This window comes from Phocoena phocoena, chromosome X (genome assembly GCF_963924675.1).
Source record: "Phocoena phocoena chromosome X, mPhoPho1.1, whole genome shotgun sequence".
Lineage (NCBI taxonomy): Eukaryota > Metazoa > Chordata > Mammalia > Artiodactyla > Phocoenidae > Phocoena > Phocoena phocoena.
Window position 1 is genome coordinate 127617503 of NC_089240.1, and position 71527 is coordinate 127689029.

General features: G+C 46.8%; 2 protein-coding genes across 2 annotated transcripts; one reads left to right on the forward strand and one right to left on the reverse strand.

The window, feature by feature from the left end:
* Nucleotides 1–23192: 23192 nt before the first annotated feature.
* On the reverse strand, nt 23193–25959 carry CETN2 (centrin 2). The gene is made up of 4 exons (XM_065900671.1): nt 25806–25959; nt 25417–25545; nt 23874–24011; nt 23193–23440 (listed from the first exon to the last, which is right to left on the reverse strand). Exons 1-4 carry the CDS (start codon nt 25911–25913, stop codon nt 23351–23353), a joined length of 465 nt encoding a protein of 154 aa, XP_065756743.1. The 5' UTR covers nt 25914–25959; the 3' UTR covers nt 23193–23350.
* Nucleotides 25960–33302: 7343 nt separating this feature from the next.
* On the forward strand, nt 33303–53186 carry NSDHL (NAD(P) dependent steroid dehydrogenase-like). Its single transcript, XM_065901203.1, has 7 exons — nt 33303–33404; nt 36913–37071; nt 43699–43845; nt 48146–48274; nt 50585–50727; nt 51943–52045; nt 52854–53186. Exons 1-7 carry the CDS (start codon nt 33303–33305, stop codon nt 53184–53186), a joined length of 1116 nt encoding a protein of 371 aa, XP_065757275.1.
* Nucleotides 53187–71527: the final 18341 nt, after the last annotated feature.

A 71527-nucleotide genomic window follows, 5' to 3' on the forward strand; every position in this document is an offset into this window, starting at 1 on the left:
TCATGAGGATGTTTATTCAGGGTCTTTTAAAATATGTTGTAAAAAATGGAATTCTGCATTTGCTTTGTTTTAAATTTTATTTTGAAATAATTGTAGATTCAAGGAAGCTAAAAAGATAGTATGGAAATGTTCTGTGTACCTTTCATCCAGTTTCACCCAAGTGTTACTAAAATACCATATCAAAACCAGGAAACTGACATTGATACAATGTATTAGTATAGTTCTGTCTATTTATCACAAGTGTAGATAATCAAGATACAGAGCTATTCCAGCATCACAAAGTCTTCCCTTGTGCTACCCCTCTATAATCATATTCATTCCTCTACTCTCACAATTCCTGCCCCTGGAAACCAATTGTCTCTTCTCCATCTCTATAACTTTATTATTTCAAGAAAACTATATATGTGGAATCATACAGTATGAGACCTTTGGAAACTGGATGTTTTCACTCTGAATAATGTCCTTTAAGCTGAGTAGTAATCCATGGTATGCAAGCAGCAGTTTCTGTAATCATTCCTTTAGTAAAGGACATTTCGGTTGTTTGCAACTTTTTTACTATTAAAAATAAAGCTGCAATTATATTCCTGTTTGCTTTCATTATACTTATATCATTATATTTGAAATGAGTTTCTTACACATATGATATAATTGGGTCATTTTTTAAATCCACTCTTCCACTCTCTGTCATTTAATTGATGTATTTTAGACCATGTGTTTTAATGTAGTTATGGAAATGTTAGGGCTTGAGTCTGACATTTTATTTTCTTAACACAATTTGGTTTTCAGAGAAGTTTCAGATTCAGCGCAAAATTGAAAGGAAGGTACAGAGATTTCCAATATACTCCCTACGCCTACACATGTGTAGCCTCTCCCATTATCTGGCACCAGAGTGGTACATTTGTTACAACTGGTGAACCTACATTGACACATCATTATCACCCAAAGTGCACAGGTTCACTCTTGGTGTTGTACATTCTATGGGTTTGGGAAAATGTATAATGACATGTATCCACCATTATGATACCATACAGAGTAGTTTCACTGCCCTAAAAACCCTCTGTGCTCTACCTGTTCATGCTTCCTTTCCCCCATCGCCTGAAAACCACTGAATTCTTACTGTCTTCATAGTTTTACCTTTTACAGACTGTCATATAGTTGGAATCATATAGTATGTAGCCCTTTCAGATTGGCTTTCTTTCACTCAGTAATAAGCATTGAAGATTCCTTCATGTCTTCATGGCTTAATAGCTCATTTCTTTTCAGCATTGAATTGTGGTGTTCCATTGTCTGGATGTGCCACAGTTTATGTATCCATTTAGCTACTGAAGTATACCTTGTTTGCATCAAAGTTTTGGCAATTGGGAATAAAGCTGCTATAAACATCCATGTGCAGGTTTTCGGGGGACAGAAGTTTTCAACTACTTTGAGTAAGTACCAAGGAGTGTGATTGCTGGGTTGTGTGGTTAAGAGTATAGTTTTGTAAGAAACGTCCAAGCTGTCTTCCAAAGTGGTTGTACCATCTTGCATTCCCACTAGCGATGAATGAGAGTTCCTGTTGCTCCATATTCTCACCAGCAGTTGACATTGTCAGTGTTTCAGAATCTGTCCATTCTAATAGGTATGCAGTGGTATCTCATTGCTGTTTTAATTTGTATTTCTCTGGTGATGTATGAGATAGAGCATCTTTTCATATGCTTATTTCTCATCTGTAACTCTTCATTGCTGAGGTGCCTGTTCAGATCTTTGGACCATTTTTTAATCAGGTTGTGCATTTTCTTGTTAAGTTTTAAGAGTTCTTTGTATATTTTGGATAACAGTCCTTTATCAGTTATGAATTTGCAAAGATGTTCTCCCAGTATGTGGCTTGTCTTTTCATTCTCTTGGTAGTGTATTTTGTAGAGCAGAAAAGAGAGAGGAGATATGGGGATATGTGCATACGTATAGCTGGTTCACTTTGTTATACAGCAGAAACTAACACACCATTGTAAAGCAATTATACTCCAATAAATATATTTTAAAAATATATGAACAGTGACTCAGAAATGTATAGGGGAATATGCCACAACAATAACATAAAAGATGGGAAAAGGCAGTCAGAATTTAAATGTTCTAAGATCCTTGTGCAAAAGCCATGCCACCCCAGCCCTGGTCTGTCATCTTGTAGTGCGCTAGGTCCCAGGTCACTCTCCCTGGACACTGCTGCATGCTCTGCAGGTGCCTGTGATGGACCTGTGAAGACCAGGCCATGGGACCCCCGAAGCTGCCTCAAATCTTACCCTGACTCCCACAAGCAGGAAGGGGTAGGGGAATATCTCTCTTCCCAGATCTGGGCTCAGTCTGCTTGAACCCATGATCTCCCAGGATCCTGCCACCTAGGCAAGCCTGCTCATGAGAAGGCAGGTGGATTGAGTCATATGGGCCCACTGGTAGGGCTCATGGCTGCCAGAGCATCTTTTAGGAATTGAGAGGGCAGAAGGGACACAGGTTTGATCCTAGACTTTCTCCTTTCTTTGAAACAACATGCCTGTCATGTAGCAGATGTTCAATACATTTTAGATGAATGAATGGATGAATGAATGTAACCTCAGACTCCACTGTCTCTTTGTTGCTAAATACAGTGGATGGTTCGCAGTCCTTTCCTCATTGGATAGCTCTGCAGAATGTGACAATGCGGATGGCCAGAAATCAAAATCACAAAAGTTGGCAAATGGTGTACCTAGAAATGCATGATTTGCACTGTGAATTGAGCCCACGGTGCTGGAGGTAGGAAGCAAGATTTCTGGCAAGAGAGCCTGAGAAGACACAGGAGGCAACCATCATGAGAAGAGGGAGCCTTTTCCTGAGGGTAAGGCCAGCTTAGGAGAGAGAAGTGGCAACACTTATATCTGCCCCTGCCACCTCCTCACTTTTAGTGGCCTGATTGCCTCTGCCACCAAGGCACGCTGCCAGCCAGCACCCCTTCCCTACAGCAGTCTGGCCAAGGAGAGAATCTCCGCTTTCCCAACTGGCCCTCTCAGCTGCCCCTACTTGCCCAAGCCCACCGGGAGCCCCTTGCCCTAACTTTACTAGTTTGCAACTGATGCCTGGACCGCCAAGGCCCAACTTCCAAATCAGGAGCACAAGCCAACACGGGAAGAGGATGACAGGCCCCAGCGTCTGCCCACTGTGCCTCAGCCGGTGCCAGGAAACGCCACGGGGCCGGGGCCTCGGTTCTCTGAGCTCCCGCTAGTGGGGAGGACTGTGGAAGAACCCGACACCCGCGGCCTGCATCTTTCTTCCTGTCTGTACAGTCATTAGATGGACCTTGATTAAAAAATAAATTAAATCACATTTCTCTCCTGCTTAAACCTTCCAGTGGCTCCCTACTTTCCTCAGAATAAATTCCAAACTCCTTTCCATGGCTCATGGGGTCCTACACACTGAGGACTTTGACCACCTAGCCAGCCTGGCATCTGGCCACTCTCCCCACTTGGCTACAATCTGAGGCCCAGGTTTACCTCACCCCTCAAGCAAAGCTCTTACCTGCCATGTTGAGGGCTGCTATGTACACTGCCTTTGTGCCCTTGAGCTTCTGTGGCTTGTGAGGACTTCCCTGTGCAGAGGCTCAGGCTTACCAGGTCCCCACCCTTCTGATGACTCAGTCGTGGGATTGTGGGGCTATGCCTCCTCTGGCTTCACTTCCCCGGGTGCTTGGCTACATAGGTCTCAGCCCAGTCTGCAGTCTTGAGGAGGTGACAGTGAGAAGACTGGGAAGCCTGAGAGCTGTTGGAAGATCCCTCAGGTCCCTACAAAGAGTTCCTTGTAGCAGGCATCCTCCTCTGATATCCTATTAGGCAGTTTTGTTGTACAGGTCATTTGTCCTGAATACTGACTCGCTCATCCTCAGGTTGCAGGACAATGAAGAAAGGCTGTTGATTTCCTGCTAGTCCCCCACCAGGATTCATGGGCACCTTTTTCCCTGACAAGGCATTTTCAAGCCAAGAAGCTGCCTCCTGCTTTCCTTCCAATCTTTTCAATTGTGGTAAATATATATATAACATAAAATTTACTATCTTGATTATTGTTAAGTGTTCAGTTCAGTGACATTAAGCACATTCTCACTGTTGTTCCACCATTACCACCATCCACCTCCAGAACTCTTTTCATCTTGCAAAATTGAAATTCTGCTCCCATTAAACACCAACTCCCCAACCCCTCGCCCAGCCCTGGGCAAACGCCTTTCTACTTTCTGTCTCTATGAATCTGACTACTTTAGGGACCTCATAGAAGTGGAATTATACAGTATTTGTCTTTTTGTGACTGACTCCTATCACTTAGCAGAAAGTCTTCAAGGTTCATCCACGTTCTAGCAGGTGTCAGAATTTCCTTCCTTTTTATGAGTGGATAATATTCCATTGTATGTATGTATCACATTTTGCTTATCCAGTTATCCACTGATGGACACTTGATTTGCTTTCACCTCTTGGCTACTATGGACAGTTCTGTTAAGAACATTAGTGTGCAAATATCTCTTTAAGACCCTGTTTCCAATTCTTTTGGGTATATACACAGGAGTGAAATTTCTGGATCAATATGATAGTTCTACACATTCTCGCCAACACTTGTTATTTTCTGGGGTTTTTAAAATAGTTGCCATCCTAATGGGTGTGAGGTGGTATCTCATTGTGGTTTTGATTTGTATTTCCCTAATGACTAATGATGTTCAGCATTTTTCATGCGTTTAGTTGCCATTTATATATCTTCTTTGGAGAAATTTCTATTCGAGTCCTTTGCCCATTTTTTAATCAGGTTGTTTGTTTTGTTGTTGTGCAGTTTTAAAAGTTCTTTATGTATTCTGGATAGTAACGCCTTATCAGATATATGATTTTCAAATATTTTCTCCCATTCCATGGGTTGCCTTTTCACTCTGTTGGTTGTTTCCTTTGTTGCACAGAAGTTTTACTTTTTGATGTAGTCCAGTTTATCTACTTGTCCTCTTGTTGCCTGTGCTTTTAGTGTCATATCCAAGAAATCATTGCCATATCGATGTCATGAAGTTTCTCCTCTATGTTTTCTGCTAAGAGCTTTAGCTTTAGCACTTATGTTAAGGTTTTTGATCAATTTTGAGTTAATTTTTTATATGGTGTAAGATGAAGACGCAACATCTTTTTGCATGTAGATACCCAGTTGTTCCAAAACCATTTGTTGAAATTCCTCAGCTCTTAAAGGAAGAGTGACAAGGAGCAGGGTGTCTGAAGGTGACTGAATGACTGTGAACAAGGTCCTTCCTCTTGCTGAGCCACTCAGTTTCTCAAGGAAACTGGATAATTTACTCAGCTCCTACTCTTTCATCACCCATTCATTCATTCATACAACGTGCTGTGTCCAAACTTAGAGCCCACAACCTAGTAGAATTTAGGAAGCTCTGTGGTATTAGATGGGGGAAGAATATTCTTTATTTTCACTAATGCAGGCAACCAACCACAGGAAGGTTAGCAGCACCTGCAACTTTGTCACCAGGAGAAATCCCTGGTATTTTTATATCATGTTACCATGGCATCAGCTCTCTCCAAATATTCTTTACCCTTGTCACTACTTCCTAATTACAGTAATTATTAGACATACTACTCAGTCATATTATTTAATGCATCAGTGAAGATGCACATATATTTTACAATATCACAATTGTGTTTCTTAAATAGTTTGATAACTGTACTTCAATAAAATTGCTTTCCTTTGTAACCCTACTTATTTTGTTTCTTGCATTCAAAAACATTATTCTCAGACAGATCCCCCCAGTCTCCCCCACATGAGCAAGGAGGTTAAGAAGCCCTGCCCTATGTTGGGCCCTGGGGACACAGCAGCCCATGACACAGCCTCAGTAAGATCCAGCCACTGGGAGTGGGAGGGCACACAGATGTGTAGATGCAACATATTATGGTGACTTCCGTGCCAGGGACACCAGGCACTGTGAGAACCCAGCAGATTACTCAACTCCAAGCGGACCAGCCATTTTTTGGAGGTCTATGTAAAAGGAGAGACCATCCATTTGTCAGCCTGGAGGAATTATCCTGCCCTTGGTGACTTTTTTGACCCTCTTTGTGCAGGTAATGAGATTCAGAGGAGCCGACCCTGCCCCCTTGGCAGCAGAACATCGGTTCTCCTTTCTGCTCTTCTGCTAAGGACAAATATATTCAGCTGTGGGAATGCAGATGCTCACTGAGCTCTTGGTAGCTATGGAAATCCCAGGGTTTCCCTAGCAACAGCTCTGGTTCGGCCTTGTTGCTAGGGAACGCTGGGATTTCCCAGGCTGCCACAGAGCAAGACTGCTCTAGCCCAAGGGCAGAGACGTGAGCACAGCTGTAGGTCTGAGCCCCAGGGAATGGATGGTACCCCCTCACTCTGGTCCTTTCAGGTCACCATGGCCCATAGCCAAGTGAAAGGGGGCTGCACACTGGGCAAGAGGTCTTGAGAGGGGAGTGAGAAAGGAGTGCAGTGGGGTAAGCAAACTAATTAGAAAAGTCCAAATGAGCCCAAAAGGTGCCAAGAACTGGAAGATGCTGGGCTTCAGGAAGCTCTTCAATCTTCAAGTCTAGCACTTGGCTGTTTGTAAAGCACTTTCCCCAAGATTATCACATAGCACACACCTGCTTTGGTTAAGGAGAAAGCCCAAGGTTAGAACTAAGGCTAGCCTCATGGATGAGGGTGTGCCACCTAGGCGGTCCCCAAGGGCCCCATGCTTAGAAAGGTTCTGCATACTTGGTATAATGCTCTGTTGTCACCATCTTGAATTTTAATTTTTAAACAAGCAGCCCTGATATTTTATTTTGCAGTGGGCTCCACAAGTTATGTAGCCGGTCCTAGTTGTAACCCCCATTTTACAAAAGAGAGAACTGACCTATAGGGAGTAGATGTAATTAACCCAAGTTCATGTGTCAGAAAGCGTACCTTAGGGGCCACTATATTTTCCCTTAGCTGCTTTCAGACACCAGAAGCTGGAAGGGTTTGACCCAAACAGGCATTCAGCATGAGAAGGCACCTCTGGGATCCCCATGACAAGAAGATAGGGATGGCTAGAGTCATGGTCCCCTCACTTGTTCTAGGGCTTCAACAGAAAACTGGAGAAAGCAAGGCTTCTCCAAGCCTTGCTCTGGGGGAGCTCCCAGTCTAGTAGAGGGTACTGCCAGTATTAAGGAGATACAATGGGAATAGGGACTGAGGTGGCAGTGAGTCCACGGTTGCTGGTAGCGGCACTGGTTCTGCCCATATTTTAGAAATATGTCCACTTTCTAAAGGATCTAGATCTACTTCTACAGTAACAGGCAAAGCCCCATGCAACAGTACACACGCATTTAGTGAGACTTCCTGTTGGCCAGACCCTGGGATGATATCTACTCTAGGCTGAATTGTGGTCCCCCAAAATTCATATGTTGAAGTCCCAGCACTAGTACCTCAGAGTGTGACTGTATTTGAAGATAGGGTCTTTAAAGAGGCGATTAAAGTTAAATGAGGTCATTGGGGTGGGCCCTAATCCAATGTGAGTAATGTCCTTATAAGAAGAAGAGATTAAATTCCATATATATGTGTTAGCATACGGTATTTCTTTTTCTCTTTCTGACTTACTTCACTCTGTATGACAGTCTCTAGGTCCATCCACCTCATTACAAATAGCTCAATTTCGTTTCTTTTTATGGCTGAGTAATATTCCATTGTATATATGTGCCACATCTTCTTTATCCATTCATCTGATGATGGACACTTAGGTTGTCATGAAGAACCTAGGGGTAAGACAGGAATAAAGACACAGACCTACTAGAGAATGGACTTGAGGATATGGGGAGGGGGAAGGGTAAGCTGGGACATAGTGAGAGAGTGACATGGACATATATACACTACCAAACGTAAAATAGATAGCTAGTGGGAAGCAGCCGCATAGCACAGGGAGATCAGCTGGGTGCTTTGTGACCACCTAGAGGGGTGGGATAGGGAGGGTGGGAGGGAGGGAGACGCAAGAGGGAAGAGATATGGGAACATATGTATATGTATAACTGATTCACTTTGTTATAAAGCAGAAACTAACACACCATTGTAAAGCAATTATACTCCAATAAAGATGTAAAAAAAAAAAAAAAGAAGTAGAAGAGATTAGGACACAGACAGGCAGAGGGGAGATCATGTGAGGACACAGGGAAAAGATGGCCATCTACAAGCCAAGGAGAGAGGCCTCAGCAGGAACCAACCCTGCTGACCCCTTGATCTCAGACTTGCAGCCTCCAGAACTGGGAAACAATACATTTTCATTGTTTAAGCCCCCGCAGTCGCTGGCATTTTGTTATGGCAGCCCCAGTAGACTAATATAATATCTTTCTCTGTTCCCACTCGTGTGAGGTAAAGACTATGACTGTCTCACAGAGGAAGGACCCGCGACTCTGAGGGGTTAACTACCTTGCTCGGGGTCACACAAGCTACCACGCAGCCCAGGCCAGGACTCAGCTTAGTCTGACCCCCAAACCAGTGTTTACACCTCAGGAAGCCTGAGTGAGTTGCACCTCAGCTTATCCAATTCAGAAGATCCAGATCCCTTTCCTTCTGCTGTCCTGTGGGCTAAGGGACTTCTGGCATGACTCTCTTGCCCCCGGGCCCATGACCAGCACATTTCTGCCCAGTGTTCCAGTTTCTCAAAACTTCCTGGTCATTGGCACCTGTGCCCCAGGCTGAGATGATCACCCTGGATGGATCCTTTCACAGAAGGACCCTGAGGCCATATTGACATTTACTGTCCTGAAGACAAACAAAAGAGTGGATGTGAAAGGGGACACTTTCAGAATCAAGAAATTCCAGATTCTGCCGCCTTCATGCAGGGGAGAAATTCAGCTCTCTGTGACTCTCTCCTTTCACCCCCGAGGCAGCCAAGTATCTCCGTAAGCAAAGAACTATCTACCCAGAGAAAACCATGCCTCTCCCCTGGAAAGCAAAAGCAACTGCAGGTGGTTAAGGGGATGGATTTTTCTCTTTTAAAAATTTTTTAAGTTAACAGTGCTTTGTCAAGGTACAACGTACATAAAAAATTGCACAGATCATAAGTGTAAAACTTGAGAAATTTGACAAATGTATACTCCCATGTAATCATCATGCAGATCGAAATGGTAGTTGTGGTTTTAAGTGGAAATCCCCACTTGTCTACTACAAGCTGTCCACACATAGTGTGACAACTCTGATCGTGCCAGGTATTGGGCCCCAAGGATGCAGAGTTGAAGCACAAGGTCAGTGGAGTTGATGACCTTGCTAAGCTTGTAGAACCAGAGCTATGACAGAGAGGACAGGGGCTAGGGAAGCACAGAGAGGAGCACAGATCCAGGTCAGGCCATTCATGAAAGATTCCCCTTGAGCACGTGACAAGTAAGTTGGATCTTGTAGGATAAGAATGAGTCTGCTGGGGAAGAGAAAAAATAAGGGGACATTGTAGACATAAAGACATGTGAAGGCTTACGGGTATCAAACAGCTCAGGAGAAAGGTATCAGAGTAAACACAGCATAGGATGGCTCATAGGGTGCCACTTGGGGTCAGAAAGAAGATATGATTATAGAGAAATGAACCCAAGGTTCTTGTGTGACTTAGAAGCTGTTTCTGAAGCCAGAACAGTCAGTGCCTGTCTAATGCTCATGTCAGGTTTTATTGCTTGTCAAATGCTGTTGTACAATACACAGGGCAAAGACCAGGGACTGCGTGATTCTCGTAGCAACGTTCAGAATAAATGTGAGTCTCTGCCCGACAAGTGATATTGCAGAGCAAGTTACATAAATGGAATTATCCATCTGATAGATCTCACCACAAATTGATCAAGGTATCTAAAATCAGCTTAGCACCAATGTTTAAAGTGGTCAGAGACGTTTAAAGTTACCAAACCTAAATGCATGTTTCACCTCATTGTGCCAGCATGTCATTTTCTCCCTCTTTAATCATTTGTTTTATTTTTGTCACCAGAATGTAACTTTTCAAGTATCCTTAAATCCTTTCTGAAAAAAAGAAAAGTATATACATAGGTAGCCGCATACATACATGCAGCAGAAACAGTCCATCTTTTCACAGCATCCCTGATATAAACCAAACTGTCATATACACTTAAGTCTGTTTCAAGCCCATTTCTTCTGTTCCAATAGTCCAATTTTTTCCTGGCCCTATACCACACTGGTATTATTTACTATGGTTACTTCCCTTTAAACATTCAAACATTTCACCCCTAAGCCACCACATTTTGGTTTCCACAGAAATTGCCGTTGCTAAGGTCTGTCTGTTGACACACTCTCCCCTTGTTTCTGTGACATTTCGTTCCCTTAGGTTTCCTGCAGTCACTTTCCTTATTTTCAGTCTCTTTGCTTTGCCTTTCCTCCTCTTCCCATTTCTTAAACACTAAAGATCCCAGGACTTTGGTCCTGGGCAGCCTTCTCTTACTCAGCATGCGCATGACACAGTTACCCTAGGAGTGCTTGCCACATCTATATTATCTGTGACACAGGCGATGCTACATGTTCATCAAACACCATTTCCTTTTCCTACTTTACCTGCAGCTAGGCCACATTTCCCAGAATCCCTCCTGATTCAGTGTAGTCATGTGACTGAGTTCTGATCAGTGGAATGTGGAGGCAAGAGACTATGACACTTGCAGGTCTGGCCACTCAAACCTCACACGTGGTCCTCCAAGATCGGTCTCGTCACTCATCTTCCAGCCACATGCAAAGAAGTCAGTGGGGATTTCAATGTGCCTAGGGCCCTCTGGAGCTACTGGATAGAAGGAAGCTTGGTCCCTAATAGCCTGTATGGAGTCAAGCCCAAGCAGCACCCCAACCCGTCCCCACTAACTTTGAACTATAACATGAGTGAAAAATATTCCTTTATTAAGTCAGCTCACTGAGATACAGAGATTGTTTGATACAGCATTTAACCCTCTCACTAACTGACACACCACCTCTATGCTAATGACAATCAAATATACGAATTCTGCACTTGTATTTCTCATTGCGCATCAGATAATTGACAATGGTTGCCCAAAATGAGAAGACAGAGAATGTTTTTCTAAAGTCGATTAAAGTCACAGAAATTCATTTATTCATTGAACAAATATCAATTGGTTTTAGTATTAATCAATAAATATCTATTAATTATAATAAATATCTATTAATCAACAAATATCGATTAATTTTAGTATCTTTCTCATGCAGAACGCATCACCTAGTACACCAGGCACTGTACTAGTTGCGAGGACTGGACATATCTTACCAGGCCCTGGTAACCTCTTTCTGTCTCTCTGTATTTGTCTATTCTAGGGTACATCATGCAAGCAGACAGATACAGTATTTGTCCTTCTGTGTCTGACTTTTTTCACTAAGCATAATGTTTTCAGGGTCCATCCATATTATAGCATATATCAAATTTTCATTCCTTTTATAGCTGAATAATATTCCATTGTGTTATATAAACCATATTTTGTTCATCTATTTATCTGTTGATGGACACTTGAGTTTCCACCTTTTGGCTATTGTGAGTAATGTTGCTATGAACATGGGTATGCAAATGTCTTCTCATGTCCGTACTTTCAATTCTTTCTGTAATACACCTAAGAGTAGAATTGTTGGGTCATATGGTAGTTCAATGTTTAATCTTCTGACAAGTCACCAAACTATTTTCAAAAGTGGCTGCACAATTTTATACCCCCACCAGCAATGAACCAGGGTTCCACTGTCTTCACATTCTCACCAACACTTGTCATTTTCCATTTTTTCTGGCCATCCTAGTGCATGTGTTGTGTTATTTAATAATACTTTTAAATAAGAAAATCATACATGAATACAATCTTGTTTTAAGAAATTTAAACCCAAAGCAGCTTAAAAGTTTGGTGCTTATCTTTCCACACCTCGTTCTCTGCATTTAGATTCTTACAGAGGTTGAATGTAAGATTATACATAATGTATACACATGCATTATGTCATTAATATCAATTTCCATCTTTCTTTCCACTTCCACTGTTCTTTCTGTTAGAGAAATTCCACCTCTGAAATCTTACCCTATAGCTTATCCCACTGGTTATAATGTGGTCATTGATGTCCTGGAAGAGTAAGCTGCGTTGACTAGTTTTGTCACTAGCAGCTGAATTTTAGTATCTTTCTCATGCAGAATGCATCACCTAGGAAGTGTCAGCCTTATTTTGGAATGACCTTCTCCTATCACATATACCAACAACTCTTTATGGTCCTTTCCCTCTCTGAAATTGCTTCCTTTGTCTGGGAAAAAAAAAGAATTGGAAAGATTTTCTCTCTTTTGAAGAAAACAACTGCCCAACAGTTCCAAATGGGAAACAAGTAGTGTTTGACAAGACATTGCCCTCTGCTGGCTGTATTAGTCGAGGTTCTCCAGAATAGGAGATTTTATACATACATACATATATATATATATATATATATATATATATATATATATATATATATAATTAATCTCCTATTGGTTCTGTCTTGCATATATATACATATATATGGAGAGAGAGAGAGAGAGAGATTATAAGGAATTGACTGGAAGGATTATGGAGGCTGACAAGTCTCAAGATCTGCAGGGTGAGTCAGCAAGCTGGAGACCCAGGAGAGCCAATGGCGTAAGTTTCAGTCTGAGTGTAAAGGTCTGAGAATGGGGAGAGCCAGTGGTGTAGTTCCTGTCTGAAGGCTGGTAGACTCAAGACCCAGGAAGAGCCAATATCCCAGTTCAAAGGAGGAATTCTTTGTCTCTTACTCAGGGGAAGGGTGAGGCTTTTTGTTCTATTCATGTCTTCCACTGATTGAATGAGGCCCACCCACATTAGGGAGAGCAATCTGTTTTTCTCAGTCCATAGATGTAAATGTTAATCTCATCCAAAAACACCTTCACAGAAACACCCAGAATAATGTTTGACACATGACCCAGTTGAGTTGACACATAAAATTTACCATTGGACTGGTCATGTGAACTGCTTTGGAGACCAAACCCAGAGCAGGAAGCTGTGGTGTATTTAAGCAATTGCCCTGATGGGTGTTACAAGCAATCAAAATTCCAAGTAAGAAATTAAGAATAGAAAACTTGTAAACCATCCCAGAGAGAAAAAGAATAGGCTCAACCATCTAGTTTTCAGTTAAAAGTATTTAAACTAATTGAAACAAGGAGCACGTTGTCTTAGAGAGCAGAGTGATAAAGTAGAAAGATCATGAACTTTAGAGTCAGAAACTCTGAGCCTCAGCTACTTTATCTGTAAAACGGGGTAATAATAATCCTTGCCCACTGCTGATAATTCAAGGATCAACATTTCCCAAACTCTTTATGGTTTAGAAAGGACTAAGAATGATTGATTAAACCTGACCAGCAAGAGAGAAGAACTGGTTGTGGATGAGGAAATGACCAGAATTTGGGAAAAAAATAATAATGACATTTTGAGGTTCATAATAATGGCAGACAAGCTTGGGTAGAAATCAGACATGAACTTAGATTAGAGGATCTGAGAAGGCAGACTCCAGGGGGAAAAGGGCAGAAAGCAAAATAGCACACAACACAATTTGCAGTCCTACTGCTAGAGACTCTAAGGGAAGTGGTTCCAAACGATGAGGATTCTAAAAAGGGGAAATCTGCCTTCATTACTTCAAATTCCCAAAGTTCCCAATCTCAAATCATCCAAATGAGATTTAAAAATAAAAAAAGTCAGCCATGTGGCTATGCAGGGAGACCTCTAAATGAGCTCATATTATGAAAAGATATATGCTTCCACCTTGGCTCCCATAGGCAATTCACAACACAGCTGCCAGTGTGAGACTTTCCACTACAAGTCAGCTTACCTTCCCGATCAGCTCTCAGTGATGACAACCCATCGTCTGCAGAACATAACCATTACTTATGGGGTTTACGGGGCCTTATCTTACCCGACCCCTGCCTCCTTCTCCAACCTGACATTTTTCACTTTGTTCATTTTGCTGCAGCCACATGGACATCCTCATTGTTCCTCACTCACACCAACCCCACTGCTGCCTCAGATCCTTTGTACTTGCTGTTCTCTCTGCTGGGGTACTCTTTCCCCAGATCTCCTCATGGCTTCAGGTCTTTGCTTGAATGTCATCCCCATAGAGAAACTTTCCCTTACCATCCTGTCTAAAATAGCACCCCTACATCCTTTTCTATCTCCTCTTCCTGCTTTACTTTCTTGAGATTTTTCTTCTGTCTCCTTCACCAGAATGTAAATCCCATGAGGCTAAGGTCTGTATTTTGTTTACTTCAGGGCCTGAATCAGAAAAGATGCTCATTATTGCTGAATAAATGATAAATAAATTCAAATGATAGAAGGAGAGAAAAGATCTAATGATTGATTCAAAACAAAACAAAGCAATGGTATGAATCCCAAACAACAATTTCAGGAAGGCTAGACCTCAAAATGGATTGAGGCTTTTGAAAACTGCTGAAGACGGATAAGTAAAAGGCCTTTTAAACAGTATAAGGAGGGGAAAGAACAACTTCTTAAAGAAAATAAGTCCTCTTTTGTTGGCATTTTACTTCAAGAAGATTGATTTTCAAACTGAAAAAGGCTAAAAGCGTTGGGAGAGGAGATGACCAGAAACCCAGGCAAGTGTGATATTGTTGGAATCCAAAGGCTCCAAGGAGTGGAGGGTCGCCAGGAGGTCTAGACAGGGACAGAAACAGCATTGTAGAGATTCCCAGACCCCGAAGTGGCAAGAAAGCAGTAGCCTCAGGTCCTCAGGCAGAGCCAAGAAACAGATCTCAGGGAATGCCTGGGTGGACAAATGACCACAAAACCAGGTCTCACACACTACTACTATTATTACTACTGCTGCTACTACTACACAGTGCTATGGGTTTGCGCATTTCTCTCCATGCCCCAAATGGCAATGCCCAATTCCAAGGCAGTGGGTCTGAATCTCTTTAGGCTCACGGTCTTTGAACAATTCTGATGAAAGTTGCCCACCTGCCTGTACCCTCAAATTGTGCATGTTATTTTAGGAGATTTAAGAACGCCCTTGGAGTAATTCGTGGACCTCTGAAGTGGAAGTGTCGCAGGTTAAGAATCCTTGTTCTAAAGGTATCTCCCTAAATTACACCACTGGGATGAATGGTGTAACTCCCAAACCCTATAGTTGAGGATTTTAGCCAAATTCTGAATTTTTTCATTCACCAAATGTTTATTGAATGCCTGCCATGTGCTAGGCTCTGTTCTAAGCTCTTTAGATATATTGGATTATTTAATCCTTACAACTGCCCTTGAGGTGGGTTCTGTTAATAAACCCCCTTTGAACCCTCTTGCACTGTTGGTGGGAGTGTAAATTGGTACAACCACTATGGAAGTTCCTTAAAATACTAAAAATAGAGTTACCATATGATCCTGCAATCCCGCTCCTGGGCATATATCCAGAGAAAACCATAATTTGAAAAGATACATGCACCCCAATGTTCATTGCCACACTATTTACAATAGCAAGACATGGAAGCAACCTAAATGTCCATCAGCAAAGGAATGGATAAAGAAGATGTGGTACACATATACAATGGAATATTACTCAGCCATTAAAAAGAATGAACTAATGCCATTTGCAGCAATATGGATGGACCTGGAGATGATCATACTAAGTGAGGTAAGTCAGATAGAGAAAGACAAATATCGTATGACATCACTCATATGTGGAATCTAATTTTTAAAAGTGATGTAAATGAACTTATTTACAAAACGGAAACAGACTCACAGATTTTGAAAATAAACTTATGGTTACCAAAGGGGAAAGGTGCGGGGAGGGATAAATTAGGAGTTTGGGATTGACATATACACACTACTATATATAAAATAGATAAACAACAAGGACCTACTTTATAGCACAGGGAACTCTACTCTACTCAGTATTCTGTAATAACCTATATGGGAAAAGAATCTAAAATGAGTGGATATATGTATATGTACAAATGATTCACTTTGCTGTACACCTGAAACTAACACAACATTGTAAATCAACTATACTCCAATAAATTTTTTTAAAAGAACCTTTGACAGATGAAACCAATGAAGTACTGAGGCTTTAGGTAACTTGCCAGAGGTCACATAATGGGATTTCACTTGTCTAGCTCCAGAGACATTTCACCACTACTCCACGGTGCCCCTCAAGAGGTTGGTGTCTGTTCTTCAGAGAGCCAGGTTCATCCACCAACAACAACATCAGAAATTCTGTCACACTGCCTCTGGTTACTGATGTTTCCAATGCTTTTCAGACTCAGTTTGCCATCATTGGACCTATTTGTATGAGGGACTGCACAAATATTCACCCACATACAACACCTCACAAGGAGATGGCCTCACATCCATGTACAAGGTTACACTCTAAATTGAGAAAAAATGTTTCGGGGGGGGTGGGGGCAAGACTGCATACCCCCACATCCAGGTTTTGTTTCCTTGACATCACCATGTGCACTTCTTGTCAGGACACTTGGTGGAATAAAGGAAGTTTTTCAGTAAAAGAGAGACATGTATGAGTTTGCTGGGGCTGCCAAGACAAAGTCCCACAGATTTGGGGGCTTAAACAACAGACATGTATTGTCTCCCGGTTCTGGAAGCTAGAAGTGCAAAATCAAGGTGTTGGCAGAATTGGTTCCTTCCGAGGCTGTGAGGAAAGGATCTGCTCCAGGCTTCTCTCCTTGCCTCATAGATGACTGTCTCTCTCAGTCTCCTCACTGTCTTCCCTCTATGCATGCCTGCATCCGAATTTCCCTTTTTTCTGAGAACCCCAGTTAGATTGGATCGGGGTCCACCTTAATGAACTCATTATAACTTGGTAAAGACCCTATCTCCAAATATAGTCACATTCTGAGGTCCTGGGGGCTAGGACTGCAACGTATCTTTTAAGTGAACACAATTCAAACCATAAGAAGGCACAGTGGTCAGAAAAAAAGCCACAGAATGCTGGAATTTTTAATGAGCTAATAAACCCTTGCTACAGGATCAACAAAGCTGGCAAATGAGGAGGCGTGACTGTGAACAGAGCATTTTACTGGGTACAAAGCATGGCTACGAAGAAATCAAAAGCACACCTGTGCCCTTCCCTTGATAAATGTTCGGTGTAGTTGGGGAATCTCAATGAGGCCATGTAGCAGGTAAACAATTTTCCCTGCAAACACTCAGAAATGCAAACATGTCATTTTATTCTCTTTTAATTAGACTTAAGCTTCCAACTAGACAAGCCATCCTTCCATCAGTCTCCGCACCTGGTAGCTTTTCTGAGGGGTCCACAGCTCTGCCAGGATTCTCGACACTGTGGCATCCTCTCCATCACACTCCAAGGCTGTCTGGGACCACAGCCCTCTCAGGGCACCTGAGAAGATCCAGCTTGAACCACTGGACTCCAAGTGACTCGGTGCCTTGGAGCCTCTCTGTCCTGGCACTCCACCTAGTGGCAAGGGACATATCTGCAAGGCTGCTGTCTCAATTCTCAATTCCAGCTAGGAAGCAGACCACAAATACTCCTACCGTCAAACAAAAGTTTTTCTGGAAGGAGGGGACTCTTAGGTCAAGTTTCACAACATGAGAAGAATACAGATTTGGGCGGAAATGGGGGCTATATTTCAATAGGGACGATGGCAGGGACATAAGTACATATATAGAAATTAACCATATACCAAGGATAACATATAAAGGCACTGATTAAGGACAGAACAGTCCAAGTTAAGGAGGAAACTGAGGCTCACGACAGTTAAGTCACGGACTTCCCTGGTGGCGCAGTGGTTAAGAATCCACCTGCCAATGCAGGGGACACAGGTCCGAGCCCTGGTCCGGGAAGATCCCACATGCTGCAGAACAACAAAGCTCGTGCACCACAACTACTGAGCCTGCGCTCTAGAGCCTGCGAGCCATAGCTACTGAAGCCCGCATGCCTAGAGCCCATGCTCCACAACGAGAAGCCACCGCAATGAGAAGCCCGCGCACCACAACGAAGAGTGGCCCCCGCTCGCCACAACTAGAGAAAGGCTGCGCACAGCAACGAAGACCCAACGCAGCCAAAAATAAATATTTATTAAAAAAACCACAGGGGCTTCCCTTGTGGCGCAGTGGTTGAGAGTCCGCCTGCCAATGCAGGGGACACGGGTTCGTGCCCCGGTCCGGGAAGATCCCACATGCGGCAGAGCGGCTGGGCCCGTGAGCCATGGCCGCTGAGCCTGCGCGTCTGGAGCCTGTGCTCCGCAACGGGAGAGGCCAGAATGGTGAGAGGCCCGCGTACCGCAAAAAAAAAATATATATATATATATAGGATGTTGAGCTGAGCAGGTCATGAGACATGGAATGGAGGAAGGAGCCACTTTCTGCAAGACACTTATCACGAAGGCCGTGGAGGGCTCATAAAAGGGTATTTCCTGGCCTGTGGCAGAACTTCACTTCGTGGAGTGAGCCATCAGGGAGTAAGCAGGTCTAGGCAAACAAAAGGGTGATTAAGTGTGTAGTGAAATGACTACTGGCTGTTTTTTACAGAAATGTGAGTGAGCTGTAATTGTAGGTAAAGTGTTGTTTTGAGTGTATTCTCCCTTTGAATGTGCTTCCAAAATTCCTACTATTTGAAAGTGTGACAAAAATAAGAATTTAAAATCTGATGGAGGGTGAAAGGACTTCAAAAGGGCCCCCTAGGGCATCCAATGTGCACTTTCACCCTTCGATGCCTGGTCAACATTCTGGGTCCAGGAGCTCTTCCATGTTGGAAAGGACAAGAACTGAGATTCCTCCTTTTTTTTTTTTTTTTTTTTGTGGTACGCGGGCCTCTCACTGTTGTGGCCTCTCCCATTGTGTAGCACAGGCTCCGGACGCGCAGGCTCAGTGGCCGTGGCTCACGGGCCCAGCCGCTCCGTGGCATGTGGGATCTTCCCGGACCGGGGCATGAACCCGCGTCCCCTGCAGGCGGACTCTCAAGCACTGCGCCACCAGGGGAGCCCCCTCCTTTCTTTAAACAACTTCCTTAGATTCTACTTAGATCAACCCTGAGTATGGCTATGGATGAATCTGGCTGTTCCTAGTCATTGGAACACTTTGGAGCAAAGAAAAGACTAATCCACTGGAGAGTTATTTCAAGGAAACTTAGTACATCCCTGAGTTACTAGGGAGGCCCACAAAGCCCAACAGAAACTGACTTCTCCCTCCCCACCCCACTTGTGTTTTCTCCCCTAAAGCCCCCATCCCCACCACCACCCCCATCTCTCCACAGCATCCTCATGGGAACTGATGGCAGCTCCCTCTCCATCCCCGGCCCTCCATCTCCCCACACCCCTCTGCTCCAGCCCCATGTGAAGGCACTTCCGCTCCCTCTCCATCCACATCCCTGCCACCTCACTATGGTCGTCTCTGGTCCATCTTACATCAACTAACTTCAGCTCCCGCTGCTTCCCAATGCCCAGCCCAATGCGGAATGCCCTCTCTCACTCACCATCCTCCCACACCCATATGCTTCTCTACTCCACCCTCAAATGAACCAATCTCTGTTTCTCTTCCCCCCAACTCCACCTGCATATCTCTGGTCAGGCCCCACATGTAGGAACCCCTGGTCCCTCCTCCCCCTTCCCCCAACTCCCATAGAGCTCTCTGGTTTATGCTCCTGCAAACCAGTCAAAATCTTGTATCATCAAAATCCCGCCCCCACTCTCCCACAACTCTCTGGTCCAGCCCAACATGAACTGTTGTATCCTTTCCCTCCCCATCACCCCAAACCCACTATAGTTCTCTGTTCCAGCTGAACATGACCTAACACCTGCTGCCTTCCCCTCCTCGTCACCCCCAAGCCCCTACAGCCCTGATCCGTCTGCACAGAAACCCTTTCTCCCTCTCCCTCTCCTTTCCCCCTCTCCCTCTCCTTTCCCCACCCACCACTTTTTCCTACCCACATGGATGGACCTCAGTCCCTTACTTCCGAGTCCCCAATTATCTTTCTGCTCCATCACCAGTTGACCTGACCTCTGCTACGTCTCCCAGTCCACGCTGCCATACTCCCCCTAAATCTCTGGTCCACCCACAGGGGCTGACCCGTTCCCGCTCTCTCCCTTCCCATCCCCCACCATCCCCCTCCAGCTCTGTAGACCATCCATCCTCGGGAACTGACCTACCTTGTCTCTCCCTCCCTATCCACTCCCACACCGCCCAGAGTTTACCCAACCACTCTGCCTATATCTCTTGGTCCAGCCCCACATGAACCAACCTCTACTCTGCTCCCTTTTCGTGACCCTACTCACCCTACACTCTCTGCATCAACTGCACCTGTGCTAGCCTCGCCTACCATTGCCTCTCCCCATCCTTCCCATCCCATCAGACTATCTGACCGAGCCGCACATGAACTGACTGCAGCCTCCTCTCCATCCAAATCTCCCCACTCCCTTGCAGCTCTTTTCTGCCTCCACATGAACTGGCTCCAGATCCTCCTGCATCCCCATCTTCCCGACCCTCCTGTGACTCTGCTCCAGTGCCACAGCCACGGATTCGTGCAAACCTATCTTAGAATGAGAGTCATGTACCACAATGTTCATTGCAGCTCTATTTACAATAGCCCAGAGATGGAAACAACCTAAGTGCCCATCAACAGATGAATGGATAAAGAAGATGTGGCACATATATACAATGGAATATTACTCAGCCATAAAGAGAAACGAAATTGAGGTATTTGTAGTGAGGTGGATGGACCTAGAGTCTGTCATACAGAGTGAAGTAAGTCAGAAAGAGAAAGACAAATACCGTATGCTAACACATATTTATGGAATTTAAGAAAAAAAATGTCATGAAGAACCTAGGGGTAAGACAGGAATAAAGACACAGACCTACTAGAGCATGGACTTGAGGATATGGGGAGGGGGAAGGGTAAGCTGGGACAAAGTGAGGGACTGGCATGGACATATATACACTACCAAACGTAAAATAGATAGCTAGTGGGAAGCAGCCGCATAGCACAGGGAGATCAGCTCTGTGCTTTGTGACCGCCTGGAGGGGTGGGATAGGGAGGGTGGGAGGGAGGGAGACGCAAGAGGGAAGAGATATGGGAACATATGTATAACTGATTCACTTTGTTATAAAGCAGAAACTAACACACCGTTGTAAAGCAATTATACTCCAATAAAGATGTAAAAAAAGAAAAACCAAAAAAACCTATCTTAGAATGGCTGCCAGACATACATATGGCAAGCACATTATGTCTGTCCTTATCCTTAGGGATAACACGTTACTTGCCACTCTCCCTCCCTCCAAGCGATTCTGACTCTACTTCATTGAGGAGAACATTAAGCAGGAGGGGATAAGAATGTCTCCAGGGTGACAGCTAACAGTGAAATGGGAAGTAGGGCCCAGTTCTTTCACTCGTTTCCAATATTGTATGTCTTTTATCAGATCATATGCCTCTTATTAAAACCCAGCAATATGACAAAGGTCAAATCCTCATAGGAAATGCTGTCAACTCGACTTTGGGGACAGTAATCATAAAAGCTTCATGGAGCCACATTTAACAAAAAGCTTATGTGACAACCATACCAAAGGAATGAGTGAGAACAAATACTTCTGAAATGCCTCCTTCTCGGCACTATAAATCCAGGCCCTTTCTGTTGTTTTCATTGGCCCCGCCAGCGATTCTGAGTTAAGCACCACTCTTCTCCCTATTCACAAACAAGGAGACTGGGGTGCCTAGAGAAGCAGCTTGCCCCAAATTACACAGCCAGAAAGTGGTGGAGCCCCTGTGAGAACCCAGGTCTGAAGCTACTCTGGGCTCCCCCCACATACCTCAGTGTTTCTCAAGGAGAAGTCCCTCTGCAGGAGAGTTGTCCAGGGGACCCCCAAGTCCTCCAGGATGCCAGTGTCCAGAGATGAGGCCCATGGTCACTCCTCTTTAACATGCACCCCACATAGGGTTGCTAGTTGAAATACAAGACACCCAGGTAAAGTTGAACTTCAGATCAACAATGAATAAACAACAAAATGTCCAAATGGGATACACTTGCACTAAAAAAAAAAATTGATGTGAAATTCAAATTAACCTAGGTGTTCTGTTTTTATCAGCTTAATCGGTTTTCCATTCCTCCTCATCCCTTCTTGCTTCTCACCCTCAGCCTGGGGCAGAGACTTTAATGCCATCTGCCGGGATTTCTCTTATAGGTCATCCCATATGGGGCCAGGAGGGTGCTAGACAAGGTCACTGGACCCGAACCACACAGAGATTCTGAGACACCATCCAGCAAATAAACTGACCAGAGGTTGGCTAAGCTCAAACTACTGTCATAATCACCTGGCTTTCCCCAATTTGTCCCAAGCACAAATTACCAATAAGACTCTTTTCCAGCTGTACACTTTGCCAAAACTATTTTTTTGGGTATCATTTAGGCTTATGCAAAACAGTCAACTAATTTTAGAAACTGATGGGTTCCCAGGGCAAAAAGCAATTCGCATCCATAGTAAAGAATCATTTTGTTTTCTGTTCACGGGCTGGCAAGGAGTTTGGGATCTACCAGGCTACGTTCAATGAAATGGTTTAGAAGCTGAACTCACAGTCAAGGCTAAAGAAGTCATCCTTAGAGAACAAGAGCTCAAAATAAGAAAGGTTTTATTTGAAGACAAAACAAATAGCGTGCATGCGCGCGCGCACACACACACACACACATCCAAATGCAAGTAAGAGAGTTCACTGGGTTTTATAAAAGAGAAAGCTGCGGGCTTCCCTGGTGGCGCAGTGGTAGAGAGTCCGCCTGCCGATGCAGGGGATACGGGTTCGTGCCCCGGTCCGGGAGGATCCCACATGCCGCGGAGCGGCTGGGCCCGTGAGCCATGGCCGCTGAGCCTGCGCGTCCGGAGCCTGTGCTCCACAACGGGAGAGGCCACAACAATGAGAGGCCCGCGTACCGCAAAAAAAAAAAAAAAGAGAGAGAGAGAGAGAGAAAGCTGCACTCAGGTGCCAATTAAAATTGGAACCATTGAAGAGATGCCCCCTGCTTGTGGTGACACAAGTACAACGTGTGCCTGTGAAGAAGCTGCTCTGCGGTGGCATAAATGTGGGAATGCGGGACAAGAGTTAAGCGACACAAGGCAGAACAGCAGGTGTGCAAAAGCTCAAAGACCCTCTTCTCCACTCTAACGTGCTCTCGTGCTGCCCTGGGGAATTAAAGCAGTCAGTAGGTCACCTTGCAAAGAACCTCAGTTTCAAAGAACACTTTCAAAAGTTGAAAATAGATTCAGAGTTATTACTAAAGTCATACAGAGAGGTCAGTGGGGGAAAAATAATTTACGTTCTCAAAAACCAGGCTTCAGACAACAGCAGGCACGAAATCGAGTTCCACGTGCTCGCGTTATAACAGATGACACTGATCTTAATAAAGGCTGGTCTTCTTCATGATGCGCAGGAACTCGTGCTCATTGACTTCTCCATCTCCATCTCTATCGGCCTCATCAATCATTTCCTTCAGCACAGAAAAGATTCCGGTTAGATTAACTCATAAATGAAACGAAAATGTGACTAAGTAATAGGCTTTTAAAATGCTACATGAATAGACAATTGTGGTCCACCTGATGCAAATGTGCTGCTTTTTACAATGGCTTGGTTCCTGAAAAGTCACATTTGAAAACCAAGCCATACTTTGCCACATGTGTATCACCTAGAAGGAAGCTCAACGATCATGTTGACTAGGGAGATTCCTAAAACCTAAAATAGTAAGTAAAATTGTTCACGTGTGTATTTTTCTGGGAGCAGCATCCATAGGTTTGTCACACTATCAAAAGAGAAATTAAGTGGTCAACAGAGCGACGAGAGAACACTAGTTTTCCTTCATATGTAACCAGAGAAAACGTAAGTCAGAAAAGTCACACAGGGCCCCAGGCTGATGCGTCACAAACCTGCAGCTCCTCATCGGTGAGGTTTTCACCCAACTCCTTGGCCACACGTTTTAGATTTTTGAACGATATCTTCCCAGTTTCATCATCATCGAAGAGCTTGAAAGCTTTCAGGATTTCTTCTTTGGTATCTTTCTCAGACTTAACAAGTAGAACATAAAACACATGAATACGGAGACATTCATGACTCATACTTACTTGGCTCCTGCAGCCCCACCACCGCCCATCCCCCCTGCCCTGCACAGACATCTTGGTAACAGCCTTCATGACCACAGGGGCTAGATCACAGAAGATCACACATCAACCAGGGTAGAAAAAGGGGACAAACGATGAAATTATTAGAAACCCAGAGGCTAAAAAGGAATTATAAAGGATTGTATTTAAAACACTTTCTGTATAAACCAAAGAGAAAGTAGATTTGTTTTTAAGATATACAAGCAGATGGTGGAGTTAAATTTAGGGGAAATATACTGCTTAAGCTGGTGGAGGAGGGAGAATCTTGGTGAGGGTGGAGGGGGAGGGAGGAAAGAGAAGACTATTTCACTTGTTACGAGATCACAAAGCGTTACTGGGATCCCAAGTACTCTAACAGAGGAAAAGAGTAAAATCTCCAAGAGCTCCAAGTCCAAATATTCCTGAAAGGTAGCTAAAGATAGAGTGAGCCTCTAATAAGACCAATCTGGGAATCAACCTTGAATGTGGGACAGCTTTACTAGGTTTTTACAGAATGTTAAACTTCCTGAACTCTTAAACGAGTCTCTGAAGAAAAATATAGGTGTGATTAGATAATTTCAAAGCAACAGGATTATTAGAGTAGGAACAGGCCTGTGCCCTGGGGAGCACACTTGAAACACTGATGGAGTTACTTCTCCACAGGCCAGTAGAACATAGCTGAGACACATTAAGGAGGAGCCGGGAGGTCAACGAAAGAGAAATGGACCAATGTGAACATCTTTCCTGGGTGGGACACTCAGGGGACTGAGGTAGACTGGTGAGGTGTCATCTTAGAGTCTCTCTGGACCATTTGGACCCTTTAAAAGGGTGACACCCAAGAGACTAGAAAATGGGTGAATTCAACCTTGGAAGTGGTGAAAGACCAAATCCTCAGTGCGATAAAAACACAGCCTCAGGCTGAGGCTGCCCAGAATACTGACAAATAGGAGAGAAAAGAATTTCAAACTTTAAACACATGGACTTTGTCTTGTCAAAATGCGAGACGCTCTAATATTGTTGGTGTTATGAAAAGTTTTACTGCCTGTGGATATCACACGGACATACCGGTTGGAGAAAGGTAATAGCAAAAAACATGATAGCAGGAAGACTTTTACTTCCTTTCAGAGGGTAAAATGACTTTCCCTGTGACTCTGTGGCCTTGAAGAAAGCCAAGTAGAACCTAAACATCATAATTCTCAGTCACAAATACTCTCCTTTATCTGAACTCTCCGGTTTGTGTTAACTTTTCTCCGGTGAAGACATTTCCATATCGAGATTCAAATTTGTCCACCATTATTGGTGGAAAATATGCTGATCATCTTAGCTAACTTACCATTTTCTGAGTCATCACAGTCAAAAAGTCGCTAAAGTTCATTTTCCCTGTCCCTTCCTTATCAATTTCACTTATCATTTTCTTGATCTCTTCTTTCTTGGGTTCAAAGCCCAGTGCCCTCATTGCCACCTACAACAAAAAGAGAGGATCATCTCAATAGGCACATCTAAGCCCAGGCGCGAAACAATGACAGTGCTGAGGGTGTTAAGCCAGCATCTGCCACAATCCTGTTAAAATGACTAAGAAACACTATAACATTAAACAAATTGATATGTGCGCTCGATTTTATTTAATAATTCTCGAGGTAAGTAAAGACAGGAAAACACAGCACAGAAGACAAAGAGGCAGAGAAAAGATAAGTCAGCAGAGCAGGAATGTATAGGGCTTGCCTTAAGTTCCTTAACATCAATTGTCCCAGTTCCGTCAGCATCAAAAAGATCAAAGGCTTCTCGAATTTCCTGTTTCTGCTCTTCAGTAAGCTCCGGTTTAGGACTCATCCTTTTTCGCTGGGCAGTTGATGCCACGTTTGCCTTCTTAAAGTTAGAGGCCTTTATATGTTTTACAAACACAGAAGCATAATATTAAGAGTCCACATTTTACATAAAATAGTTACAACCACACGAATTTTAAGATAGCTTATACCAACGAATTCCAAAACTTTGCTTAACAAACTATTGTTTGTAGAAGCAAGGAAATGCCTTGTTCTTTTGGACGTCTCTTATTGAAAAATCATCCCAAAAGAGAGCTAGCCAAGGAGCTGACTGGGGAGAACTGTACAGATAACCAGTTCTCCCGGAATCTGGGGATCCTAACTATAAAAATGTCCCTAGAACGCTACCCCGCTTCACTCTTAAGTTCTCCGGTTTTCTGATTACTTCTAGATTTAGGCCAAATATTACTAAGGTAAGATATATGTTCTGTCAATATCGAATAATAAAATTCAATCCCCTTGGTACCTCTGAGCCTTCTCCAAGAAGCTCAAAGCGTTTCCCTAAGTCCCTATATTTAACATTTTAAATGCATTAATAATCAAACATAATAAACTGCCCCTCAGCTCTGTGTGGAAACTTTGGTAGAGGCGGCCAGAAGGCCAGAGTCAGAGAGGGGTCGGGGCCTGGGGGGAACCCGAGTCTTTTTTGCCCAGGGACGGTCACCGAAGGGGCTGGAGAAGGCCAGGGGAACCCGAGGGGCGGGTAGGGGTCGGCTGTGGCTGAAGGGGAGACAGCGACGAAGCACAGGCCCAGCAGGGCAGCCGGCATCTCTACCCTACCCTTCCGGGAAAGCTCTCAGAGGAAGAAGGAGTGCGCCAAGGCCGAGAACCGCGCAGGAGAGGCGGCGGGGCCTTGCCAAGGCCTGGGAAGGGCTCAGCCTCTGGACGCGGGGTTCCAGACGGCGGCACGCACTCACCATCGCGGATGGACTCCACTTCCCGTTGTTACGGCAACCGACGTACACAGTGACTCGACTCCGTTCCCACCGCCCCGCGCGCGCGGCGTCGCTCCCCATTGGCGGACCGCTCGCTGACGCTCCCCATTGGCACAGGGCTGGAGTGGGTGGGGCTAATCGAAGAACTCCCGGCGCAGGGCCGGGGGCTGTGCGCTCGCGGCCTGACCTCATTGGGCAGGATCACGCCGCGAGCGCCGACTGGCTGAGCCAGCACCGAACCGAGCCAATTCCCTTGGTGGAAGAGCCTCGGCAGATTCTCGGCTCACGCGGGCGGGGAGAAAGGGGTGCTGCAGGCCGCTGGAGCGCTGAGGATGAAGGCTGCGGACGCGCTGGGGACAGCCAGGGGGCCGCCTACGGACGGGTAAGGGTTGCGACCTCGCCCTTGTGTCGACGACAGGACTGGAAGGGTTGGCTGGGGCGATCCGGGTCGGGGACTCTCTGGTCTGGCCTGAGATTGAGTTAGGGTCAGCGAGGCCAGAGAAGAGCGTCACCTTTCGTGTTGGAGCAGACACTGTACTCACTGAGGCTCTTTCTTTGAGCGTGTCCCTTCAAGAGCATCCCCTGCCTCTCAAGTAGGTTCCAAGACAGGATCACTGTAGTTCTCGCCTGGCTTAAAGCAGCCCAGGGAAGTGAGCTGGAGGCCTGGGAGCGGACTTCGAAGGGAGTGAAGCAGATATGAGCGTGAGAGGGAGCAGGTCATCAAAATATATTCTTTTTGGCACCCAAACACTCCAGGTGGATAGTGAGGGGCATTGCAGGCGGAGACACCTCCTGAGCAAAGTCACAGGAGTTTTGGAAGTGTGAGACCTGCCTGGAGAATTACAATGGGACGTGTGCTCTCAGCCCTTACCTGCTTCCCCTCTGGGCAGGGGACAAAGCATAAGTTTCTCAGGCTGAAAACAGCCTGAGGTTTATTGACATTCATTAAACGACAGTGTTCACCGACCTTCTGCCCTTTATCCTCTTCCTCTTTGAGCATAAACCAGGTCCAAAACCTTGCAGTCATATTTGACTCTTTTCGTGCCCCCTTCCCATTAACCAGCCTCCAAGTTCTATCCATTTTCCCCCTTAAATGCTGTTTCTTTTCTCTTTCCCACCTCTGCTGCTCGCTCCTCTCCCACTTCAGGCCTTCAGCAGTAGCCTCCCTATGAGTACAAGCCAGACAGCCAGCCCCTCTGTTTGACTCACGCCTCCAGGGCCTTAGAACTTGGCTTAGGGATCTCCTCTCCGCCTGGGTTTACCCTCATCGGAAGTCAAAGGCACTTCTGCAATGTTCTGCTAAGCCTGACTCCCACCCCAGATGCTGGACTCCCTGAATGTCTGTGCTGTGCAAGGTTCTCTTTGGCAATGGCCTTGTGAATGAGGGAATGTATGAGTGACTGAGCTGACACCAGGGTGCTTTTTTACAACTTTTTGACAAGTTACAGCTCCCCTTTTACCCCTGGGGCTTGTTTCAGCCCTACAGCAACTCTGAAGTCCGTGGGAAGGATCGCTGCTCTACAGATGAGGCCTCTTACACCAGCCGCAGCAGCACAGTTCAACCCATACTCTCCATTCCAGGGTCCTTGCTGGCCCTCCAGGGGCTCACAGCCTGGCGGGCCGGGACAGATGTGGCGGGGAGAAAGCCCAAAGCTGTGTGCTGTGTTAGAATGAGAACAGAAACCTGTTCTGAGGAAGCTGCTAACCTTGCCCGGGGAGGGGGAGGAGGTTTCGCAGAGGTGACAGCTGAGCAGAGCAGCTCACCGTGGAGAGAACAGGGAGAATATTCCAGGTGGAGGGAACAGCATAAGCTAAAGCTCTCAGGCTGGCTTTGTCAGTGGCCACCACAAATTCAAAATCAGGGCCTTTCTGTGTCCTAAAAGTAAACAGACCAGCAGAGAGATGAATGGCTGACAGAAGCACAGAGACACCTCAGATCCATGAAAGGACAAGACTGAGCTGATTGAGACTTTTGGGGAAGTGGTGGGAAGCCTTGGATGTTGTTGGCGTCGTTCTTCCACAGACTAGGGTATCGAGCTCGTGGTGGCCACAGTTTAGCTTCCTGCACTGAGTCTGTGGACAGCAGCAGGCCAGGCCCGGACTACCCCAACACACCCCTCTGAGCTGCTCTGGATTTCCCCTTCACAAAGAGCCTGGTCTCCCACGTTCGCAAAGGAAGGAACACTTGTCTCTATCTGGTTCGAAATAGACAGACTATCCCGTCCTTTTGTCCCCAGGACTCACTAGCTGGAGACTCTCCCCAGCAGGAAGGCGGTGATGGGCTCACTCCCTTCTCTCTGTATCTAATCCTATCAGTGACCTTCCTCCCCCTTGCCCAGAAGTGGAGCCAGGCGCTTGGGTTTCCCTAATAGAAGATGGTTCTCTTCCTAGATTGTTTTTAGCCTAAGGCCTTGTCCCGGTGTGTATAGAGGAACAAGGGCATACGTACTGGTTTTAATTCAGAGACCTATCATTTTAAAGGAAAAAGACTTGAGGCTTCTGATGTGTGAACCTTAGAACGTTGCTCTTTGGGGTCTTATTTTCTCACTTACAGCTGTTCGTGTGAGTGTTTGTGTGGTACAACAGACAGAACTGAAAATTTACCATTTTAACCATTTTGAGTGCACAGTTCAGTGGCATTAAGTGCGCTCACATTGTCGTGCAACCATCATCACCACCATCCGTCTCCAGAACTCTTTTCATCTCGTAGAACTGAAACTCTATATGTACTACATCACTTCCCGATTCTCCCACTTCTCCCAGCCCCTGGCACCCTCCCTTCTACTTTCTGTGTCTATGAATTTGACTACTCTAGGGACCTCATGTAAGTAGAATCATATAGTATTTGTCCTTTTGTGTCTGGCTTCTTTCACTTAGTATAATGCCTCCAAGGTTCTTATTTCACTTAGCTTAAGTTCATCCATGTTGTAGCATGTGTCAGAATGTCCCTTCTTTTCATTTTTATTTTATTGTTGTAAGAACACTTAAGATGAGATCCACCATATTAATAAATGTTTGAATGTACAATAGGTACAACACACCTCTAGAGCTTACTCATCTTGCTTAACTGAAACTTTCTGCCCGTTGATCAGTAACTCCCCCTTTCCCCCTCCCCCAGTCCCTGGCAACCACCATTCCACTCTTTGATTCTGTGAGTTTGACTACTTTAGGTCCCTCATATAAGTGGAATCATGCAGTATTTGTCCTTCTGTGACTGGCTTATTTCACTTAGCATAATGTTCTCAAAGTTCATCCATGTCTCATATAGTGGAATCTCCTTTTTTAAGGCTTAATAGTATTCCGTTGTGTGTATATACCACATTTTCTTTATCTATTCATCCATCAATGAGCACTTAGGTTGTTTGCATGTTGGCTATTGTGAATAGTGCTGCAGTGAGCTTAGGAGTACCCATATCTCTTCAAGATTCTGGCTTCAACTCTTTTGAATATATACCCAGAATTGGAATTGCTGGATCATATGGTGGTTTGGTGGTTCTATTTGAATTTTTTAAGGAACCTCCATACTGTCTTCTACAGTAGCTGTATCGTTTTTCCATTCCCACCAACAGTGTACAAAGGTTCCAATTTCTCCACCTCCTCGCCAACACTTATCTTTTGACTTTTTGATAACAGCCATCCTGACAGGGGTGAAGTGGTATCTCATTGAAGTTTTGTTTTACATTTCCCTGATGATTAATGACACTGAGCATTTTTTCATGTACCTGTTGGCCATCTGTATGTCTTCTCTGGAGAGATGTCTATTCAAGTCCTAAGCTCATTTTCTAATCAGGTTATTAGTTTGGGTTGGATTTTTTTTTCTTTTTTTTTTTAGCTATTGATTTGAAGTTCCTAATACAGTCTGGAGATTAACTCCTTATTAGATACAAGTTTTGCAGATATTTTCTCCCATTCCATAGTTGCCAGAATTTCCTTCGTGTTTAAGGCTGAATAATATTCCATTTTATCTGTTTATCCATCAACGGACACTTGACTTGCTTCCACCTTTTGGCTGCGGTTCATAGTGCTGCCATGAACATGGGTGTACAAATATCTGTTCAAATCCCTGCTTTCAGTTTTTTGGAGTATGTACCCAGATGTGGAATTGCTTGATCCTACGGTCATTCTATGTTTAATATTTTTAGGAACCACCATACTGTTTCCCACAGCAGCTGCACCATTTTACGTTCCCACCAACAGTGAACAAAGGTTCCAGTTTCTTTACATCCTTGTCAACCCTTGTTATTTTCTGTTTTCTGGGTTTTTTTGATAATAGCCATCCTAACAGGTATGAGATGATTGCCCACTGTGGTTTTGATTTGCATTTCCCTGATGATTAGGGAGGTTGAGCATATTTGCATGTGCTCATTGGTCATCTGTAAAGTGTATCTTTTTTAGGGAAATGTCTGTTAAATCACAACTCTTCTTGGTGTTCATTTGGACGTGAACATATATCATATGGGGGATTTAGGTTGCAGGGGAGGGGGGCTGCCAGTGGGATCTGATTCATTCCCTAGGCTAGACCTGGGTACCCAGCCTCTAGAGACCACTAAAGTATCAGCAAAATTCTTATCTGGCTTAAAGTATTTACAGACTTTAAAATAATTTGTATATCATTTGAGACAAATTAGATTTGGTTTTGTTTTTGTTTTTACAAGAGGCTGGTTTGCTGAGAATTGTATGTGCATTATTTGAAAGTTATGTTATGGATCCAGGCTCCCTCCGCAAGCCCTAGGGGAGGATCCTTCCTGCCTCTGCCAGCTTCTGGGGGCTCCAGGTGTCCCTGGGCTTGTGACCACAGCACTCCAAATGCTCTCTGCCCTCTCATTTCCTCATGCTTCCCTGAGTATCAGGAGAGATTGAGTAAGAAACCAGCAGTGGGTATTGGTGAGTGTAACACCACCAGAAAAATAACAAACCCATTTGCCCCCAGTGAAGCTCCTGCATCTTAGATGGGGGTGTCTGTGTGTACGCGGTTGAAAGCAGAAAGCATGGGTGCGTACACACACCATGTATTCATGAGTCCAGTGGATGTGTGAGGGCCAAGATGTAGTGGTGAGCAAGACAGACAGGACCTCTAGGCACACTGTTTGCTAGGCCTTGGTGCAGGTGCCCAGATCCTTGTTCCCCGGCGGATGCACATTGAACCAAATGGATAAAATGTTCACCGGCCACATCTGTTTAGGGAGAACAGATGACAGGGCCATCTGCCGACACAAAGAGGATTATGGTGTACAAGGCAGATGGGATAGGCCTAGAGCCACAGGTGAACTTCGCTTATGCGTTGGTGTGCTTTCTAAAAAGTTCTGTGAAAAATGAAGTTTTGAAATATATTTCCTAATAACTTCCATTGTGGTTGCAGAAATATGTGTCCCCAAAATGGCTCCATCAGACATTGAGGATCCTAACATCCAGGCCACAAAATCAGCTCCTACAGGGACACATGACAGTGTGTGTGTGTGTGTGTGTGTGTGTGTGTGTGTAATTGGGCTGCCTGCCTGCCACCTCCTCACTGAAGAGTATTCTCTGAATCTAGCCTTTTGCAAGCAGTTAGACTTTCTTTGTCATGGATTTTGCCATCCCCGGGTGTTAGGGGATCTGTGACTTAGGTAAATTGACCACTGCCAAGAAAGCAGATGCAAGACCGAATGCATTGTAACCCCAAAGTGAACGGCTTCTCTTTGTTTGCAGCTCAGTGGTTTGGTCTTGTTGTGGGACTTTATCACCTGATATGCTTTGCTACTGTCTCCTGGTTATGAACTGCTGGGTCCCCACCACACTCTGACCACTTCCCGAGGGCTTCTGGTGGCCCCAGACACTCTGAGTTCTATATGTGGTCAGGGTGGCTTTAACTCCACCAACAAGGAGAGCTCTGTCTCTTCTTACTCTTCCTCCTCCCAGCATCCCATGCCCTGGCACCATGGGGATGAGCACTGAGTCTGTTTTATTGAGCTGCAGCAAAGAGACATGGCTTGAGCAGATTGATACACATTCTGACAGTGCCAGGACTGGAACCTGGGCCTCCCCGGGTCTGTGCATTTTCCCCCTGTGCTGCCACAGTCTACTAGTCTACTGATCGACTCGAGAGACATAGACAATAATTGAAGTGCTGCGGGAAAAGCTGTGGTGCTAGACATATTCTTTTCATTGTAACTGATGGATGAGATTATTTAACTGGCTTCCTGTTCTGCCTGTAGCCAAATATACAGTGAGTTATGGGCCCAGTCAGGCCCTTCTCCGAGGGCAGCCTGCATCATCACAGGAATGTTCGCTGAGTGCTTCATCCAGCAGCTGAAGCTGTGGTTGAGCTCTTTGTGAAAACTCCATGTGTGCGTGTGCGGGGGGGCATCCACACAGAGCACTAATAACTAAAAGATGGTTCAGTTTATGTAACATGTCTGTCTCTAAATATGTCTTTAAGGACCGAAAAGTTGACTGCAGACGGGGCCAAATTTGCAGCTGAAATGGAACAAGCAGCTGGTGAGCCAGTGCGAGACCAGGGCACATGGACACATTTGACAGAAGACATTGCAAAAGTGAGTACGAAAAGGGTTAACCAAAACCAGGTAAGGGGAAAGTCGAACACATACATACCAACAAGACATTGATACGTAGCTACGGGTTAAAAATCGTATTTGGTTCATTTATTAAATCAATCAATGTTGAGTATTGTTTCTTTATAGAAGATAATATATCTTTATTTAAGGGACCAGGTACTTATTGCTGTGTAACAAACTCTGTCAGAATGTAGTGGTTTAAAACAACACCCATTTCTTTGTTCACGATTCTACAGGTTGGGCTCGGCCCAGCAGGGGGCAGGGGTTCCTTGGTGGGTCTCCCGTGGGCTTGCTGTCACAGCCGCTATCATGGGGACCCTGAGGTGTATGTTCCAGGCAGCCTCACACACATGGCAGTCACTGCTGGCTGTCAGCTGGGTGCCTCGGTTTGCCTTCACGTGGCCTCCAGCAGGTTAGACTGTGCTTCTGGGTAGAATGGCAGAAGGCTTTCCAGGGCCAACAAGGGCGGTAGCAAGGCCTCCTAAAGTCTAGCGTCGCAAGTGTCAGAAGGGACTTGAAGGAATTGTCAGGCCTCTTGGAGATTTTTCCACAAAGATCTGCAAAGGGTGGGTTGGATTCACTTTTGCTGAAATCACACCAAGGTAAAAAATGTGTTTATATCAAAGGTTAGTAAATTAAGGATTCCCAGGAGGTTGCCAGAGGTCAGCAGATCACCCTGGTTTTAGTGTACAGCTCCGAGTAAGGCCTTCTCTATGCCTCTGTAGTTGAGTGTTGATCTGAGATCCTAGCGCTCAGACAAGCCACCAGAGCTCCTTGCCGTCTGCAGTTCATTATTGTGTGAATCAGGACTTTACTCAGCAAACAAAAACAATCTGGATTCGGATGGTTGTTCGTTCTCATTGATTGACTTTATAGGAAGTAAAAGTTACACAAAGTACTACAATAAAAAGAACACTTTCACCCTAACTTATATATACATTCTGTGTAAGACTTCTCTGAGAAAACGGCCCACAGCTAAAGACAAGGGAAAACAGAAAAGGATGGAATAAACCCAGTGACCTGGAGCATTCTCTTTTCTCAAGATCATATTGCAATGAAATAGTATGTCTAGATGGCTTTCTTTCCTATTCTTTTTTTTTTTTTTTTTTTTTTTTTGCGGTACGCGGGCTTCTCGCTGTTGTGGCCTCTCCCGTTGCGGAGCACAGGCTCTGGACGCGCAGGCTCAGTGGCCACGGCTCACGGGCCCAGCCGCTCCGCGGCACGTGGGATCTTCCCGGACCGGGGCACGAACCTGCGTCCCCCGCATCGGGAGGCGGACTCTCAACCACTGCGCCACCAGGGAAGCCCCTCTTTCCTTTTCCTATTCTTAAAACTGTCTCCAAGATGTCAATTTTATAACTCCCAACAGTAACCCATTCTTGAGTCTCGCTACCTGTTTCCAGTCTGGGGTTTCATTCTTACTTGTTAGTGCGTGTTCCTTCTTGTCTGCTGGGCCCACTTGCCCCATGCCATCTTTCATGGCCGTGAAAAGTTAAGTGGTTATTTCACATGATCTCCTGTAACCGAATACCATGGTTCCATCCCACATCTGACTTCTCTGGGGTAAATGCCAGCTCTGTTCTCATCATTACAAAACTCTCTGTGGCACAGCTGCTGACCCACGCTTCCCAGGCAATATTGGCGCAACATTTCAATATAATAAAAAATCCACGTCACTGTCAAAGAGAGGAGTACGGATTGCTCACATTTAAAATCATGAAACGAGATTGCACTAGACGTAGTAGCACGGTTATTTGATTTGTTTTTAATTAGACTATATCAGCCTTTTGAAGCAACTGTAACTAGAGACTGCAGATAATATAAACAAGAGACTCTGAAATCCTTTGGGATGCCCTTAGACGTGTCTAGTTCAGACCCTCTTTGGGCTCAGGCAGATGTTTACTAAACCAAGAAAAAATAGCTTTGGAGGCAAGGATGCTCAGAGTTATTCTAAAAAACTGCAGCTGACTTGGGGGGAACGGGAGGATAAGGGATTGCCGAAAGGGGGATCAAGTGGGATTTGTGTAATTTCATTTGCCTATGCCCTGGGGGTGTGTTAGAAATTTTGGTAAAGGGGCAAATAATGTAGCGTGCTATGATTACATGTATATGACAGTAATTGAAGCATAGACGAGAATGGGCTTAAAAGATAATTTGGTGCGGGGGGTGGCACAGTGAGGCTGACTCTGTCAGGAGATTACAAATGCCTGAACAAATGATGCTAAAGCTACAGAGCCATCTACAGATGGCCTGGTGGACTCCACTAACAATACCACTCCAGATGGGATGACAGGTTGAGAGGGGTAGATCCATAGAAGAGGCTCTGGCACCCCTGCAGTCTCCTGCATGTCTCAATTATATAGGCGTTTAAGGCATACACAGCAGGTTGGTTGGTTGGTTTTTTAATCAGGAGCAGAATTTCTTTAAGATCTCTACTTACCATCCCCAACTTTGATTTACTGTACATGAGCTCAGGGAAGAATGGGGGTTTGTCATCTTAAGGAAGCCCAGATATGGTTTTACAAAGACCCCAGGGAGGAGGGATATAACAGGTCCTCCATCTGGGACCCTTATAGCCAGCTTCATCAGCGTACACCAGCTACAGTTTTGCATCGACTCCCTGGAGTCAGAATATTTAAGTGCCTGCATGTGGTGCACTGTCCTTCCTTTATCCCCAGTTACCAGAGTTGGAATTTAGCCAAAAGAGTGCATGTGTTGCGGAAACTGAAATGTAAACACCATAGCTCTCCCCTAATTTTTCAACAACTTCCTCAGAGCTCAGGGAAGGGGAAGCAAAGCCCTGGGCCTGGCTGGTGAACAGCTCACCCATCCTCCCTGCAACCCCACCAGGAGATCCCATCAGACAGAAGCACAGTCTTACATGGATGGGCTAAGGCGAGAAGGGGTTCGGTGACGAGCCCTAAGCCACACAGCCAGCCCTATAGTGGTTGGGGAGCAGAGGGGGCTGACTTTGCCCTGCAAGTAAGGAAACTCTGCTTTCTCCTTTCTGATATTTTAAGTGCACACTGCCAATTGAGTGGGTGGCACGTTTTGATTTGTTTTGTTTTTCCATTCATGTGTGTGGTTGGTTGGTTGGTTGGTTTGCTTTTTGCCTTAGAAGTGCCCATGGATCAAGAAGGTGTCACTTTTTTTTTTTTTTTTTGCCACCCTGTGCAGCTTGTGAGATCTTAGATCCCCGACCAGGGATCGAACCTGGGTCACGGCAGTGAAAGCGCCGAGTCATAAGCACTGGACCGCCAGGGAACTCCCCTCAGGTCATCCAGTCTAACCAAAGTCTGCCTCAGTATCATTTGCTATCCTGCCTCTCCTGATCCCAGGAGAGAATGTTGGCATTGGTGATAGGACACCAGAATTATATGAAGCTTCCAACTTGGCTCAAGAAGAGTTTCAAACTAAGAGATGGACCTGCCATCGCAGTGGCTCATGGTCTGTGAGTCCAGGCTCTTAATAGTTCTCAGCACACCCGTACCCCACTGCCATCCCTCCCTTTCTGCAGGCCACGAAATGCACAGTGATCGGAGGCTCTGGGTTCCTGGGGCAGCACATGGTGGAGCAGCTGCTGGCAAGAGGCTACGCTGTCAACGTATTTGACATTCGGCAAGGGTTCGACGATCCCCGCGTGCGGTTCTTCCTGGGCGACCTCTGCAGCCAACAGGTAACAGACCACCCAGCCTTGCCGATTGCCCCAGGCCCCTGAAGGGAGACTACCAGACTTATGCTGCTCAGAGGCCAGCCAAGTTGTTGTTTCTAAAACAAAAGTTTTTTTGAAAAATTGTAAAGTTATAGGAAAGAATTTAACACACACCCACATTGTTACTAGTGAGAATGAGTAACTGTCATCTCTGTCACTACTACTCCACTCTGCCCTGGTAGTTCAAAGGCAAGTGTGGCCAATACATAAATGAGTGGGTGTAGCTGAGTAGCAATAAAACTTTATTTACAAAAAGTTGTCCGCAGGCCATAGTGTGCGGACCGTGGCCCCAGAGTGTATATCCAAAAGTGCAATTGCTGGAGTTTTTTTTTTAATTGAGATATAATTCACATTCCATAAATTTCACATTTCTAAAGTGTACAGTTCAGTGGTTGTTAGTCTGTTCACAAAGTGATGCGTCCCTCACCGCTCTGTAATTCCAGAACATTGTCACCACCCAAAAAGGAAACCCCAGGCCTGCTAGCAGTCATTCCCCGTTTCCTGTCCTCCCCACCCCCGCCAGCCCTTGACAACCATACATCTCCCATCTCTACTCTGGACACTTCACATAAGTGGAATCATAATATTTGTCGTTTTGTGACTGACTTCTTTCCCTTAATGTTTTCAAGATTTAGCCGAATTATAAGGGTGTTAATATTTTGAATTTTAAGATGTTGCCAAATTGCTCAACAAGGCTGCTTTGTCACTTAAGTTCACAGCAGCTGTGTGGTAGGATCCCCATTGCTCATGTCCTTGCCAGCACTTGGTATTCTTAGACTTTTTGGTATTGCCCTTCTGGAGAGTGTGAAGTGCTACCTCAGTGACGCTTAGTGTCACATGTGCCCCCTGCACGGGTGGCCAGGCGCCACGCCTTTTCCTGACCCTCTTCTGTACAATGCGTATCACTGACCTTCGCTCATTTGTCTTTGGCTTTACCTTGTTCTTCCTAGGGATGTGTAATTCCTTTCTATTTGAGACAGTCCTTCGCATGTTGTATGTATCACAGTGGCTTCCTTCAGCCTGTCACTGGGCTCTTCTTCTCGGCTTTGGCATCATTGGCTATAGTTTGTTTATTTGTTTTAGATTTTAAGGCCATGGCTTCCTCTGCAGCCCTGTCAAATTCCAGGCTGTCTTCCTTACCCAACCCTCCCCACCTGTGGGCCTGGAGATGGGGTAGAAGTCTTCCTTGTTCATCATCACTGCTCTCACCCTGACCCGAGCTCCCTCCAGCTTTGAAGGTAATACCGGCAGGCTCTGCATACCCTGGTACCCTTCCTTGTGGCCATGATCCACAGCCACCTTCTCCCTTTCCCAGGTGACTCCATCTCAGTTTCTCAGTGGTTTTAGCTCCTGGCCAAGGTCAACCTCATCATAATGGTTGGCAAGTTCAGTATTCACACGAATGATCCTGCCAGTACCCTCGCCTTGGCCTCCACTCCCATTGTCATTCCCTAGACCCGGACCTCGGTCATCCCCAGTAAGTGTGTCCTCTCTGTGATCTCACTTACAGGTGTTGCACTGTGAGCCCCAGCTCCTATCTTTCCAGTTCACAGCCTCTAAGACCTCCACTCTACCAGGTCTGTGACCCACCCAGGCATCTGGCCCTTTCCCACTATCCCGCACCCCATTCAGAGCCTCCCTGCTGTCAAGTCTATGGCTGACTTTCTCCTGCATGATTCTCAGCCCTCATTGTATGTATCAGTCAGAGTTGTCCAGAGAAATAACCGGGGAGACATGGATTGTGGGGGCTGGCAAGTCTGAAATTTGCAGGACAGGCCGGCAGGCTGCAAGCTCGGGCAGTCCTGAGGCAGATTTTCTTCTTCCCGAAACCACAGCTTTTACTCTTAGGCCTTTCAACTGATTGAATGAAGCCCACCCAGATTATCAAGGATAGTCTCCTTTGATTTCAAGTCAACTGATTGTAGATGTTAACCACAGCTACAGAATATCTTCGGAGCAGCCCCTGGACTAGTGTCTGCTGGAAAAATGGACACATAAACCTCCCCATCGTGTTGTACTTCCTGGGTTAAACCCCAGCCCTGGTTAAATCCAGTTCTACCTCCGTGGGGTGTCTCTGTGCGGCCAAACGGGGCTGGAGAAGAAAACACAAGCTTGTTGCCTCTTTCTTCACGGTCGTGGTCTTCAAGCGACCCCTGTACCTTCCGGCACCATATCCACAGACCTACACTCTTCACGTGCTTAGCCCTGGAAATGGTCCAGGCACCAGCTAGAGCCCATGTCCTCTTCCCTACTTGGTGATTCCTCTAGGGATTCTCCACCCTCTCTCCTTGATCGGCAAGCCGTCCTTCTACCAGATCGCAGCCATCAGCACAGCATCAGCATCTTAAGATGCGGCTTTAGCTACTGCCCCACTTTCCCCTTGTGGTAGTTTGTTCTCAGCACCTCTGACTGCTTCCCTCCGTTGTCTCATAGCAGCACTCCAGCTAGGCCTTCACCTAACAGCCACTGATACAGCCACCAGGGACCTGGAAGCGACCAGATGTGGTGGCCACACCGTGCTTCTCATCTGCCTGGACCCTTCCACGGCATCTGATAGTTTCTTCACTCACCACCCGCTCACTTCTCCTCCTGCCTCGCCAATTGCCCCTCCTCAGTCTCCTTATCTCTGTAATTTCTAAACTTGGCAGGATCCGGGGCTTATTCCTTAGATCTCTTTTCTCCAAGCACACTTAGTGTCCTGGTGAATCCACTCCGGCTCACAGATTAAATACAGTCTAGGAGCTAATAAGCTCCAAGCTTGAGATCTCCAGCCTCGTGTCTATCCAGCTGCCTGCTGGCTATCTCTCTTTGTGCTGTATCTAAAATTCAGCTCCTGGCTCCCCGCTACAAGCTGGCCCCCTCCCCCAGCACAGCCAACCTGCTCCTACTAAAGTCCTCACCATCTTGATAAATGCCCACTCTGTCTTTCGGATTGCTTTGGCCAGAAACTTTAGATTTATCCTTGATTCCTTTCTCTTCCATACCCTCGATCCCATCCATCACCAAATCTTGCTGACTCCACTCTCAAAGTAGATCTCCAATCCATCAGCTCCTCACCCCTTCCATTACCACCCTGGTCCAAGCCACCACCCTTTTAATGCATAAATCAGACTTCAGGGCTCCTCTGTTCAGAAGCCTCCAGGGGTGTCCAGTCCTATTTATAGCAAACATACAGACCTGAATAATCACCCACTAGGCCCTGCGTGATCCGACCTCACCGGCTCCCACACTCCCCCTCATTGCTCCGGTCCAGGTACACTGGCCTCCTTACTGCTTCTCAAACTCACCAACTGACTTCTTGCCTCAGGACCTTTGCACTCGCTGCTCCTTCTGTCAGGAATGCTCTTCGTGAACCACAGAGCTTGTTCGGGAAATTCCTGTAAGTCTTTGAGCACCTTATGCTAAGCATCCAGCCCCTCTGGATCTCCCTTACTCCGCTTTGTGTTTCTGTGTACCACTTGGCGCTAGCTGATATACTCTGTGTAAACTTAGGTATCTGTGCCCCCCACCCAGAGAATGTACCCTCCTTGATGGCAGGGATATGGTCTCATTTGATCACTGACATGTCCCCTCAAAGGAGACAGGCTCTTTAGCAAACTTCAGCTCCCCTCCAAACCACTCCCCCACAACTCCCATGCTATCGTTGCCAGTATTTCGCTTCCAGATTTTCTTCACCCTGAAGACGGTGAAGGACGAGGGAGGGATCGACTGACGTCTCCACCCATCAGCACCTCTCCTGTCCCATTTCTGTCTCCCAGGTTCCTTCCTCTTCCTGCTGAAGCATTTCCTGTAGCATTCCCCCCCAGCGAATATCTGTACACAGTAAACTCGCTGAGTCCTTTTATGCCCGAAAATGTCTCTATTTTCCCCTCACTCATGAATGCTAGTCAGCTAGTCAGGTCAGCTGAGTTTTCCTCATGACTTTTAGGATTTTCTTTTTTTGTCCTTTATGGTCTGTAGAGAGTATCTCTAGGTCTGAATTTTAGTTTTCTTTTTGAATCCCACTCAGCACCTAGTGGGCTTCACTTTGAGAAAATTCTTCAAATATTGACTCTACCCCCATTCTTTCTGGAAGCCTCACTGGACATACAGTAAAGTTTTTCATTATATTCTACATGTCTCTTAGTCTCTCCTCCATGTGTTCTTTCTCCTTCTGTCTTTATAATATTTTCTAGATTCTCGCTATTCCATATACACTCACAGCCAGGCCTGTTTCATCTGTATCCCCTCCCCACCCTCAGATTATTTTAAAGCCAAACCTAGACATCTTGTCTTTTTTTTTTTTTGTAAATATTTCAGTATTTGTTGCTAAAAGATAAGAATCCTTTGAAAAAACACAACTCCATGACCACACCTAAAACATATTGACAATTCCTTAATTTCTAACCAGTGTCCAAATATCTCTGAATGTCTCACAATGTTTTTGTATAGTTGTCTTTCCAAATAAGGAACTAAAAAGGTTGAGGAATATTGCAGTCAACTGAAGGGGCAGGACAGGAATGAGATGTTTCAGTCTCTCTTAATTTATAAGTTCCCTCTCACATTTTAAACCTTTAGATTGTTCATTGAATGATGGATGTTTATCATAAACCATGGTCTGGATCTTGCAGATTTCATCCCCGTGGTGTTGTTGAACACGTCCCTGTAGGTTATATTAAATACATTAAAATTATTTTCACCTGTTTCTTTTTACTTTTTTATGTTTTTTTATTTTTTTACTTCTATTTATTTAATTTTTTTGGCCGTGCCACACAGCTCACGGGATCCTAGTTCCCCAAACAGGGATTGAACCCAGGCCTCCCCCCCGCCGCCCCACAGCGGAAGCGCAGAGTCCCACCCACTGGACCGCCAGGGAATTCCCACTTTTTCCTTTTTTAATGTGGCTACTACAAAATTTGAAGTCATATCTATGCTTTGTATTATATTTCTAGTGGAGTAAAGACTGCATCTGATTCTGGTTTGGTTTTTTTCCATTGGGGCATCATGGATTGATACCCCAACAGCCATAAGCACACCTGGTGCTCAGATTTTGCTTTCTACACACCATTGCCCATAATAGGAACCAGGGCTTCTTGGGAAAATAGCCTATGCAGGACTCTGGGGCAGGGTAGGTAGTACAAGGTGAGCCTGGAATATTTTCTTAGGACAAAATTAAGGACGTACTCAAAAACTAATGAGAATATGTCAAAAAGACACAGGAACCAATTTGAAGAGCCTCCACTGGCCAAATCTGGGACATTTTGAGCCTCACCAAATATAATAGTAGTGGATTACACAGAGGGAAAGGTACCTTTTTGATGGCCAGAATCGGGCAGCCATCACGTTAACCAAATGATTGGATCAACATCACCAACAATGGGACAGACTGGGTGATGCCCTGAGAAGGTCATAATGTCACTGGTGTGATGTTCTTGCCAAAAGTATTAAATCTAAAAGACTAATCCAAATTGAGGGGACATTACTGGGACAGTCGGGGAAGTTTGGATAGAGACTAATGATTGCATAGGAGTATCCCATCTGTTACATTTCTGGCATACGATGAACGTTTTGTGGTTACTTAGGAGGATGTCTTCGTTCTTAGGAGGTGCCTGGTGAAGACTTGAGAGGCTAAGTGGCATGACGTCTACAGCTTACTCTCAAATGGTTTCAAGGAAAAACATCATGTCTACATAGAGAAAATTGTGGCAAAATGCTAATAATCGGTGGATCTAGGCACATAATTCATGGTTGTCTTTCTTTTGGTGATGTTAGTATCTGTTGATCATTCCTAGATCTTATTACTTAGTTAAGGTTTCACAAAATGGTGACATGCTATTATTTTCTCTTTATTTCTTAGCTCAAATCTTTGTACCTTGTGCAGATTAAATGCTTGACTCTTTCCCTTTATTTGCCACTTTGCAAAAGGAATTCTTACTCTTACTGGGGATCAAATTGTCCCTTCCTTTTTGGCCAGTGGGAGCGTCTTCAAGTTGGCTCTCGAGTCCTTTTAACAGGAGTTATTTTCTGGTGCGACAAGGTGTTCCTGGCTCATCTTGTCTGTTTCCTGCCCCAGATCTGCAATCAGCCGTCGATCTCAGGAGCTCTGCTTCCCTGTAGCAATAAATTAAACGTACATGTTTTTGTCTCAGGTTACTGTTTTATGTCTCGTTTCACAGAAAGGAATGCTGCTGTGTATTGGGTATTTACACCGTCTTTTCATATGATTCATAATGTGTATCTATGGGCTCATCTTCCCCAGGAGCTTTAACTGCAGGTGCCCTGAATTGTACCCCACCCACCCACCACCCATGAGGTGCAAAGGCAAAGATGCTGCCTTTCTCTGGATCCCACAGGCTTCTCATGCCCCAAACCAGTTTTTATTTGGGCCCAGGTAATGGGGAGGGGGGTGGTTAAAGGGACAATATGGTTTCTGTGCCATGTACTTATGTGTTGTTTGACTCTTTTACAATGAGAATGTATTTCTGTGTTGATTGTAGAATTATTAAAGGGCAAGCCACCTACATGCCCCAGATTGGAGAGTGGTAATGTGAGGAGGATGTTTACTTGTCTAAAGCAGGAGGGATTCTTTTTTGTCTTTGTTTGCTTCTCCAGGATCTGTACCCAGCTCTGAAAGGTGTAAACACAGTTTTCCACTGTGCATCGCCCCCGCCATCCAGTAACAACAAGGAACTCTTTTACAGAGTGAATTACGTTGGCACCAAGAATGTCATTGAAGCTTGCAAAGAGGCTGGGGTTCAGGTAAGGGGAAAGCTGGAATGAGTGCTGTCAGGAGCGTGTGATGGCCCTTTCCAAGTGTGTGGGGACCAGGGCTCTTGTTCTCTTCCTGTGCCTAGCCAGGCTTGCTTCCTAAAGTGTTGTGGAGAGCCTAGAAATTCAGCCCTAGGACCTGCTGAGCATCTGAACAGACCATCTGAGGACCCTAAGGTTTATTAGTCTTGGTTAAAGAGCTACAAAATTTCGAAATTGCTTGTATTTTTTTTATTGTGGCTTAAACATATATATATATATATATATATATAATGTAAATACATATAAAACATAAAATTTACCATTTTAACCATTTTTAAGTGTACGGTTCGCTGGCATTAAGCACATTCGCATTGCTGTACAACCACCGCCATCATCCGTCTCCAGAACTTTTTCATCAGCCTAAGCCGAAATCTGTACCAATTAAACACTAACTCTCTCCTCCCCCAGCCCCTGGCGCCCACCATCCTGCTTCCTGTCACTGTGAATTTGACTCTAGGGACCTCGTAGAAGTGGCATCAAACAACATGTGGCCGTTCGTGTCTGACTTACTTTACTTAGTGTAACATCTTCAGGGTTCGTCTGTGCTGTAGCAGGTGTTAGAACACCAGGGCTGTTTCCAGGTTTTGACACGGGGAGGGGTAAGGGTAAACTGGGACGAAGCGAGAGAGTGGCATGGACACATACACATATATATATACATATATATATATATACACATATATATATACATATATACACTACCAAACGTGAAATAGATAGCTAGTGGGAAGCAGCCACATAGCACAGGGAGCTCAGCTCGGTGCTTTGTGACCACTGAGAGGGGTGGGATAGGGAGGGTGGGAGGGAGGGAGGGAGACGCAAGAGGGAGGAGATGTGGGAACATATGTATGTGTATAACTGATACCCTTTGTTATAAAGCTGAAACTAACACACCATTGTAAAGCAATTATACTCCAATAAAAACGTTAAAAAAAAAAAGTTTGTAGGGGACTTCCCTGGCAGTCCAGTGGTTAAGACTCTGTGTTTCCACTGCAGGGGGTACGGGTTCAATCCCTGGTTGGGAACTAAGATCCCGCATTCTTTGCAGCGTGGCCAAAAGAAAAGAAAAGAAAGAAAATCTAAAACTTTGTAAAAATAATATCATGTTGAATATATCTTCCCGCAACTTGCTTTTTTTTTTTTTTGCGGTACGCAGGCCTCTCACCGTTGTGGCCTCTCCCGTTGCGGAGCACAGGCTCCGGACGCGCAGGCTCAGCGGCCACGGCTCACGGGCCCAACCGCTCCGCGGCACGTGGGATCTTCCCGGACCGGGGCACGAACCCGCGTCCCCTGCATCGGCAGGCGGACTCTCAACCACTGCGCCACCACGGAAGCCCCCAACTTGCTTTTTTTCCCCAACATTATGTTTTTGATATTTCTCCATCTTGATATACGTAGCTCTGGTATATTCACTGAAGTGGCAGGATTGCTCAGTGGTAACAGTGCAGGAAGTGTTTTTTTTAATGTAGTATTTAGGGAATGTCTCTCAATAGAGCAATCAAAAGATTGGTTACTGTGCTTTTCTTTTCAAAGATTTAAAGTGTTACTTCCCACATTTAAATCCTTAATCCACCAGGAACTTATGTCTGTGTATGTTCTGAAGTAGACAGAGGATGTTTTGGTACTCAGCAGCATGTATTATACGATCCATCCTTTCCCCGCTGTTCAGCGCCCTATGCAGCATCTGTGTGGGCCTCTTCCCGGCTCTCAAACTCTCTTGGCCCCTGTGCCCTGCCGTAGGATGAACCTCAGTATCTAGTGTAGGACAAGTCACTCCCCCAACCATGTTCTTCAGAATTTGCTTGTCTACCCTCAGAATGGGAGAAACTATTTGCAAATGAAGCAACTGACAGAGGATTCATCTCCAAAATTTACAAGCAGCTCATGCAGCTCAATGTCAAAAAGACAAACAACCCCATCCAAAAATGGGCAGAAGACCTAAACAGACATTTCTCCAAAGAAGATACACAGATTGCCAACAAACACAGGAAAGGATGCTCAACATCATTAATCATTAGAGAAGTGCAAATCAAAACTACAATGAGGTATCACCTCACACCGGTCAGAAGGGCCATCATCAAAAAATCTACAAACAGTGAATTCTGGAGAGGATGTAGAGAAAAGGGAACCCTCTTGCACTGTTGGTGGGAATGTAAATTGATACAACCACTATGGAGAACAGTATGGAGGTTCCTTAAAACACTAAAAATAGAGCTCCCATATGACCCAGCAATCCCACCCCTGGGCATAAATCCTGAGAAAACCATAATTCAAAAAGAGTCATGGGGCTTCCTTGGTGGCACAGTGGTTGAGAATCCGCCTGCCAATGCAGGGGACATGGGTTCGAGCCCTGGTTCTGGGAAGATCCCACATGCCACGGAGCACCTGAGCCCGTGTGCTGCAACTACTGAGCCTGCATGCTGCAACTACTGAAACCTGCGCGCCTAGAGCCTGTGCTCCACAACAAGAGAAGCCACCGCAGAGAAGCCTGCGCACCACAGTGAAGAGTAGCCCCTGCTCGCCGCAACTAGAGAAAGCCCGCACACAGCAACGAAGACCCAATACAGCCAAAAATAAATAAAATGAAAAAAAAAAGTCATGTACCACAATGTTCACTGCAGCTCTACTTACAATAGCCAGGACATGGAAGCAACCTAAGTGTCCGTCGACAGATGAATGGATAAAGAAGATGTGGCACATATATACACTGGAATATTCCTCAGCCATAAAAAGAAATGAAATTGAGTTATTTGTAGTGAGGTGGATGGACCTAGAGTCTGTCATACAGAGTGAATTAAGTCAGAAAGAGAAAAACAAATACCGTATGCTAACACATATATATGGAATTTTTTAAAAAAATGGTTGTGAAGAACCTAGGGGTGGGACAGGAATAAAGATGCAGACGTAGAGAATGGACTTGAGGACATGGGGAGGAGGAAGGGTTAGCTGGGACAAAGTGAGAGAGTGGCATGGATTTATATATACTACCAAATGTAAAACAGCTAGCTAGTGGGAAGCAGTCACATAGCACAGGGAGATCAGCTCGGTGCTTTGTGACCACCTAGAGGGGTGGGATAGGGAGGGTGGGAGGGAGGGAGATGCACAAGGGAGGAGGTATGGGGATATATGTATATGTATAGCTGATTCACTTTGTTATAAAGCAGAAACTAACACACCGTTGTAAAGCAATTGTACTCCAATAAAGATGTTTAAAAATTGAAAATATTTTATAAAATTAAAAACAAAGAATTTGTGTATTCTTAGCCCTTTGCTCGTATACATTTTAGAACCAGCCTGTCGAGTTCCTTGATAAAGCCTGTTGGAAATGTTACTGTAATTGCCTCAAACCTAAAGGTAATTTGGGAGAGAATTGAAATCTTTCAAATATTGAGTCTCCGTATCCATAAATACATACATAATATGTCTATTTATCTCTCTCTTTAATGTCTTTCAATAGAGCTTTATACTTTACTTCATAAAGGTTTTGTACATCTTCTGTTAAATTTATTCCATGTACCTTGCTGAACTCTAATATTTTCTGTATATTCGTAGTGCTTTGTATGTAGACGTTTGCAGCACCTGTAAGTGGCAATAGTTTTGTTTCTTCTTTTCAAATCATTACACTTTGTTGTTTCCCTTATCCTACCATGCTGGCTAGAACTTCCAGGACCTTGTTGAATAAAAGTGATAAAGATGTGATTCGAGCTAATGGTGTTCGGTTTAGGACGGACTGCCCTTAACCAGATAGCCGGAAGCTACGAACCCTCGTAAGAAAGCAACTTCCTTTCAAATAGCATTTCACCGGTGGACATGTGCACGTGCCCGTTCGTGTGTGCTGACGTGCCAAGGTTGGGATCAGAATCACCAGGATCTTTTGCAGACAGGCACCTGCCTCGAAGTTTGTGGGCTATCCTTCCCCCATGGAGAATCACTCCCATAGTGAGATACCGTGAATAATGGAAGTCTGTTCTATCCCTTGGTTGTGATAAGAGGGGGGAAAATGTGAAATTCACTGTTTTAGAGTGTGATACCATAATGTGTCTCAAATCCCCATACCTGCAAAAGATGGTGATCTTTGCATTATTTTAAGAAGGCCTGAAAAGGGAAGGCATCATAGTAAAGAATCTGTATGGGGCGAGGGTTGTGAACACGTGCCCTTTGATTCTCTTTCCTACCTGACCGTCGTGATGTTTAAACAGCGATCGTCCCTGACTCATTTTTTTTTAAATCTTCTGTTCTCCTCTGCCAGAAACTCATTTTAACCAGCAGTGCCAGTGTCATCTTTGAGGGTGTCGACATCAAAAATGGAACCGAAGACCTCCCTTATGCCAGGAAGCCCATTGACTACTACACAGAGACGAAGATCTTACAGGAGAGAGTACGTACCTGAAAACTGGTTGAGTGAGTGACAAACGAGGTCCATGAACGTCTACAGAATTTAGAATCTTAAGAATGTTAATGAACATGGGAAGTTAGTATTCTGACGCCTAATATGTAAATCGGGCAGTAAAATCTGTGGATGGAATTCAATTTCAAAGATAATAACAGAAAAAATAATAACATAATAGCTTAATGTGGCCAGACACTACTCTGTATTTTACGAGGAGCTGCCTCATTTAAACTTCGCAATGACCCCACAAGGCAGGTACTGTTACCGTCACCAGGTTACAGAGGAGGACAGTTGGTGCAGAGAGATTCGGAAGCTTCCTGAGGTCGCGCAGCTCTAGAGCTTGCACTCAACATGTATACCATGCAAGTTTATTGAACTGCTCCAGCAATCAGACAATTTATGATGACCCAAAGTGGCAGGCAGAACTCAGGCTAAACACTCAAGTGTGTTTTGATTTGAACACACCTTCCTAGTGGCACTCTTGCACCCCCTGTCCTTTTTTTTTTTTTTTTTTTTTTTTTGAAATTAAACAATGGAAGGCTCTTGCTTTATTTTAAGGAAAAGTACTTTTTCACTTGGCAAGCCAGCTTCACCAGGGAGCACCTGGTTGTAGCAGCAGTCTGGGCCAAGTAGCAGAGACTGTGACAGTAGCCAGCTCCGGGACTAACGTCCGGGAGAATATTACCCTGAAGACACCCGATACTGTAGGCCATGGATACTCATCGGCCACAGGCAGCTCACCTTAGCCAGGCAGCTGTGAGTTTGCCTCTCCAAGCTGTTGGCAGCGGGCCACACCTACTGAGGTTTTCTTTCGCAGCCGGTATGTATGGAACCAGAGCTTAACGCCAGATTGGCCAGAGTCCCCCTGCGCGGCCTGAGTGTCAGCCGCCTCCCATCTGTTTGCTATTACTCCAACCCAGCAAGTCCCAAAAGACCTCATCTGCCGGGAGACCCAAGGGCTTCCCAGTGCAGCACATGGAGGCCTAGCTTTTGCAAGCTCCAGTCCTCGGTCTGCCCACCTGCTCCTTGGAGCACAGAGAGCCTCACGCAGCTCCCACCTGCTCAGACTTGACCCAAGGAGCGCTAAAGCTTCCACTGGGCCCCGTGCACCCTCCTCCAGCGCTCCTGGGTCTCCCGCCCACTGGGCTCAGGTGCTGCAAGTGGCAACTGTGGTTCAGACCATCGTCATGTCACTTGCACAGACTCTTGGGTGCTCTGCTGGAAACGAGCTAAGCCTGTAAACGCCTCTGGCAGTAACCGTGCTGGAGCCTCCAGTTGGCGGCAGATGTCAAGCTGCTGTCGGCTTTCAAACGTGCTGACAGATAATAGATGGAGTGTGGTGTTATCTAGGACTCCCGGAGCTTTCTTCTCTTTAGTAACAGAGATGAGCCTCGGCTAGAGGGCATTTGAAGGCTTATTGAGTCATTTCCTCTGTCCCTGTGGGGACCAGGGCCTGGTGGGGGGAGAGGAGAGGCAGCTCCACCTTTGGGTAACTCCGATCATTGTGAACACAGTCAACAAGTGGCTTAAGCTCACTGGACCAAAACGTGAACAAGGATTTTGCCACCACGGAGTAGAAATCCTAGGTGAGGTGGGCCATCTCGTTTCAGCAGCACACAGCCTTGGCAGTAGTACCATCGTGGTCCCCATTTTTAACAACAACCTATCTGATCCTTTGGGAAGTTTTGTTCCCTTTGAGACAAAACTTGTTTCTCTGTACTTGAAGCCCTTAAGTTCTAGCTTGTACATTAAGCCACACAGAACATGGCTCTGAGGATTCACCCGACATGTTGGTTCATCTGTTTAGCTACTGAGTTGCTGCCCTGTTTCTCCCAGCCCCTTCTTCCTGGCCCAGTTGGCTTCATCAGAGTCCCTTCCTAGGAGGTGGTACTCAGTTCTGACCACAACAGCCCAGGACTGGTGGAAACATACAGGTGGCACATGGAGCTTAAGTCAGGAGCCGGTTTGGTGGCAGCAGCCTTACTGAAGGCCCCCAGCTAACTCATTAACTGGATCTCTCAGGTATTTACCACAGACTGCTGCATTCATGCATTTTAGTGTTTAAACCCAAACCCAGGCCCTTCTGTTGGATTCTACTGGTTTCGACCCAGCTCTCTCCTGTGTTTTCAGATTTGGGTGTTGGAGTGGGGAAAGGGATACAGAAGTAGTCCCGAATTGTAAGTGTCACTGACGTGAGTCTGCAGCCCGGGGCAGTGGGCGGCATCCATGCCCCCGTGCGAGGACCTGTCCCCTGGGGAGCATGTCTGCAGCCCACATGGTCCCTCTGCTCTCCCGCAGGCGGTACTGGGTGCCAACGATCCTGACCGGAATTTCGTAACCACAGCCATCCGCCCTCATGGCATTTTTGGCCCAAGGGACCCCCAGTTGGTCCCCATTCTCATCGAGGCGGCCAGGAAAGGCAAGATGAAGTTCATGATCGGGTAAGTTGGCTGCTCTCCTCCCCGCACCCCCCACCCTGGACACAGTCGGCTCTTGCCTTACGTGGCCTTCTCTGCTGCCCGCTGCTCATTTCCTGGGGCTGCCACAACAAATGAGGCTTAGAACAACAGAAATGGATTCACTCCCAGTGATGGAGGCAAGGACTCCAAAATCCAGGTGTGGGCAGGGTTGGCCCCCACTGGAGGCTCTGAGGGAGAGTCTGTTCCAGGCCTCTCTCCCAGTCTCAGGTGGCTGCCAGCAACCCTTGGCGTCCCTTGGCTCGTAGACCCGTCACTTCAGTCTCTGCCTATATCTTCATGTGACGATCTTTTCTCTGTGTCTGTACCCAAACGTCCCTCCTCTTATAAGGACACCAGTCATTGGGTTTAAGGCCCACCCTACACTAGTGTGACATTATCTAAACTAATTACATATTCAAAGACCTTATCTCCAGATAAGGTCATAGTCACAAGTTCCAGGGAGACATGGATTGTGGCAGGACGCTCTTCTGCCCCATGAACCCTCTCAGGTAGGCTGCGAAGACATTTGTGTCCCTGTTTGGAAATTCCGGAAACAGGCTCAGAGGGGAAACAATTGGCCCAGGGTTAAGGGCCAAGCCCTCCGCTCTCCTTGCATCTAGGAAGGCGGGGGGTAGGTGTTCACATTCCTCCTCTGGGCAAGTGCAAGTGGGAGGGCCGCTGCAGGTGATGAGACTGGGACGGTGTCCCCAGTATACCTTTCCTTCCCCCCCCCTTCCTTTCTTCCTTCCTTCCTTCTCTTTTCTCCCTTTCTTTCCCCATTTATCCCTGTGCCTTGCCACTTTGCCTCCCTGCCTCTCACTTGGCTTCCCTGCTGTGGGATTTGAAAGAGACAGTAGAAAACTCCGAGGCCAGAGAAAGGCATTAGCCCAGAGTGCCCTGGAGGGAGTTCAGAGCTGCTGCCCTAATTAGAGCCCAGAGCAGACAATACCAGTGTTGGCCACACTGGGACGGGGCAGGCAGGGCACGGGACTTGCAGATTCATTGGTGGGCCCTTAAATATCCCACTGGCCCTGAGGGCCTAGGAGCCCTGGTCTCCTGCCCATCTTCAACTGTTACGGATGCCCAGGTGTGCCAGGGGCTGGCATTGCCAAGGCGGGTCCTGGCCCTGGGTCCACGTGCAGGGGCTCTACCAGGTTCTCCCCCGACGCAGGGAACCCATTCCTTGTGCACATGCAGGAACGGGGAGAACTTGGTGGACTTCACCTTCGTGGAAAACGTGGTCCACGGACACATCCTGGCTGCAGAGCACCTCTCCAGAGACACAGCCTTGGGTGGGAAGGTAAGGCACCTGCTTCTACCTGCTTCTACCTGCTTCTACCTGCTCGGCAGCAGCCGGCCCACCCCTTCCTGCCCCTGTGTGTCCGCCTGCCTTCACAATTCTCCTCCCAGTGATTGGACCCACTGGCAAGTGGCTTCTGTGACCCTGCATCCTGGCAAAGCTGCTCTAGGATCCCACTGGGCCACGGTTGAACCCCTCTGGTGGGGTGAGGTCAGCTCTCACGCAGAGATGAGAGAGCACACGCGGGCTCCTTTCACTCCCACTCCTAGGGCCCCCGTCTTCTTTGTTTCTCACTCCGACCTTTGGAATCCCCCGTATTTGGGCATCATTTTTTTCTCCTGGACCTCTGCCATTTTCCCCCTCCTGTAACTCTCAGTGTGGCGGGGGTATGGTGGGTATGGCTTTTAGTATACACCAAAGACAGCACGTTTCAGAAATGTCATATGACCCGTTCGTTGCATCTGAAGATAAGATGATTTACTGCATTTACCGTGATTAACACAATTATTAAATTAACAAACGTACCTTCCCAAGTGCAATCTAAGCTTCCCTTGAAATCCTGTCATCGCCTGAAAGCTGCCACTGGCTCATGCTTGCAGACTTGCGGACCACGTGAAACGCTGCGGTCTGTGTAGGCTTAATAACCGCCTCACTTTTGAGCTGCCTTGCAAAGGAACTGGGGCGGGCAGGCAGGGAGCGGCCACTGGTTTCTCAAAATATTGGTCCTGGCTGAGCTCCAAGCTCCAAGCATGGCCTGCTGCCCCGTCCTGCTGGGGAGCAGTTCCTAACTTCTCCTTCCCCCCTGCAGGCTTTTCACATCACCAACGATGAGCCCATCCCTTTTTGGACTTTCCTGTCCCGCATCCTGACAGGCCTCAATTACGAGGCCCCCAAGTACCACATCCCCTACTGGGTGGCCTACTACCTGGCCCTCCTGCTGTCCCTCCTGGTGACGGTAATCAGTCCCATAACCCAGCTTCAGCCCACTTTCACACCCATGCGGGTCGCGCTGGCTGGCACATTCCATTACTACAGCTGTGAGAAAGCCAAAAGGGTCATGGGCTACCGGCCGCTGGTCAGCATGGATGACGCCGTGGACAGGACCGTGCGGAGCTTTCACCACCTGCGGAAGGTCGAGTGAGGCGGCCTGGAGCCTGGGCCCTTCCACGCGTTCCCCAGCCGATAACTCTCTCCTTCCAGTGAGTTTCTTCTGAGCTTAGGTCTCCTCCGGCTGGTTCTATGAGAGCACACCCACCCTTCTGTGACTCCGAGGGTGGCGAAATCAGCAGGCGTTTCCTCTTCGTAGGACTGGATGTAGATTTCTTAAAATTGGGCAGCTTCCTAGTCTACTGTTTTGTATTCTCTCCCTCTCCCCCACCCGCTTCCTCCTGGGTTCCTTATCATTCCAGTGGCCTCGTAAACAATCAAAGAAGCCGTAGGGAAGAAACAAGCCATTTGCTGATTGAGGAGGGGGTCCTAGACTTATTTCCATGCAGACTGTTCAAGGAGCCACAGATGACAGATAGCCTAGAGAAAAGCAGAAGTTATAAACACATGGTGAGGCTTCAAGTGTACATTTTAAATAGACACAGAGTTTAGAGCAAAAACTTTTACAAAGCTTGAGTAACTGTAACCCCCCCCCCCCAAATCCCTGGGGAGAAGAGCCACCAGTTGCCCATTTCCTTACATGCTCCCAAGTTCTCTCTCAGGTACAGCTGGTGTGCCTGCCTGCAGTATTTTTTCATACAACATTCTTTCATGGGCACCTTTCTCTTTATCCACAGAGCCCTGTGTCCTTTTAATGGCAAGGTGGTGGTCTGCCCGAGTGGCATACCGTTTGAAGCTGTTTAGCACCTCTCCTAACATGGGACACTGGGCAGGTTGCCAGTAAGCCATGGAGAAGGTCAGAGAGAAGAGTACCCCCTTTATCTGCTTGGAGTTTGGGCAGAAACAGCCCGAGATGATGCAGAAAGGGCTACTTCCCTGCGGCTCACGCTCATAGAACCCTTCAGGCCAGTTTCTGACCGTCATAGCACATACAGTGATTCAGCGTTCTTTATTTTCTGGTGCTCTGCTTACAGAATCTGGTTTCTTCTCAGACTCATTGAAATGTAACCTTAAAGACTTCTGTTTGCTTCTCTGCCTTTGTGCAAGGGTGGGGAGACAGCTGGGGAGACTGGAATAAAGTGAAGGTATTGTACGTGCTGTGCAGTTTGTGTGATTTGAACTTGACCCCCACCTGGGGGGAAACAGCTACTGGGGTGGGGGGACACAAACAGAAATAAAACAGGGTTTTTGCCCCTAAGGCAGTTAGAACGGAGGAGTTAAGATACGTTCACAAGCCCCTATAATAGCAGGTAGGAAATGATAGACACACTTGAGACGCCCCTAGATGGCGTTTCAAGGTAAAAGGTAAGGTTCACAGGCATTGGCTTGTCATAGTTTCATTAGCGATGTGTTGTCTCTCAGATTCAATGAAGTACAGAAATGTCCAGCTGGCCTTGGAGGTTAGTTGAGCTGAACTTTATCTTGTAGGCCTGGGAAACCATTGACAGTTCCAGCAATGGGGAGCAAAAACCCACAAGCTCATTCCAGCCACCCTATGTGGAGCCTGAGAGACGAGATAGGAAGTAACAAAACTCTGAGCAATGTTGCAGCTGTCCATGGAACTACAAATGGAGCCTTAGTGGAAGGGCCTGGAAAGGAGTCAGGATTCCTCTGGGGGGTGAGAGGCAGGAGGAGGCCAGGGCAGTGAAGGGAAGACTCCGCTTTCGGAGCTACTGGAAGGAGGGTCTCAGGCCGGGAAGACAAGCTGGCGGGTCTCGCTGAGGAGCACCGAGGACCAAAATGCTCTCGGCCCCCCACCCGTTTGTAGAAGGTGTGACAGCCAGGAAAACAGACTCTGCACAGCCCTGGGAAGTTGTTAGAAACTGGCGCCCCACCGCAGACCTGAACTGAGACTTGGAGGGCAGGCCTGGCACTCTGCTTCACAAGCCCCCCCGATGGTTCAGAACAACGGAAGTGGTCTCCCACCAGGTCACTGAGTACAGCTAGAACCTCGCGTCAGCCCCCGAAAGACTGAACTTGCCCAGATCCCTGGACCACCGCCTTCCCTCCGCTTTCCCACCCCGTCCCTCTCCTGCCAACCAGAGCCTGGCAGTGCAGTGCACGTCCCTAAAATGACACACTGGATGACCGACCCGGCCTGTGGCTCACCCCTGTGCAGGCCTGAGGGAAGGCCGTTGTCTCCCAGCTCGGGGACAGCTACAAGTCCAGGCCCGGTTCTGCATGTTCATTGGGGAGCTCTCTTGTTTCAGGCCCTCTCCCCTCCCCATCCGTGCTGACCTAGTTGCACACGCGGCCCCGTGCGCACCTGGGTCAGGTGTACTGGGACGGCTGAGCTGATCTGTGTGTCCCCTCCAATGCAGACTCTACGCCCATACAGGCGTCCTTCCTAAACCACAACTAGATCCTGCCTCTCCTCTGCCGGAAATACTTCAGTGGGTCCCAGTTTTCTCCTGAGCACATTCTGCAGCTTCTTCCCCTGGGCTTCCCACCTGCTGTGCCCTAGGCAGACTTCTCTGGCCGTGTCATCCATCCCCTTGCCCAGGTTGCCCCCGCCGCCTGCAGTGTCCTCTCCCCCATGTGGCCCCAAGTCCAGAATGGCCAGCTCCCTTTCCCCGCCAATGCCTACCCTGAGCCTCCCGACTGGAAACCATCTCTCTCCTCTGGGCTCCCAGCCCGAGGCTCTCGATCTTTACGTCGTTTACTGTCTTCCCTCTGTGTGCTTCCTCCTACCCACACCAGGCAGGAGCTCCTTGGAGGTAGAGGCAACCGGTGTCCCCACAGCACAGAGGGGAGGTCAGGAAGCGTGGGTAAGCACCTGCCTGGCCTAGAATCCCGGAGTAACAGCTGCAAGCAGAGGAAACAGTCCAAGGAATGGGGAACAGCAGCCAGCGGGCCTAGTTGGAGCAGAGGTTCCAGGCCTGGCATTCGTGCGTGGACTCGGGAGGTCTGTGAACCCCATAAATTGGACATGGCCTTTGGGGCATCTGTGAGTGTGTGTCTTTTGGCAGGAGAGGCACAGAGCTGTCATCAGCTTTTCACAGATGACTGTGGCCCAACACAAAATTCGAGCCAGTGGGCTGGGGGCCAGCAGCTGCAGAGAAGCCTGCCCTGGATGGAGGGTCCAAGAGAGACAAGCCGAGGGGGCAGAGCCCAGACTGGGGCTCCCAGGCATCATGGGCACCCCCATCTGCGTGTGTTCCTGGGACAGGGGGTGCCTGTGGCCAGCTGTTCCATCTGTGGGGTCCATGACTCCAAACCAGGGAAGGACTGGAACCAAGGCAGACGCTGGCTCAGCAGACAGGACAGGAATGGTTGAGGCCTTTGGCCACAGCCCTCTAAACTCTGGTGTGCATTCCTCCTCACTGACAAGGAGCTCTAGGCTTCCTCTCTACTTGCCGGGCGAGACAGCCTTGGTGCTAGAAAGTTCTCCCTTCTACTGAACTGAAATGCCTCTCGATGTGACTTCCCTCGCCTTCCCTCCCTCCGCACAACCCCAGCAAGTTAGCCTCTAAGCTCCTCGTGGCTCCTCAGCGGCACTCTCTTCTTTCAAACCTCACCTGCAGCAGCATTTCCTCCTCGCAGCTTCCCCCCATGAAGATCTCTCTCTTCTGGCTTTTCCTACAAATCCTGGCCTGCGTTGCCGTCTGAGCACTTCCTCGATCATACAGTAATCACTGGCTCAGCTGCCCAGATCTCCCATGAGCCGCTACACTGCTCAAGGGCCAGGGGCTTTTCATTCATTTCTCTGTCCCTGGAGTCCTGTGTAGTGCTTACTCCCGAGAAGGTGATCAGTAAGTGTCACCAGACTGGAAGGGCACTGAGAGGAGAAAGCCAGTAACACCCACACTGACCAGCTGGGGGAGCCCCAGAGAGAAGCAGCCGCAGCCAAGGGCACTCAGGCACTGAGCACAGCCAGGGCTGGACCATGGGCTCCCGATTCCCCAGGCAGCTTAACACACCACCAAGGGACACAGGCTCTCATCTGAGGCTTTCCAAAGTGAAGGGCTCAAAGGGCACAAAAGAGGCATATTGGGAGACACTAGAACCTTCCATCACCAGCATTCACCTCTTTCCATAAGCACTACCTAGTTGTTGATCTCGAAGGACTCCAAGTTACGGTGGCCACAAAGTAGACTCCCCTTTGTTGTGTCTGCCTCGCACCTACTCAGCCCCAGCAGTTTTGTTCACATTAGCTGCTTCAGCCCAGAGAACTTTCTAGAGTGACCTGGGTAAGGGAGAAAAGGAGGGAAAAGTGTCCCTCCTTTTGTCCTCTACTGCAGCCTGTCTCCCAACTAACTCTCGCAATATGCCTCGTCTAGCAGGTACTAGGAGACACAGGCGCCGTCGGCTGTGGCGGGGGAAGTCGGGGACCATCAACGCAGAAAATATTAACTGACCACGCTAAGCCCAAAGGGATACAGAAGTGACCAAGATAGAGCCCTTACCCTCAGTGAGTCCCACAGAGAAAGTAACAACTCAAGTGCTCCTTGCGTCAAGAGCAGAGGTCTGCAAACCGTGAAGTCAGGGTCACATCCTGCTTGTTGCCTGGTTCTCTTACGTATTGTCAATGGCTGTGTTTGTGCTACCACGGCAGAGTTGACCAGTTATGACAGAGATCATGTGACCCACAAGCCTAAAATAGTTCGTCTTTACAGAAAAAGTTTGCCAACGTCTGCTTAAGAGTGGCCAATACGCCAACAGGCACGTGAAAAGCTGCTCGACATCACTGATCGTCAGGGAAATGCACATCAAAACCACAGTGAGATATCACCTCACACGCATTAGGATGGCTACTATCAAAAAAACAAAACAAAACAAAATAGAATGAGACCGATTTGGCCAACCTGAGGAAGAATAGCATTCCGCCTTCCAGGCTAAGGGAACCACCGTGGGCTCTGGCTAGAAATGGTAGGAGACGAGGTTGCAGGGGTCAAGGAGCTTTGACTTTCTTGCCCCCTGGAGAGTGACATGGAGCTCACGGTCTGGTGAGGGAGGAAGAGGTAGTTATTAATGACAGAATCACAGTTCATTACAACTGGGCTCCGTGATGACAGAGAAGCTGCAGCCTGAGGCAGCAAGCATTGTCAGTCAAGGCAGATTTCCACGTCCCGCTCGGGCAACTCGAATCCTTCCTCCGTCTTCCCCTCTGTATTCTTCTTTGATGGTCGTCTTCTCGAGGGCAGATTTTCTTTGACTTTAAAGAACCCTCCAGCTCCTGACCCAGATGATGCTATTCGCACCAATGACACTCCAGATTTGTTAAATGATTTTGATAGGAGGGGACTGGAGCAGGGTCTTCGGGAGCGGGGCAGAGGGCTGGCTTTTGTTCAGCACCTCCTCAGCCAGCACATTCCCAAATATACGGATGAACAGACACACGGGTCAGTGTTCCCTCCTTTGATCCTCACAACAATCCTGTTTATTCTAATCCCCACTTTGTACAGGGAAGCCCAAAGCCTTGGGCGGGGGAGAGGGGTTTTCTCGAGACACACAGCTGATTGAGTCACAGTTGTGCCTTAACCCCAGGCTGGCTGCCCTCTGGCCCAACATTCTTTTCCCCACTGGCTTTCCACTCTCCCAGGATAATCCTGAGTGGCCTGAGCCCCTAACCCCTGCACTGGATGGGAGTACTGGATGTATGAGTTTCCTGTGGCTGCTGTAACAAATTACCACAGACTTAGTGGCTTAAAACGATGGAAACTTATTCTCTTACAGTTCTAGAAATCAGAAGTTCAAAATCAGTTACACTGACAGAAAGTCAAAGTGTCAACAGGGTGGTTGCTTTTGGAGGCTCTGGGGGGGAAATCCCTTTTCTTGCCTATTTCACTCCAGTCTCTGTTTTCCATTGCCACATCTCCTTCTCCTCAAGATGTAGACATCTTTGGGAGCCATTAATCAACCTACCACAGTGGCTAATGAGGTACATGGGATCTAGAAAGGGATTCCTCTGGGCTGGTGATCAGTGGGGTAGGAGTGTCCTGGTCCTCTAACATTCGTCTGGAAAAACCAGTCAAGCATGAGGTTCTGTCTGAACCCAAGTGCAAGGCAGTGAGACAACTAGCTCAGGCGGTGGCCAGGTAGAGTTGCAACACTATGGGTAGGTGCACACAGAGCGTGCTGAGCAGGCCGTTGGGGCACGGGAGGGGTCCAGGTACGTGGCAGGCCCAGCTGGAAGAGGGGGCCAAAGGGCAGACAAGTCCTGACAGGCTCAACAGCCATGAATCCAGTGTGGGGCAGCTCCTGCAGAGCTGGCTGGGAGAGACGAGGCCCTGAGTAAAGCGCCAAAGGGCTGCCTACCTAACGGTCTAACCTGCCTCTGCTGGGCCAAGGGCTTTGAGCAAACTGCTACATCCCTGGAGCCCTGTCTGCCGAATATTATTCAGATCATTCACTGGGCTAGTTTGGCACAAGTGATGATTGTAAAACCTGTACGGAGGTCACTAATAGGATGGCACTGGCTTAGAAGGTGCTGAGAAATGTGGGTGGATCTGTAGGGTGGGCTCAGAAAGGCCTGAGAATCCAGTGGCCCGGGTGAGCAAGTGTTTGCTCCAACACTGTCTCCAGGCCCGGGACCAGGGCCTCTGATCCTGGACTGGGCCTTGGGTCCCAGTAGGGGAGGGACTGGGATTTGGACATGCTCTTTGTGCCCTGTTTGGGGCTGGGATTAGCATTCAGAGGAGTGAAGCTCAGAGGCTAAGCTGAGGCCAGCCAGCCAGAGGCCATCTAGCCATAGCCAACTAAAGGGGCTCCCAGTATGGGCCCATGTGGTGCTGATAACAAACCTGTAGAGACTGGGCCCTGCCAGAGAGGCAGGGACAAGACCCAAGGCTCGATGGCACTGCAGGCTGTTCAGGAGAGGGTGCCCCATGCCGCTGCAGCGCCAAGGGCTCCAGAGGTCCCTGTCCTGTTAACATGACTGTCTGATTGCTCAATTTTCCAAAGCCAGTTCTGGCTCAGACCACTGGGTGTTGACAGGCTGTTTTTGGTGTGGAGGGGCCCAAGGTAACCTTTGACATCTATGGCCGGGGGGTTCCACGTGCACTCTGCTCAGCCTCTCCCTGGAATGCCTCCTGTCCCCTTTGCCCGGGCTGGCAGCCTGGCCAGTTGAAGGTCCCGCTGTGCCCTCCCCCAAGCTCCCACTGTGCCTGCTTCCTCTGCCACTGGCACTGGCCCAAGATTCCTGGCTCTTATGCCTGTATCCGTCTGGACTAAGGAGTCCTCCAAGACAGGGCCCACTCAGAACCTCCCTGTGACCCTTGAATTGCCAGTACAGGCATTGGCACCCTGGAGCCTACCTCTCCCCACCTCAGCATGAGTGTTCCACAGAGCTGAACTAAATGGAATTGAAGAGCAATACAGTAATGAGAAAGTAGTAATTACCCAGGGCTGAAGGGATTCTCCAGGACCCAAGTTCCATGAGTCCAAGTTGGCCTAAGACTGCCTGGGAACAGCCAGGCTCTGCCTAGCGGTCTTCAGGGGCCAGAGTCCAGCACCCAGTCGGCTAAGCTTCCTACTCTAGGGTCTGGAACTGAGTGAGGGCACCTAGGTCAGCCCCTTCATTGCTCAGATAAGGGGCCAAGACTCAGGGAGGGCTGAGATTAGTCTAAGAAGAAAAGCCTATTCATGAAAGAATAGCTATTACAATGATAATCTCATCCTAGAGTCTTCTGTCCAGCTCCTTCTAGAAGTCTGTGCTGAGGAAACTAGTGAGGGAGGGTAAGTCACAGGAATAAAGCCCTCACTGGCCACTGGAAACCAGATGGGCACTGTTACCAGTTGCCTTGTGTTCCTCCAAAAGACACGTTGAAGCCCTAACCCCCAGTACCTGTGAACGGGACGTGATATGGAAATGGGGTCTTAGTAGACAAGCAAGTTGAGACGAGGGCATTCAGGGGGACCCTCATGCGATAAGATGATGTCCTAATGAGGAGAGGAAAGAGAGACACAGATTGCCATGTCGAGACGGAGGCAGAGCTGGGAGTGATGCGGCCACAAGCCAAGGAAAGCCTAGGGCCACCAGAAGCTGGAAGAGGCAGGAAGTATTTTCTCCTAGAGGTTTCTGAAGGAGCACGGCCCTGCACATACCTTGATTTCAGATTTCTGGTCTCCGGAACTTTGAGAAGATAAATGTCTGTTGTTTAAAGCTCCCCCGCACCCTGCCCTGCGTACGGCACTTTATTGTGGCAGGCCCAGGACACTCCTATACGCGCTTTGACACTTATCTCCTAGTAGCCTCACAGCAAGTCAGGGACAGAAGCCTTGCTTACCTTCCCATTCCAAAGTCACTGCTGCGCCCCAACCGTGAGTAAACAGCGCTCCTCGGCTTCGAAGCACTCCGGACGTGCTAATTAACTCTCGGTTAATTTGGAAGAAACAATGTGAAGCTCTAATGACATCATCTCCATTCTGTGATCTAGCCACAAGTGAAGTCTGGTGACTGCTGGGCTGTGAGCTTCATCTTGTGGTAACATGTTGTACCTCTCACAACCATCCCTGGAACAGCAGTCTGGGAGGCCCCTCTACCCCTCAGCTCCACGGGCTTCAGAAAACCGCCAGCTGTGGGCACTCTTGGTCAATCAAGCACGTGTGACCCAAATGGTTTCTGTGATTAAGCGTGTGTGTGTGTGTGTGTGTGTGTGTGAGAGAGAGAGAGAGAGAGAGAGAGAGAGAGAGAGAGAGAGGAAGAACCACACAGTCCTGAACTGTTCCACGTCACTGAAATGGTCTTACTGGAGGTTCTAAACAACAGCCTACAAAAATTCAGGTGTATCTTCAAGTATTCCACCACAGGATGGCCTTCTGTTGTTCTGCGACCCTCAGGGTCTGGGCACCCCCTGCCTTGTAGAACCAAAGAGAAGAATCCCTCCACCCTTTATGTTCAGGACCTCAGTGGGTGATCAGTACTTGAGCTGGGCAAGTAGCTGCTTGCAAGGCCTGGAGGCAGGATCCTGCCCTAAGTCAGTGGGGAGAAGCTCAGACCAAGGCCCACTGGGCATAGCAGGGAGGGGCAGGGCTGCGGCTGTCCCCACAGCACTGGGGGCCCCAATAGATTAAACAGTGGGCACGCCACTGATTAACCTGGAGGAGGGAAGCAAGGTCTCCCTGACTCCGCACAGGCTCCCCTTTGTCCCCCACCCAACAACCAGGGGCTCCGTGCACCAGGCGGGTCTGGTCCTGCCAATCCCCACCAAACACTAGGCAAAGGCTTCCGGCTGCCCTCACCAGTGTGTCCCAGTGGGTGCCCTGGGATACCATCGGTGGTACAAAACCATCGTTGTCCAATAACAAAGGAAGGAAGGCCATCCCTGCACAATTCTTCTGCCAATCCTTCAGATTATTTTTTTAAAAAAACAAAAACTCCAAGTTTGGTGCCCTTGTGTTTTTTTTTACTTTGTACCGAAGCAAAATAGACACTAAAAAGAGTATGCATATCATACGCAAGTGTGCAGCGTGATGTCGGCTCACAAAGAGGACACTATCTGTACGAAAGCACCCAGATCAAGAAACAGAATGTTACCAGCACCCCGCAAGTCCGTCTGCCAGGTCCCCTCCCTGAGGGGAACCACTCTCTTGATACCTAGTAGCAGACATTCGGTTTGCACATTTTTATGTATTACGTAAATGAAACCACACGGTATGTGCTCTTATACGTCTGGCTTCTCTCACTCAGCATTATGTTTGAGAGCCTCATCCATACATTTGCAGTTCTGTGGAAATGCTCTGATGGGCATTGGGTTGCTTTTGACTATTATAAATCATGCGGCTATGGATATTCCTTGTGTGTGCCTTTTGTTAGTCTTCTCAGGCTGCCATGACGAAGTACTACAAGCTGAGTGGCTTAAATAACAGAAATTTATTTCCTCCCAGCTCTGGAGACTAGAAGTCTGAGATCAAGGTGTGCACAGGGCTGGTTCCTCCTGAGGCCTCCTTCCTTGGCGTTTAGACAGCTGTCTTCTCCTTGTGTCCTCACATGGGCTTCCCTGTGTGTGTGTCTGGGTCCTCCTTTTCTCTTCTTATAAGAAGGCATATTGGACTAAGGCCCTCCCTAGTGACCTCATTTTTACTTAATTACCTCTGTAAAGACCCTGTCTCCAAATACTACAGTCACATTCTGAGGTATGGTGAGTGAAAACGTCAAGATAGGAATTTGGAAGGAACGCTATTCAACCCATAACACTTCAGAGTGTTTGGGATATACTTTTACCTCCTCTTTCCCTGGCCCCCACTCCCAGCTTCTATAACGGTCAGAGAACATGCATATTAAACTTTAGTAGACCAGGTCAAGCAGTCTTTTAAAGTTCTTGTACCCATTTACCCTCCCTCCAGCCATGCATGAGCGTTCTAGTTGCCCTCACATCCTTGCTAACGCTTGGTATTCTCTGTCTTTTTGTTTTTTGTTTTTGTTTTTGTTTTTGTTTTGCGGTACACAGGCCTCTCACTGTTATGGCCTCTCCCGATGCGGAGCACAGGCTCCGGACGCGCAGGCTCAGCGGCCATGGCTCACGGGCCCAGCCGCTCCGCGGCATGTGGGATCTTCCCGGACAGGGGCACGAACCCGCGTCCCCCGCATCGCGAGGCGGACTCTCAACCACTGCGCCACCAGGGAAGCCCTCTCTGTCTTTTTTAATTTTAGATCTCATGGTTTTAATTTGCATTTCCTGCGAACTAATGAGACTGACCACCTCTCCATATGTTGAACCATTTGGTTATGCTCTTTGGTGAAATACCTGTTCACATGTTTTACCCATTCTCCTATTGGGTTGATTGTCTTTCTTGTTGATTTATAGTAGTTATTTGTTTAATATATTCTGGACGAGTGTTTCTCTGGATTTCTGTATTGTGGAGATTTCCATATCGGGGGTGGCCTTTCATTTTCTTAACAGTGTGTTTTGATGAACAGAAGTTCTTCATTTTCAAGTAGTTCAATTTATCCATTTTTTATTTTATACTTTGCACTTTTCTTGTTGTGTTTAAGAAACGCTTGATTACTCTAAGTTCACAAAGATATTCTCCTATGTTTTTCTTCAAAAAGCTTTGTTGTTTTATCTTTCACACTTAGATCTGCAGCCTGTCTGGAACTAATTTTTTTATGTGATGTGCAGTGGGGATTCATCAGACTTGATTTCCCAATCAAAGTGATAGCCAATTTCTCCCCTGTGTAGTTACACTTTCCCCCCTTACAACTAATAAGCAATCTGCAAGAGACACTTCAGGACCATATGCAAATAATTTTCATGAAACTTTCCCCCCTCCCCCATATTTAGCATCCATTGATGATTTTTGCAATGATGATTTTGCAAAATGATGAGAAAAGTGTTTTTAATGTCGTGTTACAGATAATATTTATTGGAAAATCCATCCTTTTCCTACTGCCTTGCACTGTGCTGCTAGTATTTCACTAGGTCCTCAAACACTTGCTAAATCTTCTATCTTTAACAATAAGAGAGCAGACCTCAGCCTTAAAGCATTCATCAGATAATAGTATTTTAGACGATTTGTCATATTATTTCCTTTTTATTGTAATGTTTCTTTTTATGGCAAAAATTGGTGAAAATAGCACGCAAGTGACTAAAGGGTGGGCAATACTGACCTCCAATAAATGTTCTAGCTCCCCTGTGGCAGGTACCCCCCAAACACCATTACTTATCAGACACATACTATAAAAGAACTACATTTATTATGTTTAAGGAAATGAATGAAAAACTTGAAAAATATCTACAGGGAACAGGATTGAAATCATATGAAGTATATACCCTGTGACAAGAATGCAATTAAGCTACAAATTGGTAACAAAAAATAGCTGGGAAAACTGTGGCATGTTTGGAAATTAAGCAACATGCTTCTAAATAACTGTAGGTCAAAATTTCATAATAGAAAGTTGAAAATATTTTGAATGTTTGATAGGGAAAATACTACATACCAAAATTTGTGGGATACAGTCAAGGTCGTGCTTAGAGGGAAATTTTAGCCACAAATGTGTGTGGTTCAAAAAGAAAGAAGGCTAAAATGAATGAGCTAAGTATTCCTCTCAAGAAATTAGCAAAAGAAGAGCAAAATAAACCCCGCAAAAGAATGAATGAATGAAGAGAAGGACAGAAATTAATTAAAAAGGAAATACCCTCAATACAGAGGGTTAACAAAACCAAAATTTACTCTTTGAAAAGATTAATAAAATTAGCAAAACTTTGGTGAGATTAATCAAGAAAAAAGACAGAAAGCCCAAGAATAGAAAAGAGACTGTGATTTTAAATGCTATGGACTTTAAATGATAATAAGAGGAAATTATGAGCCAAAACAGAAAGTTTGAAATAGAATACAATTCGTAGAAAAAAAGGCAACTTAGAAAAGTCCAAATAGTCTTATAACCATTTAAAAATTGAATCAGCAATTAGAAGTCCCCCAACCCCGTGATGGCCAATTTTACGTGCCAACTTGACTAGGCTACAGTCCCCAGTCACTCAATCACTCTTCTAGGTGTTGCTGTGAGGGTATTTTATAGATGTGATTAAAGCCTATAATCAATAGACTTTAAGGGAGATTATCCTGGATAATCTGGGTGGGCCTGATTCAATCCATTGAAAAGCTCTAAGAGCAGAGAGTTCTAGCCTGTCCTTCCTCACAGCCTGCCCTACAGATTTCAGGCTTCCTAGCCAACCCTCAATTCCTGACAATACATATCTTCATATATCTCCTACTGACTCTGTTTCTCTGGTTGAACCCTGACTGATACACTCCCCGCCCAAACACAACTTCCAGGCAAAGATGGTTTCAGTAGTGAATTCTATCAACCATCCAAGGAAAAAATTCCAGTCTGACAAAAACAATACTTTCCAGAGACTAGGGAAAGAAGGAAGCCTCCCTAATAGGAACAGAATGGAAAAGAAAAATGACAGACCAATCCCACTCACCATAAACACACACGCACACACACACGCACGCACACACACACAAACCCTCAACAAAATATTAGCCAAGTGGCCACAGTCAAAGGATCTTATATCATGACCAAGTGTGTTGGCACCAGAGTGAAGTTGCACACTGGGTCTTGCGGGGCCAATTCATATTAATGTAAGTAATGAAATTCAATTTGGGAAGTAAGTAGCACACCAACAGTTAAACTTTCTAACGAAATGCATTTGAACTCAATGCACATCCTTCAATTACCTTCATATCCTTGGTATCCTTTCCAACTTCCTGAAACTCCACACGCAGTCCTCCAGGCTTATTTGTTTGAACCCGGTGAGGTGATAGATGTAGAAGTTGGGAGTCCAGGCTGTGGAGACAGCCCAGGCTCAAATCCTACCTCTACCGTGCACTAGCTGTGTAAGCTTGGGCCTCCATCTCCTCAACTGTAAAATGGGGATAATCATAGAATTGCCCTCAGAGGTGAGGTTTCAGAAGTTTCTCCTTTTTGGTTATTGAAGTTCAGAGGGGACTAAAATGTCAATCTCAGACTGGATTTAACTCTCCCCTCCCCGCCTCCCGCCCACCCTGGCTGTCTGAGGCCCTCCTGCCACTCTACCCTCTTTGGGAAAATTAAGGGATGCTGGCACTTTCATGCGTGGGGGGAGGTGTCGTGAGCTCTTTTAAGGGTTCTTTGGGAGCATCTCCACTGTATTGCTACCTTTTGAACATCTCAGTGGAAGGTATCTGGCTGCCACTGTTGGTGGATGCCTTTAGACTGTGAGGACACTTAATGCCGCACGTTTCATTTTCAGCGTGGGGCTAGAAGAGTGCCCGGGTCTTAGTGGGAACAAATCAGTCATTTGCGAATAGCCCCTGGGAGCAAGCAGGTCAGAGCTGCAGGCGTCCTGTTCCCCTCTGCTCCGGCTTCCTGGCAACCGGATGAGTCTTGACAAATGTGACTACTCATGCCTGATCTCTGACCCCTGCTTCAAAGGCTCTTTCCTCATGGGGGCTCCCTTTCAGTTTAGCTGGGCAGGGCTCCTCCCTGGCCTTCCTTATCATTCTACACGCTCAACCCTCCCATACTGCCCAGCGGCCATCACAAGCTACCTCTGCCCGCACACACTTGGCCTCCACCCTGGACAGTGCCTCCGAGCCCCAGCCCCGTAATATCTGAGTGTCAGTCTTCCCCACCTGGTTGTTGCACAGGCCCCCCAGTCTCACTCCCTTCCTCAGTTATTTCACGAGGCTTCTCTAAGTCCCGAATAAAAGATTTGTGCAAGCAACTGAAGCAAGCAGGCACCCTCTCTGTGTCTCTCCAGTTCCCAACCCAAACCCCTTCTGGGCTCAGCCCATTTCTTGTTCTAATGCCCCCGAACACCTGCCTCTCTCTTTGTGGATGGACCAAACGGTTCAACTCCTCTGAACCTAGGGAGGACAGGGCTGGTGGCGGTCTCCCTTGTCAAAGCTGGGAGTGGGGGCCAGGGAAAGAGGAGATGAAAGTCTATCCCAGCCACATCGGAATGTTCCTGCCGCTGCAAGAAACCTGCACCAAAGTGGCCACAAGATGAGCTAATTGAAGACAGACAAATGTGACTCCACGTTTACTTAGTTTTACATGGAGTCTTGATTTCATAGTGAGGGGGGCCTTGGAAAAGCTGCTGTGAGTCCAACTTTTACACGTAAGGAATAAACAGCAAAGAATCTTGATGCTGGTGGCGTTTCATGGACAGGAGACTTCCCACTTCCTTCCCTTTCTCCCTCTCTCCATCTTTTTGCAAACATCGACCGAGCGGCCCATGTCCCCCGTGGTGTAGCCAGGGGCCAAGACCTATGACCTGAAGGAGCTCTCTGCCACCCCAGGAGGACGTGATTTCACCTGCCATCTCTGTCTCCTCCTTCCCTGAGGCCTGAGGCTAAAGGGAGCTTGGAACTTCTTTGCAAATGGGTCTCTGCCGTGGCCAGGCTCCCCTGAAGTCCACTCTTCCCATGACCATCTCTTTCACTTTTCCCCCAACAGCCCTCTGCCCGCTCCCAACTGGCACTAGTTCTTGCCTCAGGACTCAGTGACTTGTTGCAGTTTTGTCTCCCGTACGAGACAAACGTGCAGGCCACCCGAAGCCTGCCTTCCAATGTCATTTCCCTCTGTCCTGCGTCATGGGGAGAGGGCAGGGGCGGAAGCTCCAGGAGCACCTTCTGGGGTGACGTCATACAATCCTATGCAATTTTGATATTTTAGAGCAAGTATGTATGACTTTTAAGATGTAACTTGAAAAAGCACAATTTAAGCTGTTTTAATAAACATACCAAGTATTTACTGGGCTCCTCCAAATATTATCCTCACACAAGTGTTAAGAGTGGCCAAACTCAGTAATCATGCAAGGACAGCTGAAGGCTGGTTCTGCCTGCCGCCCACAGTGGGGGAGGGGAGGGAGGTGGGCACTGTGAAGTCCCATACACTTTGTGTTCTGTGTGGCTGTTCTATTAAAGGGGAAGTATATGTTCAAGAGAGCGTCACTTCCTCCAAGCCACTCCCTGGGGAGGGCCTGCTGGACCACTGCAGATTGGACAGTGATGCTGGGACACCTCCAGCTGTGACTCTACCTTGACTTTTGAAAATGAGCATTTGCAAGATGGCATCTCCATTTTCTTTCTATACTGGAGATGATTCCACTCCGTTGACCCAACACTTACTGAGCACTGAGTGTGTGCCAGACCCCGGGCCTGTCGCGAAGAGGGGGGGTATGAATGGGAGCCGGTTTCCGCCTTCTAGAGTTCACGGGCTGTGGGGGAAACAGAGGCAAACCACACGACCACCACGTGACGTGCTCTGTGAAGGGACTGAGCCATGTATGTTGACACGGCAGTGGCCAGTAGCTCAGAGGGGCTACTGTGAGGAGGAAGCAGCCCCTTCTCGTGGCCCTCAAGAAATGACAAAGTACCTTCCCACTCGGCCCACACCAACCCACTGCCTAGACACAGCCGCTCTGATCATTTTCATGTGAAACCTTCCAGAAATTTAATGATGTAGTTTTTGAAAATCACTTTTTTAAACAAAAAAGAGATACGCACATTTTTCTAAAAAATCAAACATCGCAGAAAAACAAAAAAGAAAGTAAAGGTAACTCAAAATCCATCTCCTAGAGATATCAAGTGTTAATATTCTCCAAGGTGTTTCTCAATGCCTCAGACAATGTTACAGAAATGAAATCACGCTATACATGCTGTCACGTATCTCATGGAAACTGCTTTTTCCCTCTTGTTCAACAATATGTTTTATAGGCATTTTCCATGGGGTTGAGAGAGAGAACATGTAGTTGCCACCTGAAGATAAATGCCAGTAACTCAAAACCCACAATGAGCTAACACTTCGTATCCTTTACATTGGTAACCGTAGCACCTCTGACAACACAAAATATTGGTGAGGATGTGGAACGCTGAGCGCTCTCGGGCACTGCTGATCGAAAGGAAGATCAGTGTTCCATCGTGCGGTTGAATATGCACGTATTCTATGACCCAGCGTTTCCACTCCTGGGCATAATACGCCCTAGAGCTGTGGATCTCCAAGTGTGATTTCCCCACCAGTAGCATCAACGTCGCCTGGGATCTTGTTAGAAATGCAAATACATTCCTAACCAAATTGGCATCTCTGGGGGTGAGGTCCAGCACTCTGGGTTTTAACAAGCCCTCCAGGGGATTCTGAAGCCCCCAAAGCATGAGAAGCACTCATCTAAAGAAGCTCTTTCCCGTGTGGTCAGATGTGTACAAGAATTCCAGAGCAGCCTTGTTCTTAACAGAAAAACCACCGGATAGTAGAGATGGGGAGAAGTGGCCAGATTTCTGTATCCCCAACTTCGGTGGGGACAACTGTGGAAGGAACAGGTTTGGAGGGGCCGATAACAGTTTCATCTGGGACACCAAGTACAGTGCCTAATAGGTATACATAGAATAGGCCTTGGGATATAGGAATCTGAAATTAAGGGGAAAGGCCTGAGTTGGAGATGTAAATGTGGGAGCTGCCAGTCTTCAGATGGTGTTTAAAGACACGAGATGGATAGAAAACACCATAAAAATGAATATCATTGAGAAGAGTTCCAAGGACTGAGTCCTGGGACCCTCCGAAGTGAAGAGGTTGGACAGGGTGGGGAAAATGAGAAGGGGTCAAGTGAAAAGTGTTTCCAGAAGGAGTGTTTCCTGTGTCCAACGCAGCTGACATATCTAGTAAAATGAGAACTGAAAGCTGACCATTGGATTTCGCAAGATGGAGAGCACCGGTGGCCTTGACAAGAGCCAGTTCTGTGAAGTGCTGGCCACGAGATAGAGGAGTCAGAGACAGAGAGTGTAGATAGTTGTCTCCAGGATTGCTACGGAGAAACGGACAAGGGAAATAAATGGAGAGTAGCTGGAGGGGAAGATGCAAACGAGGAAAAGCTTTTTGATGGCAGGAAGAATTACAGCATGCTTGCATGCTGATCAGAATGATCCAGCCAAGAAGAAATAATTGATGATCCAGGAGAAAAGGAAAAAAATGTTAGCGGGCCGTCCCCGACTAGGTGGCAGGAGATGGAATCAAGGGCCCAAGCCAGGACAGGCCATCCCAAGTACTAGGACAGAGGGCAGAAGGTGTAGGTAATGGCACTGGCTGGTGGGTAGACGTTTAGATGCATCACATTTTATATAATATACATATATGTCATTTCATATATATATCAGATAATAAAACGATTTTTTAAATTTAATTTTATTGAAGTATAGTTGATTTACAATGTCGCGTTAGTTTCAGGTGTACAGCACAATTAATCAGTTTTATTTTGTTTTGTTTTGTTTTGTTTTTTTGGCCGCGCCGCACGGCATGCGGGATGCGGGATCTTAGTTCCCGGACCAGGGATCGAACCCGTGCCCACTGCAGTGGAAGCGCGGAGTCTTAACCGCTGGACCACCAAGGAAGTCCCAGAAGGAATTTTTTTTTTTAATTAATTAATTTACTTATTTATTTTTGGCTGTGTTGGGTCTTTGTTTCTGTGCGAGGGCTTTCTCTAGTTGCGGCGAGCGGGGGCCACTCTTCATCGTGGTGCGCGGGCCTCTCACTGCCACGGCCTCTCTTGCTGCGGAGCACAGGCTCCAGATGCGCAGGCTCAGCAGTTGTGGCTCACGGGCCCAGCCGCTCCGCGGCATGTGGGATCTTCCCGGACCGGGGCACGAACCCGTGTCCCCTGCATCGGCAGGCGGACTCTCAACCACTGCGCCACCAGGGAAGCCCCCCAGAAGGAATTTTTGAACGTTGGCATTGCTAGGTCAAAGGGAGTCTTCAACGTTCTTTTTGTTACGTATTTCTAGAAAGGTCACAACAATTAATCCTCCCACCTCTAGGGCCCCTGGGGCCTGAGGGTGACCATTTCCCCACACCTCAGGTAATCCCGGGTTTTGCAGATCTAATTTAACTTTAACTTCTCTGAGTCTGTACTTGTATTTCCTTCACATGAGGTTAATGGAGGCTCCTGCAAGCCT

What these genes read in the sequence shown, in the direction of transcription:
- NSDHL (XM_065901203.1), top strand. Translation starts at nt 33,303, where the DNA reads ATGGAACAAGCAGCTGGTGAGCCAGTGCGAGACCAGGGCACATGGACA. An exon ending in AAAGGGTTAACCAAAACCAG is followed by an intron (nt 33,405 to 36,912) that starts GTAAGGGGAAAG and finishes CCCTTTCTGCAG; the next exon opens with GCCACGAAATGCACAGTGAT. An exon ending in CGAAGATCTTACAGGAGAGA is followed by an intron (nt 48,275 to 50,584) that starts GTACGTACCTGA and finishes GCTCTCCCGCAG; the next exon opens with GCGGTACTGGGTGCCAACGA.
- CETN2 (XM_065900671.1), bottom strand. Translation starts at nt 25,913, where the DNA reads ATGAGTCCTAAACCGGAGCTTACTGAAGAGCAGAAACAGGAAATTCGA. An exon ending in TTGATGTTAAGGAACTTAAG is followed by an intron (nt 25,546 to 25,805) that starts GCAAGCCCTATA and finishes TTTTTGTTGTAG; the next exon opens with GTGGCAATGAGGGCACTGGG. An exon ending in TCACCGATGAGGAGCTGCAG is followed by an intron (nt 23,441 to 23,873) that starts GTTTGTGACGCA and finishes TCTGTGCTGAAG; the next exon opens with GAAATGATTGATGAGGCCGA.